Genomic DNA, 72,089 nt, shown 5'->3' on the forward strand with positions numbered 1-72,089 from the left:
TTGGTGATTACTCTGAATCTAGCTATTCAAACAGCTTCAAATATATTTAACTGTATTGTCATCTTAGAATAGTATGAAATAGCGTATAAGATGTTCATTTAAAATCTAAATAAATTATATCTGCAGCATGCCCCTGATCTGCCAGTTTACTAACCTGGTCCTGAAAAGAAATAAGGGTAATCTAATGTGACTTGTTCTTGATGAAGCCATACTGGTTCTTTATTATCATAGCCTCTTTTTTCTAAATGATCACCAACTGTATCTCTGATGGTCTAATCTAGAATTTCTCCAGGAGCCAAAGTTAAGTTTATTGGCTTACAAGCTCTATTTTCTTCCCTTTAGGACAATATTTGACTCTACCACTCTGGTGGTTCCTCTCCTGATACTTCAATTATCTTAGTGATTCAGCAGTCTCATCTGCCAGGTCTTTCAGTCTCCTGTGGGGTAATTCATTTGGGTCTCTGTGATTCATTTGGATCCTGTGGATTTGAATCCAGTTCATTTTCCACTATAGCATAGACTTATGCTTTGAGGATATATATGGGATGAACTTAGTGCTTAACATTATTGGTAGGAATGAATGATTCACTTAATGATCTCTTGAGCTCCTACTATTTATGAATCATTCTTTGCTCCCCATCATGAGGAATACAAAGAAGAATAAGGCCCATTCTCTGTTCTCAAGGAGTTTACGGTCTGTTTGGGGAGATGATGTGATAACAAAAAGTTAATGAGAATTCAAGGCAGCATATGATTAAGAACCAAAATGAACAGGACAGACCCTAAGTGTTATTGGAGTGAAGAGGTGGGAGAAATTCCCTTTGTCCAGAGTATTTAGAAGGCTTCCTAAAGGAAGTGAGACTTTAGGTGGGGTTTAAAGGCAGACTTAGATTAGAGCAGGGGGAATGATGACCTAGACCTAGCACATGTGAAGGACAAAGGTGATTGCATATGGATCCTACGGTTGTGGACTTTGCTTTGATTTTCAAGAAAAGTCAGCAGCCTTTGCTTCACAAATAACAGAGAAACTCATTTATTTTTGGCAGTGGGATAAGGAAACTGAGTTTGAGAACAAAAGAGCAATTTCCCATTTTAATCATTGCTTAATTATCTGTCATATCTGTGAGGGGAATGAGCCAGAGGGAGAAGAGAAAGCAGGTAGATCTTTCTGGAGGGGAGGTAGGAGGAAGTAGAAGGAGGGGGAGAGCAAAACCATGAAGGAAGGATTAGAAAGAGGTCCCGGTACAGGAGGGCTGTAGATACCCCCTCAACTTAGATCTTTTCTGCTAGGAACAGAGATACTCTAAACTGCAGGAAAATAGCTTAGTCCAAGACAAATTTTACATTAGAGAGCATGGGATCTATGACCAAAAATGTTTCCTGGTGGCCCACCCTATGGTGATAAACCCCTGTGCACTAAATAAGACTGGCCCTTGGACCCCACAGACAGTCTGGTAACAGAGTTCAAAGCCAGAGACATTCCAGCTTGGTAGGATTTAGTAGCACATGTTCTCTGCTGACACAAACTTGCCAAATCCAGGGCCACCACTGCATCCTAATGAAACGTTGGAATAGGACTTTATGGATGCCTAAGATATCATGGTATTATGGTGTAGAAGACCTCATCAAGGACAGGTATGATTGGAAAAGGAGGTGGTATAGTAATTTAATAAGATGACAGATGGACAGCCCTATGACTGCATCAACAATCCCAAGAGATGACAAAAATCATAGGAAGGGCTCCGATGTGTTGGATGTTTCCTCTATGCTGGAAAATAGAAGGAGGTTAACAATAATTGCACAGGATGGGAAAGCATGGAGGTATCATGGTATGTATACATGAGAGGAATAACCACATAGGTGGGATGATTAGTCCAACTAGTAGGGAAGGAAGTATCATGAAGGAAATCTTTTACTTCACATTTTTGCTGATTTCTTTTGTTTTTTTTTTTATCACCTTCATTTCCAAATATATTCCTCTCGCACCTCTGCCAAGAAAACCATGCCTTATAACAGAAAATAAAAAACATAGGTAAGTTCAGCAATAGTCCCTATAGTCCCCCACTTCTGCAAGAAATGGAGAAAGGTATATAATTTCTGGAGGAGACTATTTTGAAGCTCCACCTTCAGAAACTCCAACTCTCAAAGGGCTTCCCCAGCGTCTGTCCTCTTCTCAAGTTCCAATTGGCTTTGTTGGGGAGAGTTAACTATGAACCATCTTGGAATCTATGGTACTAGTCATCAACTAATGCTGGCTTGCCACCACCCTGGATTAGAGCAGGCAAAAACATTGAAGAGCTGGTGATTTTGAGCAACTCAGGCACCAAAAGGTGCTACCTTTAGAAAAGAGCCCTGGGCTTCCTTCTGGCCTTCTCTCACTGTGGGCCTAGCTCCAGAGAGAAGCTGGATCTGGAGCAGATGGCCCTCTATAGCCTACCCATCCTCAATCTTTACCAAAAAGGCAAATGGAGATAAAACAAAACAAAAACAAAAAGAAACCTCAATGAACATCTCCTTTGGGTAAATTACATAGAGAATGTGGCACTATAGCTTTGCTAAAGTACTCTTTCCTGGCTTACAATTTCACTCACCTTTCACTAGGTTTGAAAATAAAATTCCCCGTGGAAAGATGCCCTTTGAATAGCCCATGTTTCCCTGCTGGCATCTGCTACTGTCACCAGCCTCTACTATAGTGGCTGTCAGCAGTTCAAGAAAAGGATGAGTCAACGCCAGGCTCTAGATAGCAGAGCAGGCTTTATCAGTGGGCCTCTGACCTTAAGTCCAGGGAACTTAGTGCTGTTTGCAAAGCCCTGAGAGAAATCTGCCCAACCTGAGACTGGCTGAGATCAAGGAGCTAGAGCCAGAACCTCATCAAGAAGGAAGGAGAACAATGGGCTTGTGTGAATATTGCCCTAGAGGAGTCTCTGTTGAGCTGGCTGCCCCAGGAGGTTGGGGGAATATATTTGTCCAGGCAGGAAGCCATGTTGGACCCCAATGTACACATGACTCACTGGCACCTGCAGAAGGGGCATTGCCTGAAGCTTTGATCCTGTTCACTGATGGTAAAATCTTCTGAGAATCCCTGGTATGAGGCCCAAGCCAGGCTTTCACCTATTTAGTCTCTGACTTTATCTAGTTTTCTTGGGCATTGAAGAGAATGCCAATCCTCTGTGAGAAACTGCCCTTTATTAGACCAGCTCCAATCTTCCCTTTTGTCCTAGGCAGAGCCTATACTTTATTTCTTTTGGTGGCATGGCTCCAATCTGTCCCTCAATTGCAAGGCTCAAAAGATTTGGACTACCTCTAAGCTTCCTACCTCACTGGCCTTCCTCTACAATCCTTTCCTGGGATCCCTTACCAGAAGAAGAGGTGGGGATGGGTCGATATGAGGTGGGGCAGGAAATGTGGAGATACTCTTAGGAATCCTACAAAAACAGTCTCTGAAAATTGAAAATGACTGTTGTCCAAAGGATAACAGAAAGGAACTTGGTAGGTATGAGCAGATAGTGACAAACAATTAGGGAAGGAACTTTCAAGAACAGGAATAAAAGCTGACATGAAGGAAACGTATGATAGGAATAGAAGATAGACTGGTCATGTGGCAAAGGTGAGGAACGGCACATAGATTGCTTGAATGCCTCATTGGTAGACTCAGAATTTCAGAAGACAATGAGGAAGCCATTCAGTCCGTTAGATGAACTCACAATGGCAAATCTGGGGAGGACCTGCATAAGAATTACATAGAATGGACAAGCATACATGGATTGTGGTTAACCTCATTGGCAGGAACTTCCAAACCAGAGATAACAGATCCATTCAAGCATTTGAATTATTACTAGAATATTCTTTATTAGTAGTATTCCATTGTTTTAATTTTGTCTGATCCCATTTGAGATTTTCTTGGCCAAGATTCTGGAGGGGTTTATCATTTCTTTCTCCAGCTCATTTGTGTATGAGGAAACTGAGGCAAACAGGGTTAGGTGATATGCCCATGGTCACAAGTGTCTGAGTATAGATTTCACCTCATGAAAATGAGTCTTCCTGATTCCAAGTCCAGTGCTCTATCCACTGCACCACGTCTCTGTCTCCTAAATATGTCCTTCCCTTTCATGTTTCCATTTCTTTGGCCATGCTGGTGATTGTAAAGTCTTCTCTCTCCCTTTTCACTTGTTGGATTCCTACCCAGTTTTTAAAGCCCAACCTATATGCTACCTTTTTCACACAGCTTTTAGGATTCCCATTTTAAATTTTGATGCCCCTTAAATATTTTGGCCTGTAACTTTTTAATACATTTATCATATAATATGCATCTAGCTATTTCTGAGTCATATACTCCTACTTGACTATGAGTTCCATGAAGGCAGTTATCTAAACTTTGTACCTCTCCCAGTTTCTAGCACAGTGTTCTGTAAACAACAGATATTTTTAAAATGTTTGTTGAATGAATGAAGGAAGGAATATTCCCAAATAAAAGAATGGGCCCCTTAGAAGGGCCTCAAGTTCAAACTTTTCTGAGTGTTTAGTTTATATGGTGCACACCTGTAGAAATCTATACATTGATAACACTGGTATTTTAATATACCTCTAAGTTGTTTCCTGGCATAAACTGGAACTATACTCCAAAACCAATAATGATGTAACCCAGAGTTTTTGATATATGTGAACCTAAAGACATATCAGAATGTCTTCCATTTACTCTTCTGCTAGCCTTTAACTTTTTAAACTAATTTTAAATGGGTTTCCTAGTCTTGACAGTTATGAACATATGGCTGTCTATTGATAATGAGAACAAATCACACATGGCTCATGAGGTCAACCTGTGGACCGAACAGCTTGCCTATTTTTTGTTTCCAAGGACTGTGGTACCCAGTGAGGGAACCTGTGGGTCTTCTGAACTTCTTGAAGACAGCTTGTACTATAGACCACATTGCTATGGAAGATAGATAATGCTGACCCTCATCTTTCTAACCAACTTTAAGCTTATTGTTCTCACCAAACAAATCACTATTTATGTATCATACATTATTTGCCTATATTACATGGTCCAGCACTTCATTATATATGGCATTCTTCACTGACAGTCATATATCTGTATTTGTTTTGTTTTACCAATTAGATTGTAAACTCTTTGTGGAAGGAACAGTTTGCCATCCCTCTTTTGGTTTTGTATGCCCTTGCCATACAAAACCAAAAATGAAATAGACCCTGTTCTCAAATTAATATTTCCCTGTGGGATAAAACATGTACACAAATAAGAAAGTACAATTTATGTACAAAGATGAACAAAGTAATTACAAAAGGGAAACAATATGGTACCTAGCACAGTGCTAGGCAAAAAGTAGGTGCTTAATTTACTTCAGTAGTAGATTGATTGGAGCAACAGAGACCTTTCCGTGTCCCAGATATTAGAACAGAACTCGCCTCTGGAGTAGGCTGAGATACAAGACATGTTCTCCTGGGAAGTTTTGTGCATCCATATCACTCTTTTCAGGCAGAGCCCAGCAAGTAGGGGGCTGAGGACAGAAAGTACTTATTCTCTCATGGAAATGGCACACATATATGGAGAGTCCCATGATAAAAACCCTACTGGCCTGCACAACTGGGTCTGTCATTAGATAGTTTCTTTGAGCCTCATTTTCCTCATCTGTAAAATGAGAGTGTTGGACCAGATGATCTCTAATGTTTCTTCCAGCTTTCTCCAGTGTGTGTATGTGTGTATACATATGTACATACATGTGTACATACATATATATATGTATGTATACACACACATACAGACACATAGAGGCCAGCAGGACCTAGACTGAAATCAAAGCCTGAAAAATGAATGGAAAGGGCAAGATTCTCATGTACCTTTGGCCAAACCCTGCTTTTCATTGGGGCTTTTATTTGGCATTGTTTCAGACAACCATTGTGAGCTTTTTAAAAAAAACCTTACTTAATATTGTATTTTTCCCAATTGCATGTAAAAACAATTTTAAAATTCTTTTATTTTTTCAAACTTTGAGTTCTAAATTCTCTTCCTCCCCTCCCCCTTCACCCTGCATTGAGAAGGCAAGCAATTTGACATAGGTTATACATGTGTAGTCATGTAAAACACAGTTCTATGTAAGCCATTCTGTGAAAGAAAACAAAAAAAAACAAGAAAAATAAAGAAAAAGTATTTTTGATCTGCATTCAGGCTCTACCAGTCTTTTTCTCCTTTCATCATCACCTTTCATCATAAGTCCTATAGAATTGTCTTGGATCATTGTATTGCTGAGAAAATAGCTAAGTTATACATAGCAGATCATCATACAATATTGCTGTTACTGTGTAAAATAGTCTCCTGGTTCTGCCTATTTCACTTTGCATCAGTTCATGTAAGTCTTTCCATGTTTTTCTAAGAACATCCTGCTCATCATTTCTTAAAGCACAATAGTATTCCATCGCAATCATATACAACAATTTGTTCAGTCATTCCCCAACTGATGGACATCCCCTTAATTTCCAATTTTTTGCTGCCATGAAAAGAGCTGCTATAAATATTTTTGTACACATAGGTCCTTTTCCTTTTTGTTTTTTATTTCTTTGGGATAAACACTTAGTAGTGGAATTGCTTGGTCAAAGGGTATGCATGTTTTATAGCCCTTTGGGCATAGTTCCAAATTACTCTCCAGAGTGGTTGAATCTGTATACAACTTCACCAATTAATTAATTAGTGTTTTATTTTCCTACATTCCCTCCAACATTTGCCATTTTCCTTTTCTGTCATATTAACCAATATGACAAGTGTGAAGTAGTAGCTCAGAATTGTTTTAATTTACATTGCTTTCATCAATATTGATTTAGAGCATTTTTTCATATGACTATAGTTAGCTTTGATTACTTTATCTGAAAACTACCTGTTCATATCCCTTGACCATTTATCAATTGAAAGGGGCCTCTTATTTCTAAAAATTTGACACAGTTTTCTGTATGTTTGAGAAATGAAGTCTTTATCAGAGAAACTCACTGTAAATTTTTTTTCCCAAAGTAATGATTACCAGCTTTGTATTTCCCTCCATTCTATTTTCCCTGTTTATCCTACTCTCTTCTTCCTTTTATCCTGTCCATTCTCAAAAGTGTTTTGGTTCTTACTTCTACCTCCCTCAAACTGCTCTTTCTTCTATCAGCTCCATCTCCCCTTCTTTTATCCCCTTCCCTTCCTACTTCCCTGTATGGTAAGATAGATTTCTACATGCAACTGTGTGCCCAACTATTTCCTCTTTGAGCCAATTCCAATGAGAGTAAGGTACATGTGCTCCCCTCCCTGGTTCCCTCATTTCCCCCTGCACTGTAAAATCTCCTTCAGGCCTCTTTTATATCAGATAATTTATCCCATTCTACCTCTTCCTTTCCCCTTCTTCCAGGGCATTCTTTTTCATCCCTTAATTTTATATTTTTAGATAACCATACTATCATATTCAACTCAAACCTCTGCTTTCTGTGTATACTCCTTCTAACTGCCCTAATAATGAGAAAGTTTTTAGGAATTATAAATTTCATTTTCCCATGTAGAAATACAAGCAGATTAATCTTATCAAATCCCTCATGATTTCTCTTTCTTGTTTGCCTTTTTATGCTTCTTTTGCATTTTGTATTTGAAAGTCAAATTTTCTATTTAGCTCTGGTCTTTTCATCAGGAATGCTTGAAAGTCCTCTACTTTATTGAATATCCATTTCTCCCTGAAGGTTTATACTTACTTTTGCTGGGTATGTGATTTTTGGTTGTAATCCTAGATCTTTTGCCCTCTGGAACATCATATTCCAAGCCCTGTGATCGTTCAATGTAGAAGTTGCTAAATCTTGTATTATCCTGGCTGTGGCTCTACAATATTTGAATTGTTTGGACTATTTCAGTATTTCTTCTTGATCTGGGTGGTCTGGAATATGTCTATAATATTCCTCAGAGTTTTCATTTTGGGATCGTGTTCAGGAGGTGATCAGTGGATTCCTTCAATTTCTATTTTACCCTCTGGTTCTAGAATATTAGGGAAGTTTTCCTTGATAATTTCTTTAAGGATGGTGTTGAGTCTCTTTTTTTGATCATGGCTTTCAGGTAGTGCAATAATTCTTAAATTATCTTTCCTGGATCTATTTTCCAGGTCAATTGTTTTTCCAGTGATATATTTCACATTTTCTTCTATTTTTTTCATTCATTTGATTTTGTTTGATTGTTTCTAAAGTCATTAGCTTCCACTTGCCCAATTCTAACTTTCAAGAAATTATTTTCTTCAGTGAGTTTTTGTACCTCCCTTTCCATTTGGCCAATTATACTTTTTAAGGAGGTTTCTTCATTGGGTTTTTGTGCCTCTGTTACCATTTGGCCTATTCTAGGAGGTGCAAGTGATTAGAGCCTGACCCAATGCAGCTTCAGACACTTACTAGCAGTGTGGCCTTGGGTAAGTCACTTAATATATGTTTGCCTCAGTTTCCTCATCTGTAAAGTGGTGATAATAACAGAACCTCCCTCGCTGGGTTGTTATGAGGATCAGATGAAATAATATTTCTAAAGTACTTAGTATAGTGTCTGGCACATGGTTGTTGTTCATTCATTTCAGTCATGTCTGACTCTTCCTGATCCCCTTTTGGAGTTTTCTTGGCAAAGATACTGGTGTGAGTTGCCAATTCCTTTGCCAGTTCATTTTACAGATAAGGACTGAGGCAAACAGGGTTAAGTGACTTGCCCAGCTAGGAAGTGTCTGAGGTTGGATTTGAACTCATGAAGATGAGTCTTCCTGATTTCAAGCCCAGTGCTGTATCCACTGCACCACCTAGCTGTCCACTGGCACATAGTAGGCACTATTCAAATGTTAATTTTTATGCCGCCTTTTCCCTGTCTACAAAAATGTGGGCTTATGTTTCCTGGATCAGAGGAGCTTGTGAGTTCAGGAGCTGCTGGAACAAACAATAAATACTTAATTGATTGATTGACTGATGGGATCCATGGAGCCTTCTGGGGCCAGAATTAGTTGGCCTGCTGCACCAGTCTCAACCTTGTAGCATTTCTTGGCTACCATAAAACCTCCTTCACCAAACTCTTATGGTAAAATCAGTTGATGTGTCTCAGCAGCAAAGGCTTATTTTTAGATTGATAGTATATATGAATTTGTGGTACAGTGGAAAGAGTATTGGATTTAGAGTCAAAGCCTTGGGTCTAAATTATGGTTCTGCTACCTACTACCTATGTGACCTTGGACAAGCTAATTAACCTTTCTGAACCTTAAACTGTAAAATGAAGGGGTGAGACTAAATGAACACTGAGATCTTTTCCAATTCTGTGTCAATGATTATGTGAGCCTGATTTTTAAGTAGTTGTCATGAACGCCTTCATTGTCATAATCATCCCTATTTTTGTGTCATCGTTATCATTATCATCTCATCCTAGAGAAGCAGCTTGGTGAAGTGGACAGAGTACCAGCCTGAAGCATCAGTAGGATATGTTCAAGTCTCGCCTTAGTTATTTACTAGCTGTGTGATGCTAGGTAAATCATGTAACTTCTTTGTGCCTCAGTTTCTTAATCTGTAAAATGAAGATAAATAATAGTAATTACCTCACAGGACTGTTGTGAGAATCAAGTAAGTTAATATATGTAAAGCACTCTGCAATTCCTATACAAATGTTAGTTATTATTGTTGATATTTTTGTTGTCTCTTAACTCTCCTAGCATCGCCCATCTGGAGAGCTGGTAGTGTAGAGGAAGCTGGGCACCTGTCAATGCTACAATTCTATCTGTGACAGAAATCGCTCAACAGCTGGGCTGGGCTCTAGAGAGAATGGCATGAATGTGAAGAGATTTACCTTGACATGTTAGGACTCTTATTCTTTTTGGAGTAAACTCAAATTTACAAAAAATTACTTTTGTCTTTATTATAGGTCTGTTCTTCTTTTTCCGTGGTATTTGGGCGCACAATATTTATACCAGGTGAAAAATACTGGGTCAATGGAGAGCTTGGTCTTTCAGAAAGAGGAAGTGGTTCTTTGTTGCTCCCTTAGGAGATTGACCAACGGCAAATCATTTCAACCATTCAGCCAACTTCCTTTCTTTTTGCTCCCGAGTTGGGCAGAAAGTGTACTAGCCCAGAAGGAAGGGAAGCACGCTTATCAAAGATAGGCAGGACCTACACATATCCCTAGTGATTATGTACCCATCAGGGGAGTCCATGTACACTGGGATAATTTAATTCAATCAGACACTTATCCAGAAAACATTTTTAAGCCCCTGCTATGTGCAAACATATGCAATGAAAGCATCCTTTTCCTCAAGAAGCTACATTCTCCTGGGAAGCTTCAGCTTCAGACAAGGAAAAAAGTGGCTATTGGGATGAGGCACCTGAATCCTTTACCTTTGTATCTAGAATTCCACAGCTTGTGGGAATACTATTATTACTGACCATTGATCCATCTGGGCAATTTCAGAGAGGGTAAATGAGGTCTTTAAAAGTGGGGTGAGTGGTGACAAATCCTAACTAAGGGTTGTGGGAGATCATGTGTATATGCTCAGACAATGCTTCATGTTGCCATAAGAACAGAATTTTATTTCATTAGAACTTCCTAGGGTGGAGGCAGGGACAGTCTAAGATAGTGGGTTTGGAAGACTTTAGAGAAAAGTGAAGTCACTTTTCAATTGTTTAAGCATTCTTGTAATGCTTTCTTTCTGATGTGGAAAGCCATCTTTAGAAGATGCCACTTCTGAAATAGAAGAGTGGATGGAAATCATGTCTGCAAATTTGTTCTGGGTGGGTGGGAGTAGCGGGGCGGGGTGGAAGTAAGGAGAGCTTGAGAGCTTGATATTCTGCACGTAAAGACAAATGGAATGAAAGCAAAAACATCATCTGCCCACAAGACTGTGTGGGTATGGAGCATCTTGGGGACATAGAACTCTTCTTTTTTCAAGAGGCTATTCTTTTTTTCAGTTCTCTGTGGGCTGCACAAGCAACAAGTACAAAGTGGTTACTTTTTCTGACTCTCTTCTTGAACGGCTTACTATAGCCTTAGGACTGATTACATCAGGGTCTCAACTTCCCCATCTGTGAAATGGTAACAGTGACATTTGACAGCTGCCAATCATGGAGGGCTGCTACTGTGACAACATAGAAGACATCTGTCCCAAGTCAGAGATTCCTAGGAAAGAGGTGCTAATTTATTCTAGAATGCCAAGATAATGAGCAAACTGTGAGTCTAAGGCTCCCAGGCACAGATACATAGCTTCAAAATCTGCCACACAGGGCTAGGCTATAGTGATTACAGAGAGATAACAATTTTGGCTGCTAGAGCCTTGGACCTTTCCACATGACCCTTGTTTCGGCATAGATCTTGCAGGCTCTGTTTGAACAGTGCTAATTCTGCTTCCTCTGAATTGTTACCTGGTCATAATGTCTAATTACTTAGTGGATGATAAAGCCTTAAATCCCAACCATTAAGTCAACTTCTCGATAAGTAACTTGCCATGCAGCTGTTAGCAATGCTTGCAGGTGTTGGCTAGGAACCAGAGGCAAGCAGCTTATGGTGGCAGGCGTCTCACCTCAGGTCTGTTTCAATTCTATTCAGCAAACAAGTATTGAGAACCTACTATGTGTAGGATGCCAGACTGGGCACTGAGACCCCCCCTGAGCTAGATACTCCGGGAAGTGATAAAGCCTGAAAAGGGAACTATATCACATTTCTGCTTTGAACAGAAAAATGCAAAGTAATTCTTCTGCACAAATACCTCATTCACAAAGAGATTGCAATACGCTGTTGCTCTGCAGGGAAAATGAATAACTTGTCTCAGTGGCTTCAGTGTAAAAGGGAGAAATGGGAGAGCATATGCTCACATCAAAAAAAGATCTATAAACTATGCCCAAAGGGCTATAAAACTGTGCATACCTTTTGATCCAGTGATACTACTTGTAGGTCTACATCCCAAAGAGATCATAAAAATTGGAAAAGGACTTACATGTATCAAAATACTTATAGCAGCTCTTTTTGTGGTGACCAAGAATTGGAAAGTGAGAGGATGCCCATCCATTAGGGAATAGGTGAACAAGTTGTAGTATATGAATGTAATGGAATACTATTGCTCCATAAGAAAAGATGAACAAGTACACTTCAGAAAAACCTGGAAAGACTTACATGAACTGATGTGGAGTGCAGTGAGCAGAACCAGGAGAACATTGCACCTAGTAACAGCAGCATTGCGCAGTGACCAACTTTGATAGACTTAGCCCTTCTCAGCAAGCAATACAGTGATCTAAGACAATTCCAAGCCTAAAGATGGAAAATGTTATCTACAGTCAGAGAAAGAACTCTGGAATCTGAATGCAGATCGAAGCATACTTTTTCTCTCTTTTTTGTTTGTTTTTTTCTTTCTTGTGGTTTTTCCCTTTGGTTCTGATTCTTCTTTACAACATGACTAATGTAGAATGTATTTAATACGATTGCATATGTATAGCCTGTATCAGATTACATGCCATCTTGGGGAGGGGGAAACATTTAAAACTCAAAATATTATGAAAGTGAATGCCGAAAGCTATAATTGAATGAATGAATGAATGAATGAATGAATGAATAAATAAATAAATGTCCCTAGAATGTTAGGTCCAGATGTGACCTAAGGAGTATCTAGTTGACTCTTTCCATTTTACAGATGAGGAAACTGAGGCCCAGACAGAGTGGTTTGCCTAGCCGTGCTAAGGGCGACTCTAACTTTGGTTATTGGATACATTTCTCTATCTCTTAAAAGATGCATAAAGTATTTTCCTCAAAGACCAGTAGTATAAGAAGACACCCAGGAATATAGATTCAGAGCAGAAAGGGGCCTTGGAGAGCATCTGGTCTAATCCCTTCATTTTACAGATGAGTAAGCCAGGAATTAGAGAGGGGAAGTGATTTTTTCTTTTCCAATGTCACTCAGGTAGTAAGCAGCAGAACTACAAACCCGATGAAGAAACTGAGGCACTGAGGGATGAAGTGACTTACTTATCCAAGGGCATAAAATTAGAAATTAGCAGAGGTGGGACTAGAAGTCAATCTTTCTTTATAACTAATTTTTCTGTTTCATGACCCCTGAAAAAATTTCCAAGTGCTTATGTACCTAATCTGCATGCTTCCACCTGCTGTGTGAATAGCTAACACCCAGAGGAGAAGTGAAAAATCCAGCAAACTTTGTGGACCTTCAATATGTATGATGTCTAGCATGTGGCTTTAGGTGTGACTTACTTTATATGATAAATCTACCTCTGAAATATTCTGGATCAATAGAATTTTTACAAACTGAATTAAACCATCAAAGCTAATATGGAAAGTTATTTCAGGGACTCTTGCTCTGTAAAACTTCTGGCAAAGCAAAGAATAGTAACATACCAGTCACAACCTTCAAATTTTGTAAGTTCATTAGGTTTTCTTAAATTAGAGACACACCTATAATTGAAAACATCTGTACTGTTGACTAAATTGTTTATGTTCATCCAGATGTTTTGGTGTCCCATGTGTGCCTTGGCCACTCTGGTTGGTTTGAATCAATGCCTTGAAGCTGGAACTTGGCTTCTGAAGCAAATATTTACTTACCCCTGTGACTGAAAGATGTGGTCAATTCTCATTTCCAAAAATACCTGTCTAGATGTGGTCAAAGATATCTGGTATCTTTGCTGGAAACCCTGACTTAGAATCTGTTTCCCACGTCCTGTGGTTGGTGGAGGTGCCAGAGTTTATAACTGGGCATGTTTGTGGGCCTGTTTTCTATTTCTTTTGTTTCTGCTATCTCAGGCTTGGTCTTCTGGAGCTCCTCTCCTTCCCCATAATTTACCCAGGTGCCCCAGGGGATGCAAACTCTAGTCCTACCAGCTCAAAGTAACAGTAATAATGATGATAATGCCTTAGTGGAAAGAACATTGGATGTGAGAACAGAAGACCTAGTTTCAAATTCTGGTCTTCCCACTTATTTCCTGGGTAACCTTGGGAAAGTCATTGCCCCTAAAATAAAGAGGCTTGGATTACGAGACCTTCAACATTCCTTCCAATTCAAAATCTTACGGACTATCATGTTTTTCAGCTTTCAACTTGACCTTGTTACGTCATATGTAGTATGACTGGGTTTGATGATTTTGACTTTGAAGGGCCCTGCCATCCTAAATTTATGGATCACAAGGGTACCTCACATCCATTGCCTCTTCTGACTCTCGTAATAATTCCTTGAGGTAAGTAGTGTAGTATTATTATTATTGGTGTTATTGTTTTACGTCCTTTGTTCTTGAAGAGGACCACGCTATCAGAGAGGTGATGCCATGGCTTACAAGTGATTTGGATTTAAGTGAGGGAGAGCTGTGCAAAGTCACCAGCCTCACTCTATCCTCAGGAGTCATCAGAGTCCAGTGGCAAGATATAGAATATCCATTTTATAGATGAGGTAACAAAGGCCCAAAGAGATTAAAATAATTTGCCTGGGGGCAGCTAGGTAGTGCAGTGAGTAGAGCACTGGCCCTTGAGTCAGGAGGACCTGAGTTCAAATCCAACATCAGAAACTTGGCACACTGACTAGCTGTGTGACCTTGGGCAAGTCACTTAATCCCCATTGCCCTGCCTTCACCCCTCCAAAAAAAGAAAATGATTTTCCTGAGGCTACACAGCTAGATAGGTAACAGAGCTGGGGCTCAAACCCAGGCTTTCTGTGGCTGAACCCAGGAGAATGTCTTATGTACCACTGTTTCCAGTGGAAATTTGTTAGTGTAGCCAGAAGGTTGTATGATGCTCCCACCTACCATGTCATGGAGAAACAAGAGATTGATTAAATGGAACTTCTCTGAGTTCTGAGCCTCAGTGCTCAGAAAAGTCACTAAGACTCTCCCGGTCCTTTGAGTGAGTCACCTATGTTGTGGAGAAACTTTTCTCTAACATCCTGCCTCTAGGTCCTCAGTCTATCAGAGCAGGCCCACAAACCCAACTAATAGCAGTTCTGGGCAATAAGGAAAATACTTTAGAGCCTCCCAGATTAACTGCATAGTCCTGAACCTTGACTAATTGTCCCATTGGTGAATTAGCATGTGTTCAAGCATTCGTGGTTCTGAAAGGCTGGAGTCCCCAGGCATACACAGTGGGTTTGGTTGTTACTTCCATGTCAGGTGCCCAGTTCTGTCGAGGACCAACCCTACCCCATCCAGCTTAAGGCAATAACACAAGGAAAAGGGCTCTGTCCATAGCTTCACAGGTACGAGACCTTAAAGCAGTTGGTCCAATTACTTCATTTTACAGATAAAGGATCTGAGACCCAGAAAAGGCCAAACAGTTAAAGGTATCACACACCTCGGGTTTGGAACCTCTGACTCCCTTATTCCTTACAGCATGCTGAGTCACCCTTGAGAAATAAATTAGACCAGACCTCCCTCCTTTTCTTCTTTCTTTTGGGTGAGGAGGACCCTGAACTTGTATTAACCTCTAACATGAGAATTATAGGCTCTAGAGCTAAAAAACACCTCAGATATTATGTAGTCTAATCCCCTCATTCTGTAGATGATGAAAATGAAGCAAAGGGGATTTAAGAGATTTTGCCCAAGGTTATACAGACAGTAAGCATCAGAGGCAGGATTGAAACCCAGCTCCTTTACTCCCAGTGCTTGCTGTACTCCTTACACCATGCCATGTGATCATATTTCAGAGAGTCAGGGCTAGAAGAGACCTCAGTGATGACCTACTCTGACCATCTCATTTTATAACTCAGGAAGCTGCCATCTTTTTTGGTGGCCTTGTTATGTTTCAAAATGCACGAAACAGAAGGATAGTATTAAAAGAATCGAGAAGGTTGTTTAGTGAAGCTTGAAGTGTCTACAGGTGTTTCCTCCTGTTGATCTGGGGTGACCCCCAGGGATTAGCATTTCTCCTAAACAGAAGACCAGTTTGAGATGTAATGACATCTGTCTTGTTGAGTGTTTAATACTCAATACAAACCTCCCCCTCCAAAACTTTACAGAGGGTCCTCCAGGCTCATTATTGGTATAATGAGGTATGACACTTGAAACCAAATTGTGTATGCACACACACATGCACACCAGTTTTTGTAGTCCCCCCCCCCAGTTCTAGTGGCTTCCCTGGTGTTCTGACCCAGCTGAAGGCTCATTGCTTATGGTTGGCCAATTCAATGACCTGTGAGGGATCTCGAAGTGGAGAGAGGAGCACCACATACCAAAGGGAAATGCACAGGTCTTGTGGTTGGGAGGATGTGATGACACCATCCCCCCCCTCCCCGCGCAGAAGGGAGCTCAGGGCTTTTAAAAAGCTGGAGGAAACATCCTCTGAGCAAGCCGTGGCCCTGGTGGTAGGAGAGCACAACCCAGGACAAACATAAAAGAAGCCAAACTGTCTGCTTCAAAGAGAAGAGGTGACATCCTGCTGCAGAGTATGCACTGGCAAAAATGTGAGTTCTGATTCGGTCTCCGCTGCTCAGCCTGGCAGGCTTGGGGTCAGAGAGCAGGGAGCTCTCTGGCTGGTGTGGAAGCCCGGGGAACCAGTGTCCTGGGGCAGAGGCTGGGGCTCCCATGACCAGGGAGTGGAGAGAGGCGTGAGGTGGGTGGGATAGGGACTGGAAAACAAACCTGTCATACCCATGTGATGCTCATTTTCCAGCCTGGATGTAAGTTACACGCACCAGAGTAGGACAGCTCATCAGATCACAGCTCCAGGGTATGAATCACTGTGGTGAAAGAAAGGGCAGTTTATGATTCACGAGAACAATAGTAAGAGGTGGCATTCAGTTGGGGTAAGGGAAGAGGGTGGCTGTAGATTACAGATAGGAGTGTCTCAATTATGGCAAAGGGCTATTCTTCAGGCCCAAAACAGTCTCCTTTCCTTTAATGCATGGGAAAAATGCAGAAGTTGAGGTTGTGAAGATTCTGAAAACCAATTATTCCTTGTCCCATCCTGTCAGTGACTTGAAACGTTTACCAGAGATTATGCTTTTCATGCCTTGGTTCCCATGAAATACAGCAAGACCTGTTTACATTAAATGTGAAATAGCAAAGATCAATCCCAGAGGTGCATTATTTCTATTTGACATTATTTTAAGATTATCCCAAACTCATCTAACTAGAAATGGCTCCTTACAGAGCACTGTCCTCATAGCTGCCCTATAAGTAGGTTGCCAAGGTATTATTAACTTTGTTTTACAGACGAGGATATTGAGGAAAGTTACAAAGCTAGTAATTATCAGAGCCTCAAGAATAGTAGAGTGTAAACTCCTTGAGAGTAGAGATTATCGGTTTTTTGTCTTTTTGTCCCCAGTTCCCAGTGGAGTATGCTTTACAGCTAATAGGTTCTTAATAAATGCTTGTTGAATGGAATTAAAAATCTACCTAAAATCAGGTCTTTTGACTTCCAGTTCAGTCCTGTTTCCATAGCACCATTTAGTTTCTCATAATTCTTTAGTGTTGAGATGGCAGTTCTACAGATTATTTTATGAAGGTTGTATTAGTACATCGGTTCCCTTCTTCTTTGGGTATGAATATTAATGAAAAATTGTTATATCTATCTCCCTAGTTTTAATAGATGCTTCCCTTACCATCACTGCCAATGCAGCTATATCTTGCTTTCAGCCAACCTCGTCCAGAGGAACTGAATTTATACAAGATAAACTTTTATTTTGGTCTAGATCTACAATTTCACTCATGTAGAGAATCTCCTGATGAGGAAACTTCCCCTTATCAATTCACTTTCTCTACAATTTATAGTCTTGGCGAGCTGCCTGAAATACTGGAAAAAAATTTGCCCAGGTTCACACAGCTAGTATTCATCAGTCTTCCTGAATCTAAGGTTAGTTCTCTCTATCCACTACATCATGTTGCTTCTCTTCTCTTCCAGGTAACAGAGAAAATACTATTAATTACCAAGCCTGACAAATTCCCAAAGTAGAAACAGTGCTGGTCACTGACAACAAGTATACTCTCTTGAAAGTTGCCTCTTTCTCCTGCTTAGTAAGATGTTGGCTCCCGCCATGCTTCCCATCAGGAGAAAAATTGTGGTGTTATTTTTCTCCATATAAATCTATACACAGAAAAATTCTTTTAAAATTTCACCTTTCCTAGTATATCCAAAATATGTTTTGATTTAGAAAAATGTGATTTACATGTGACTTAATATTATATTCATCCCATAAAGTGAAGTATATTTGTATAATTCTTCTTTGGATACACTTGGCAATAATGTAGAGAATACCATAGAGAGTGTATGGTGCAGTGGGTAGCATGCTGAATTTGGTGTGAGGAAGACCTAAGTTCAAATTTTCCCTCAGATACTTACTAGCTGTATGACCTGCAAGTCATTTAATCTGTTTCTGCCTCATTTTCTTCATCTGTAAAAATGGGGGAGGGTGGTTATTAATGATAGCATCTATTTCATAGGCTTGTGGATCAAATGAGATAATATATTTAAAGAATTTTATAAATCCTATATTTCTGTATAAATGTTAGCTATTATGATTATTATTACTTTGATGCTTTTTGGATCTCTGAGCCCAACCATTGTTTAATATTGCCAGAAGGTGATATTTTACAAATTAGGTTGTGTTAACATGTTTTGATATTTATAATCATCTCATGATATTTTCCAGCCAGAATCATACTCTGATGGAACATATCCATGTTAGACACACTCATTCATGTTGGACATTGTTATATTCTGATATGAGCACTAAGATTTGCCAGTTTTAAAAGTTAAGAATGTTTGAGATATGTTTGATTTTTTTTTTGGTCGATGTGGAGAATGCTGTATGCAGGAACTCCTTCTACCAAGGTAAATCTCAATGAATCCATGACTTATAGCTAAGTCCTAGGAGGCATTGTGGTATACAGAGAACACTAGTTCTGAAGTCAGAAGACCTGGGTTCAAATGACCCTACACCATCATTTAACTCCCTGAATGTCAGTTTCCTTATTTGTAAAATGAGGAGATTAGACTAAGTGGCCTCAGAGGTCCCTCTCAGATCTAAAAAGGTATACTTCTGCTTGCTAGCTATGACTCAGAGGCAATATGATTGGAATCTAGGCTATCACAATTGTGCCTCCTGGAAGAACTATGTTGACATTTTTCTATGGCCTAACTCAATTCCTCCCTGACAGTTTTTCTGAGATGAAATGGAAATGAAAAAACATGAAGCTTTGAACACTAATCTCATTGCCCTAAAAACGTGCATGACTCTTTAGAGGTACTGATGACTTTAGGGAAAGTCAGTAAAAATAATGACAGGGTTGTCAGCCCTTTTAGCATACTTAAAGTAAAAAAGTGCCTGGAACCTTACCCCACCCCACTACAGGGCAGAGTATGAAATCACACATTAACAGTGCTGAAGAAGCACTTTCTTTTTCAGAAAACATCCTCTAGGCATGAGCTGAAATGACTGTAGTAAGTAGTGTTCTGGAAAGGGTTAAGAAAACGCCAAGTTTGAAAATAGGATGTTTCATCCCTGCCTGGGCTGTGGCCCCCCCAGGAGGCTGCAAAAGGGGTGGGTAGTAACCCACATATGGAGCTGGGCTAATGGAATAGATCAGACCAGAGACAGTGTCAAAACTTAGGCCTGTGGGGACCAATTTGGACCAGGAAAGACTCTGGTCCGTCTCCTACTCAAAAGCAATGTCTATTGTTCACTGCATAATGCCTGTCACAGAGTAAATGTTTAATACTTTCTTGTTGAGTAAATGAATGAAAATAGCAGTCTTGTTTAGCCAAAGGTGATAGATGGACTTTTTTAGTAAATTGTTGGGCCAAAAAGAAAAGGATGGTGTTTTGCATGCATAAATATGGATAATCCCTATAGCCATCCAAATTAGGAAGTCTCTTTAATTCCAGGAAGCTAATTGAGTTTCCTTTAACATCTCAGGTGAATGTAACAGTAGGCTACTAAGTCACACCAAGTTCTCTCCTATACTTCTTTTCTTATTTTAGTAATTTAAAAGGCTCAGACAATGAGAATTTTTTTTAAGTTCCCTAGCTACAGACTTTTAAAAACAATGAGCCAGATTTTCCAAGGGCCCAGAATAGCTGGGGTAGTAAATGTAGCACTTGCTCTTTGGGGCCATTAAGGAAATATTCAGCCCCAGGCTGCCTAATGTCGAGAAATTGGGTAAAAAGAGAAGAATACAGTAGGTTGACCACTTTTTTCATCTCCCTGATACTGAATAGTGATGTAATTTACCAAATATTCACTATGCACCAACTACATTGATTTCTCTTCTAAATCAATTAAAATGACCAGCTGTTTTGAGTCACATATGTATAGCATCATCACATCTGGTTGAAAAATGAACATTATAGTCAAACAATAGTTTTGTTTTTGGTTTCAGGTGTGTATAGCTATAGAAATGCCCTCTGCCCCTTCCCCCTCTCCACCCTACAAAAAAACCTGGCTGACTGATGAATTGTTTTGGTGTGGAGAAGATCTTAGACTGAGAGCTTTAACCAGCTACATATCCCATCTGTTATAACCACTGTCATTTTATAGATAAAACTGAGGCTCAGAAACATTAAGTGACTTATCCAAAGTAGTAAATGTCAGAGGCAAAATTTGAACCTAGTTCATTAGATTTCTAAGTCAGCCCCTTTACACTGTAACTTACAGCAGTGTGGCTTTGCTGGTACATTGTTCCAGTATCTGAAGACCTCATGGTAAGCAATGACAGTGGACGTAGTTCCAAGTTATCGTGGTATGGGTGTTATTTTACTTTGAAAAGATGGATATATCCAAATCAAAACTTTAAAAATAGACAAATGAGGGGCTGTCAATTAAAATTACAACAGGATTCTTCAATTCACAGAAGGACTTACATCAAGATTCTTTAAGGATCATAGTGTTTATAATGAGAAGAGATTTTAAGTACTAACTAATGAAATACCTTCATTTTATAAATGAGGAAACTGAAGGGGAGAGACTTAAGTGACTTGTCCAAGATCACTCAGTAAGTGTCAGAGCTAGGATTTGAACCAAGGTCTTTTGATTCAAAATCCAGTGCTCTTTCAAATAACAAGTTCTCCTAAGCCATCATCAATCATAAACATCCAATTTAGTCATAACATTTCCAGAACATACCTACTGAATAAAGTGAGGCACTCTACGTCAAGAAGTAATTTAGGGTCTGGGAGAAACAGATCCAAAGGTTCCTGTAATGTGCTACATGTACTACTTGTCTCATTTAACAGTGTCTGGGAAACATTTCTACTTGTTGCCTACTCATTCTGATATCTATCATTTCTTCTGGTGACCTATGGTATATGTGGTCAAGTGCTCCTGTGGAAAAAATCATTCATTCAAGAGTCAGAGGATGTGAGACCAAAATCCATCATTGCCTTTTGCTACCTACATGACCTTGGACAACTTGCCTAACCTCCTGAGGCCTCAGTTTCTTTATCTGAAAACCAGGGGGTTGGACTAGATGGCTTCTGAGTTTCCTTCCAGTTCTAGATCCAGGAGCCCGTGTTTGGAAGAGGAATGCAACAGTTCAGATTCACCGATCTTTACAAAGCTCTCTTTATGATAGTTTCCAGGAATGAACTGCTTGTGTTTGGTAGAGTGACATTTGGTAAAATTAGGGATTACTGGTAGATGCTCATTCTTTAGACACTTATCTCTGGCTATGTAATTAGTGGCTCTTGTGTTTCTTATTAATGGAAACAAAACCAAAGGATTGATGCTTTCCCACAGACTTCAAGTCCTTTGTTGATATGGGTCTCAGTTCTTTAACAAAAGAAAAATGCCAAGAGTGAAGTCTACTGGGATGTTACCAGTCTGTTCCAGAGCATCCACAGGACAGTATGTTTGATACCTAATGACAAATACCCTATGAACTCTCCTGTATATACATTACAGGTTTACTAAAGCCCTTAGAATTCTGTATTTGGGAGATGATCTTTGGTGCCAGACAATTTTCCATGATCTGTTCTTTCTGTATTCCTCTGTTTGCTTTTCCCTTATTATTTCATCAAGTAGATCAGGCAACAGACAGGCTGGCTGAGTTCAGATAGACAGAGTCAGCTCTGGTTGATGCCACTTACATAAAGGCAGTAGAGTTTCTAATCTTGAGGCTGAAAGAGAATTCAGGCCCCAGATCAGGCTCTTTTTCCCAGAAATGCTTTTCTAAAGGTGATGTCTTCAGTGGTTTGAAGAAGCTCCATTGCCAGGACTCCCTGATATGTCATTGATTCCGGAACAGCCTTGTGTTTCTTTTTCATTTGAGCTGTTTTACTTTGAGAGGTTGTTTTTGAGCTAAGTGAGAAATGACACTTGAAAAAATGAATGAAAATAACAATGTTGATATAAAAACCTGAAACGAATAGGTGTTACCTCTTTTTTTTTAAAGCTGAAGTTTTATTATTATGTTTCTCTGGGAAAACTAGGGAACCTTAAGAATCACCAACCAGAACTGTTCTCAGAACAGGTAGTACTGAGAGAAAAATTGTCAGGCAAGATTTCATCATCCCAAGGAAATTTCTTCTTAATCATTTAGGGAAGAAAAAGCTCCTTAAATAAATGCAGATGAATACAAGACGAGTCAAAAGTTTTTATCAGTGGTATGAAGAGAGAGACAAAGAAAGGCTGAAAATAATACCAATGGGTAGAGGGAAGTTGCATTGCTAGATCAAAGCAGTAGCACTCAGAAAAGAAAGGGGAAGAAAAAATGAAGGAGAATTACAAACTCATAGAATCAGAGGACACACCAAAGGTCCTTTAGCGGAGTGAATGAATGAACTAATGAATGCTTGAATAAATAAAGCCTAATCTGTTGACAATACAAGAATCTCTCCTACATCATTTCTGGACATATGCTTGAATGTTTCTAGTGAAGGGGAGCCTACTATTGGATAAAAAGGAATACAGTTTGGTGTTTTCATCTAGATGATTTCAAAGGTCCCCATCTAGCTTTAAAATTTTGCAAAGTTTTGAAGCATGCTAATGATGGCAAAACACATTTATCTAATGCTCTAAGGTTTGCCAAATCCTTTGTTCCCATCAACCCTGTAGGTATATGGTGAAAGTATTATCACAATCCTCATTTTAGAAATCTAATTCTGAGAGATCTAAGTGACTTGATCATAGTCAGAGGTGAGACTTAAACTAATATCTCCCTGGTTTAGCGCTTTTTTGGCTGTACCTTATCGATTCACATTTTAGGGAATGGGTGGAGGAGGTTTGGGTCTGGACCATGATTTTACTGATGTAACCAGTCAGTCGATAAGTATTTCCTAACCAAAGCCAGGCAAGGCGCTAAGCTCTGGAGATACAAAAAAGGCAAAGCCATTGACACTGGCCTCAAGGAACCCAAATTCTAATGAGGGGGCTTACATTCTATTACAGGAGTTCTTATTGAGGAAACCACCTCCACCAAAGCAAATATTTAAGTGTTTTTTTCTTTACAGTCTTAAAAAGTTGCCTGGGGGCACTGAGGGGTCAAATAATTTGCCCAGGGTCACAAAGCCAGCATGCGTCAGGGGTGGGGCTTGAACCCAAGTCTTTCCTGACTCCGAGGCTGGCCCTCTATCTGGCATCTAGCATAGCACCTGGCACACAGTCAGTGCTTAATAAATGCTAGTTGACCAACATTATGCAACCCTACCTCTCACTTGTTAAGAGTCATATTTTAGTCTACATTCATAGGCTTGCATTTGGAAGGGTGATAGTAATTCATTCAACATCCTTGCATAGAAACTTCTGGAAACTTGGCTATCATATGCAGGGTCTTTCTCTAAATGACCAGTCCCTAGTTCCTTATGCCTTGGAAGGAAATTTCCACAATCCAATCCAATCCAATCTAATAAACATTTTTAAAGTTCCTGACCTCAAGGAGCTTAGATTCTATCTGTATGTAGAAAATTAAGTACAAAATATATTGAAAGTAATTAGGGGTGTATGTGGAACATTTCTAATATGAAGCATAATTACTAACAGCAATGCAAGTCCCAGAGGGCCCACTAAGAAAGGTGGGGTAGAGTGTTATAGGACTAACATGGGTAGCTAGAAAGGAACATTTTATGGAGCTTCAGTGGGATCTTTTTCTAAAATTTAATATAATTTATTTTTTTGGTTACATTTAAGTTCCAAATTGTCTCCCTCCCTCCTCCCCCACCCTGTACTAGAGAAGGCCATCATTTGACCCAGATTTATAAATATATGGAAAACCATATTATGCATACTTCCATTTATCAGTTCTTTCTCTGGGAGTAGATAGCATCTTCCTTCATAGGTCCTTTACAGTTCATTTGAATATTTATAGTACTCTGAATAACTTGGTTGTTCACAATTATTCTTCAAATGATATTGTTGTTACTGTATACAGTGTTCTCTTGGTTCTGCTTATTTCACTTTTTATTATTTCATATGTCTAAAATCAACCAGCTCATCGTTTCTTAGAGCACAGTAGTATTCCATCGCAATCATATACTACAATTTGTTTAGCCAATCCCCAATTGATGGGCATTCCCTCAATCTCCAGTTCTTTGCCACCACAAAGAGAGTGGCTATAAATATTTTAGAATATATAGGTTATTTTCCTTTTCGCCTGATCACCTTGGGAAACAGACCTAATAGTGGTATTGCTGGGTCAAAGGGTATGCACAGTTTTCCAACTCTTTGGGCAAAATTCCAAATTGCTCTCCAAAATGGTTCGATCAGTTCACAATTCCATCAACATTTTATGAGTATCCCAATTTTTCCCACATCCCCTCTAATAATTGTCATTTTCCCCTTCTATCATTTTAACCAATCTTTTAGGTATGAGATGATATCTCAAAGTTGTTATGATTTGCATTTCTCTAATCAATAATAGTTTAGATCATTTTTTCATATGACTATATATAATTTTGGTATCTTCATCAAAAACATCCTGTTCTTATCCTTTGACTATTTATCAATTGGGAAATGATTTATATTCTTATAAATTTGACAAAGTTCTCTATATATTTGAGATAGAAGATCTTTATCTGAGAAAGTATCTAAAATTTCCCCTCTTCCCATTTTCTGCTTTCCTTCTAATCTTGCTACGTTAATTTTATTTGTATGAAACCTTTTTAATTTAATGTAATCAAAATGATCTATTTTATATCTCACAATGTTCTCTCCTGTTTATTCATCAGTTCTCCTATCTATAAATCTGATAGGTAATGTGTTTCATGTTCTTCTAGTTTTCTCATGATATCTCGCTTCATATCTAGGTCATGTATCCATTTTGACCACATCTTGGTAAATTATTTCTGCCAGATTGCTTTCCAGTCTTCCCAAAAAAATTTTAACAAGTAGTGTATTCTTATCCCCAAAACTTAAATCTTTACATTTGTCAAACACAAAATTGCTACGATCATTTGTTACTGTGTATTATATGTCTACTCTGTTCTACTAATCCACCTATTACTTTAGCCAGCACCAGATGGTTTTGATAATTACTGCCTTATAATGTAGTTTGAGATCTGGTACTGCTAAACCCCCTCCACATTTTTTTTCACAGTGGTATCTTTTTTTTTTAAAAAAAATAGTAAATAGGTGAACATCTACAACTGGAGAGTGATTAAAAGTGAGAATTGGACAGATTACATTCAAGCCCAAGTCTACATCACTGATATCTTTGCAGCATCTAGTTCATCCCTCCAGGACCTATTTTGAGGCTCTGTTAGCTTAGGACCTGAGGCTTCTGGGTCTAAGACCCCAATCTCATGACTCTGATGCTGGAGTCAGAAGCCCTCATCCTTTGGAAATCTTTTACTTGATAATCTTTAAAAAGTGTGTTCATTTCACAAAGACTTTTGATTCTTGTTGGGAAGTCTTACCTAGATAAAAGAAGGGGTTGCTGAATCCATTCCCCCTCAGCTCTCAAAGCACAGGGCTTCTTGATTTGGATCACAGCAGCTGGCCAATAGAAAGGTATTCAGCTTCTGATTAATATGGAAAAAGATGAACAACCTCTCTGGTGTCCCCCTCCCCCACTGCCTCTCAAAACTCCAGTCCTGCTTTGCTGTGGAATTTGGGTAGGGGTAGAGGGCGGTTGGAAACTTCTCTTACCTACACACGGTGTGACTTCATGCCCTGAAACTCAAGTTCAGATTAAGTTTCTTCCTCTTCCAACCTGTGTGGCCCCAAATACTGATGACAACCCCCACCCCCATGTTGTTATTCTGTGTGGAGGGAGAACATTTAAAGTCCCATCCTTTCTGTGTGTGTGTGTGTTGTAGGGGAGGGGCCTTGGGAGGAGGGGTGGATCAAGGAGAGAGAGAAGGTAGATTAGATACAGAAACTCGAGCCAGTGATTCACCTCGACCCCAATACAACCTCCCTAAACCTTCCATTCTCTTCATGTAGTAATTCGTCTCATTTTACAGATGAGGAAGTTGGGGGTTTCAGAGGGTAAGGGACACATCCAAGGTCTCAAAAGTAGTAAGTGGCAGAGCCTCAGCTATTGTAGAATGTGGTACAGTGGGTGGAGTGTTGGCCTTGAATTCAGGAGGACCACAGTTCAAATCCAGCCTCAGATACTAGCTGTGTGAGCCTGGGGCAAATCATTTAACCCTGTATGGCTCAGTTTTCTCACCTGTAAAATGAGCTGAAGAAGGAACCACTCTAGTATCTTTGCCAAGAAAACCCCAAATGGGGTCATGAAGACTGAGCTGGACACAAGCGAAAATGACTAAACAATAACAACAAGCTCCTTGGGGGCAAGACTTCAGTCCTGGACTTCCGGTCATCTCCCTGTCCAGTTAATCCTAGCTGCTATTACCTCTGTGCCAGTCTGAGAGCAATCAGACAGGTTCCTAGAAATGATGTTCTTGGGGTCAGGATTATTCCTTTATGTCCTTGCTCCCACTGTCCCTCCCTCACTCTGCATCCTGCCTGTTCTTTTACTCTACTCTTTTCCCCTGGGGTACACCTGAAGCTTGACACACAGTAAGAAACTTAATGTATGCTTGTTGACCGACTAATTGACTGTCCCTTTAAATCCCCAATTCCTTCCTCCCTGCCTCCAGGCACCACCCTTTGGTGGGAAGCCATCCTCTCTATTTCCTTACTTAGGGGCTTTACCAGGAGGACTGTGCCTCCCTTCTGCCCAGGCCTGCCTTGTCCTCATAGTAAGGCTTTTTTCCTTTTCTGCTGCTTGGCTGCACCTCATTCTCTCATAAAACAGGCCTGCTCTGCCCCATGGGAACACTCAACAAGGGCTGACTGGGCATCCACAGAGCTGCCCATCCTGTGATGGGGGCAGGTTGAGACAGGAGGGAACTTGGGCTATTACAACAAGTAAGCGTCCTAGGGCATTCCAGGGCCTTAGACAGCCTGTTGTCAGGCTTCTTTGTCAGCTCATGTAGCTTGATGGGACAGGCAGGACGTGGCTACATCATCACCTTTGAGAACACAGTCCTTGCTCTTAGGATCAGGGGATCTTAACCTTTTTTCCATGAACCTCTTTGGCACTCTGGTGAAGTCTTTTGGACTCCTCAGAATAATGTTTTTCAACGCTATAAAGTATATGTAATGCTATATATAGCTATAAATGCTACTTAAATGATACAAAATTTATAAGATTACAAAATAAATCATTTATATTGAAAAAAAGATGTAATTCTTCCCTATACAAATTCATGGACTCCCTGATATCTATCCATGGACTCCCAAAGGGGTGCTACATTAGGAACCCCTGCTCTAGGGGGAGAGAGTTCTGGGAAAAAATCATGGAGAAAAGGTCTCAAGGCAAATGAACTTGGATGGATACTCTCTCCTCTCTTTCTCCCTACTAGATGCTAGTCCATATTTGGGACAGTTCTGGATTAGATATGGGGGTGAATTTAATTTGGTCTGGAATAGTCCCAACTGATTTCACAGGACTCAGGAGGTTCAGGTGTCATTAGGGTAGGCTGGATTAAGTCTAGTGCCTGAATTCCCCAGGGCTGGGCCAGAACTGACCTCGTGTCTCTAGAGTTACTGGGGTGAGAGCTGGATTGTACCGACACAACGGAAGTGTCCTGGGCCCGTGTCCCTCGGCAGGAAACGTAGGCCAAATAAGCATTAGTCTTGTTGTATTCTTTGTAACCTGGGTCCCTTAAGTGGACACACTCGCAAGCTTTCTGATCTAAGCCTAGCTAGGTCTAACTTCCTTTCTAAGATGATCAAAATGTTCTCCTCAGACCGTAATGCTAGCTCCTAGAGTGGGCCTGCCCAATTTGGTGGGGAAAATTCCTAAGCCTGGAGGCCAGTAACGTTGTGTCCTTAGTCCGTTGGTCCCTTGGTTCCTCAGTCATATCACACCTGATAACGGAATCTCCTTAGGCCTAGAAGTCAGCTAGGTGGGCTTTTAAATAGTACTATGACCGGACCCAGGCCCAAGAGCTAGAGGGGATTGGAATACACTCTATAACTTTCGGGCGTGCAGGTTTAACTCTAAGTGACCCTGGGCAATTCGCTTAACCCTGTTTGCTTCAGTTTCCTCATCTAAAAAATGACCTGGAGAAGGAAATGGCAAAACACTCCGGTACTTTTGCCAAGGAAACCCCAAATGGCGTCCAAAGAGTTGGACATGACTGAAAGAGCAGCAACCATCACTACAAGCACAGTAAACTACCCTTGTATATCATGCACCAGAGCAGCAAGAGTATAGGATTTAGAACTAGAAAGGACATTAGAGGTCATTTAGTTAATTTCCCTTCCATAAGGAAGCTGAGACTCAGAGGCTTGCTCAAAATCATATCAGTTATAAATAACAGAGCTGTAATTTGAACCCAAGTCCTCTGACTCCAAATTTGGTGTTCTTTCTAGCACACCACGTTGTTCCTTAGGGGTCCAGTGCCATCCTAGACCTTGTGTGAAGGGGCTAAGGAGCCTAGAAGGCAGCCCCATCCCACTATCCTGAGCTCCCAGCCTAATAGATGTGACACCTTTCTTTTCAGAGGGTCCCACTGTACTGACTGTAAAGAGTGATGCATTTCTTGTCCTTAGGATTGAGCTAGAAAGAGGTCTGTCTGCATAGGGTCTCTTCCAGGAGGGAAGTAGAGATGTAGAAAAGTTAAGTGGAGGCCAACCCCCCCTCCCCCTCCCACAATAATGTTGTGTGTCTGTGATGGGACCTGCTCTGCTCTGTTGACTTCAGTTTCTATAAGAGGCGGGGAGTTGCAGCTGGCTCTTCAGGTGGACTTGTCCTCTGTCATTTCAGTCATAAAACACCAAAAATAAAACCTTAAGGGGCACTGGAGAGGCCTCTCAGTTCTCAGGACTCTACATGGGAACATTTTGCCATCTGGGGGTCATGAGCTTCTCTTCCTCCTTAACTACTTTGGGAACCATCACTTCTTCAGAAAATAAGTTGTCCAGAGAGAGTTTCCACTGGTTGGTGGGCTCAAGGTATATTACACTTTGTGCCTGTCAGAAGAAAGGAAATTTGAACTGAGGAGGAATTTATAGTAACTGAACTTGACTGGGGCTCCTGGTTCCATTCAGCCCAGAGAATTAGACTTTCTTGGAGCTGATACTGTAACTTTAACAATAAAGGACAGAAGTTATTTTGTAGAAATGGAAATTCATTTAATTCATTGACCCAGCAAGTGGTGAAAGCCTGGTAAAGAAGCTAACACTGACAGGGATGGGGATTTGTGCCAACCCAGCCATTTCCATATGGTAGTACATTCCAGACATTAAATTAAACTGATATTAAATTGAATTAACAAATATTTTAGGTGACTCCTCTGTGCCAGGAGCTATACTGAGCACTTTACATTTCATTTTATCCTCATAACAACCCTGGGAGGTAGGTGCTATTATTATCCCCAATTCACAAATGAAAAAACTGAGGCATTCATGGGTTATTTGACTTCCCCAGCATCATACAAATAGTAAGTATTCAAATTTGAACTCAAATCTTCCTGACTTCAGATCCAGGACTCTAAGTACTGAACCACTAAGGTGCCAAGTGTTTTCCCTGGCTGTCCTTCATGCCTAGAACATGCTCCTTCTTATTTATGCTTCCCAACTTCTCTGGCATCCTTTAAGATTCAGCTAACATACCACTTTCTGAAAGAAGCCTTTCCTAGTCCTCCTTAATCTTACTACCTTCCCTCTGAGACTACCCCTAATTTATTCTGCATATATCTTGTTTGTAGAGTTATTGTCTCCAATAGACTCCCATTGTTGCTAATTATGTTGTCCTATATCTCTTATGCTCTTTCTGACTAACCTCCTCAAAAAGGCCATATGCGATAGATGCCTCCATTTTCTCCCTTCCCACTCTCTCTTTCTTTAATATTTTCCCCCCAATTTCATGTAAAACCATTTTAAACTTTTTTTTTCTTTTCAAATTTTCAGTTCCAAATTCCCTCCCTTCCACCATCCCCCACTCATTGAGAAGGCAAGCTGTTTGATATAGGTTATATTCCTGGTTCTGCTCGTTTCACTTTGCATCAATTTATGTAATTGTTTCTAAGTTTTTCCTCTCACTCTCTTCTTAACCACTTAAAATTCAGCTTCTGTCCTTATCATTCCAACGAAACCACTCTTTCCAAAGTTATCAATGATCTCTTATTTGCCAAATCCAAAGTCTTTTTCTCAGTCTTCAATCCTCATTCTCTTGACCTTTCTGCAACCTTTGACACTGTCAATGACCCTCACCTCCTTGATACTGTTTTCTCTTTAGGTTTTCAGGATACCACCCTCTCATTTTCTTCCTAGTTATCTGACCACTCAGTCTCTATCTTTGCTGGATCCTCCTCCAGATCATACCCTCTCACCATGGGCGTCCCTCAGGGTTCTGTCCTGGGTCCTCTTCTCCCTCTATACTACTTCACTTGGTGATCCCATCAGCTCCTGTGGATTTAATAACCATCTCTACGCTGATGATGCTCAAATCTTTCTATCCTGCCCCAGTCTCTCTGTTGATCTCTAATCTTACATCTCCAACTACCTTTCAGACATCTCAAACTGGATGTCCAGGAGACATCTTAAACTAGACATGCCCAAAACAGACCTCATTATCTTTTCCCTTGAACGCCCCCGCCTCCTATCTTCCCTTTTACTGTAGAGGGCAACAACACCTTTCCAGTCATTCAGACTCGCAACATAGGAGCCTAGACACCTCACTATCTCTCACCCCTCATATCCAAACTGTGGCTAAGGCCTGTTGAATTCACCTTTTCAACATCTCTTGAATAGGCCCCTTCTCTCCTCTGACACTGCCCTTACCCTGGTGAAGGCCCTCATCACCTCATGTCTGGACTATTGCAATAGCCTTCTGGTGGATCTGCCTGCCCTGAGTCTCTCCCCACTCCAATCCATCCTCCATTTTGCTGCCAAAATGATTTCCCCAAAGTGCAGTTCTGATCATGTCATCCCCCCTACTCAATAAACTCCAGTGACTCCTATTGCCTCTAGAAGCAGATACAAAAATGCTCTGTTTGGCATTCAAAGTCCTTCATAACCTAGCCCCCTCTTACCTTTCCAGTCTTGATGCACCTTACTCCCTGAAACGTACTCTTTGATCTACTGACACTGACCTCTGGGCTCTTCCTCAAACAATACACTCCGTCTCTCAGTTCCCGGCATTTTCTCTGGCTGTTCCCAATGCCTAGAATGCTCTCCCTCATCAGTTCTGACTACCCACCTCCCTGGCTTCATTTAAGTCCCAACTAAAATCCCATATTTTACTGGAAGCCTTCTCCAATCCTTTTTAATTCTAATACCTCCCATTCTACTGATTATTTCCTATTTATTCTGTATATAGCTTACTTTGTATATATTTATTTGTGTGTTATCTCCTCCATTAGACCGGAAGCTCCTTGTGGGCAGAGATTTATGTTTTGCCTCTTTTTATATAAAAGCACTTAGCACATACTAGGCACTACAGAAACGTTAGCTATTATTATTACTGACATACCAAGGGTATTACCTCTTTGGTCCAATTCAAACTCAACTGGGGAAAAGGCATTTTCCTACCCATGCTAAGGTTCTGCCTTTGGATCTCATTGGATTCATTTTGTCCGGTTTGGTAGATGAGTGGAAGGAACAAAGCGGAAAACTCCAAAGCCGACTTTCACTGTAAGGAGAAAGGATCTTGAGCTGCTGGACAACCAAAGCATATATACCAGCAGATGACTCAATGAATAAGCAAGAGAAGGAATTCAATATACCACCAGCCCCACCCCTAGACAGCTCATCTCCATCCTGCCAACAGGCTGCTAGCTGGGGCAGCGGATGGATCGCTGGGCCTGGAGTCAGTAAGATTTTAGTGTTTCCAACATTTTCTAGCCCTGTGGGCAAGTCACTTCCCCTCTGCCTCAGTTTCCTCAACTTTAAAATGGGGGCAATAATAGCACCTACCTCGAAGAGTTGTTGTGGATCAAAAGAGATAAAATCTGTAAAACACTTAGCATAGTACTTGGTACCTATTAGGTGCTATATAAATGCTTATTCCTTTCCCTCTTCCATATGGGAAACTGAGCCTCTATTGCAATGCCTGCCCCATAGTAGGTGCTTAATAAATGTTGGTCAACTGGAATGGAATTGAATTCTAACACAAACAAGTCAAGTGAGACTTCTCAAACTGTGGTGAAGAGAGGCAGCAACTTTTGAATTTTGCTTTCATTCAGAAACCTGGGCATGTGTGCTTGCCTCTTGTTTGGTCTATTTGATCAGGTTTGATCAATTATTTACTTTTTAGTTTTCTTCTGTGTGTGTGTGTGTGTGAGAGAGAGAGAGAGAGAGAGAGAGAGAGAGGGAAAGAGAGAGAGAGAGAGAGAGAGAGAGAGAGAGAGAGAGAGAGAGAGAGAGAGAGAGAGAGAGAGAGTGTGTGTGTGTGTGTGATAATTAAACAGAAGTTTCAATAGAAAAGGTGAACAAAATACTTACCAAGGTCACTTAGAGGAATTGATAAATATGTCACATGTTGAGATGGTCCATAGAAGGCTGCTGCCCACTGGGCTTCAACAGTCAAAAACAGCAAAGCCCCTCACAGAGTGGGTCTGACCCAAGATTATACTGAAGCTCAGGTCTTATCTTCAGCGGGTGGCGGGGACTACTGATAGGGCCCATTGTCAGCAGCTCCACCCTGTGCTGCCTGAAATGGCAACTATGGTGGAAACCTACACAAGGACAGCTGCCTTCAAAGAAGGGCCTGCCTGGTCCCTCAGGGGGCAGGCAGGAACCAAGGGGCTAGGGAGGTATCACAGTGAAGATCACTGGTTCTGCAATCAGAGGAGCTGAATTAAAATCCTACTTCTGAGGCTCTGCCACCTGCATGATCTTGGATAAGTCCCTTCATTTCCCTGGGCCTCAGTTTCCTCATCTGCAAAATGGAAGGGTTGGACCAGATAGCCTCTGAGTTTCCTTCTAGCTCTAGCTGTCTGACCCCTGAGGAACAGTTATACTAACTGAATGCTGAGGTCATTTGTGCATTTACACAGGACCAATCTATCCCTCCTAGCCTCAAATCTATGATTCTTTGATCTTGTGATCCTTTGGCTTAAGGCATAGCTAGCTGAATAACCTCTGTTTGGTGAGAGAGAGCCTGGTGTGGTTACCAGAGGGCGTCATTAAAACTATAAAGGCAGATATTTTTGCATATTTAGTAGGTGATATTTTATTATACCTTAGTCAAGGAACTAGAAAACCATGTTTATTTAAATCAGTATGGGTCACATGTCCCCCTGGATCGGTGTACAACAAGAGCCAATAGACCCCAGAGGTGGGCAGCACATGCCCATGCTGGTTCAGCTCTTGCCTGTCATGGTTGGAGGTCTGTAGTGAGGCTGCAGCTGCAGCAGCCTTATTTTTGTGAGCTGGAGCATGTCCGGGTGTTCAGCAGGGGAACCGAAATGTCTGCAGCTGCCTTTTTATACCCTCAGGTTTTCAGTTGTTCGTCTCTGAAAAGGGAAGCCCACACTGAGGCCTGAATTCATGGGTTTTTCCGTAAATGAAATCTATTTTTCCTTTACCCTGACTGGTGGCTTCCAGTGATGCAGAAAGTCAACAGGGTTAAAATTTCAAATCCCCCAACAAGACATGCCAAGGGAAACCGGATGATGGCCGGCGCTGTTGCGGCAATGGCTTTATCTGGTGACTCACCCTTTGAAAACAGTTGGGGAAACAAAGGGCGCTTGAGCCGGGACATATGGTGACAATGTTTTCCAGTCCATGGTGGTGTCCCATATGGTAATATAGGTATGGCTGTCTCAGAATCCTGTTATCTTCTCTACTGGGGGAGATTGTGGTTAAATAATTGAAGATGTCAGTTTTGCTCTGGGTGTCTATTCTCAGTCTAGTCTAAAATTTTACTTTCTTTAATTACTTTATTTTCATTTTAACCATTTGAAAGATGGGCTACTTCTGGGATCCTGGTGCTTTGAGGGAGCATAGCTATAGTTTAAGACTTCTTTTCGCTTTCAATATTATAGGGAATCAATACTAATAGTAGGTACTATAGAAAGACAGGATCATAGATTTAGAGCTGTAAGGACTCTGATGCAGTGGTGCACTTTAGTTAGTGAGAGCTGAATGTTAAATTTTCAGCATGAGCCTTTACATCTTGGAAATCAGCAAATGCTACAAATTAGGGCTTGATTTATTGTTTCATTGATATTCTAGACTTAAGAAAGTGATAGAGAAAATGTTAGTGCAGATTAAACTTAAAAGTGTGTCAAGCATCTATCTATCTATCTATCCCCCCCAAGAGCTGGTTGTTAAACATTTGTTGTTACTGTTCAGTTGTTTCATTCCTGTCCAACTTTTCATGACCCCATTTGGGGTTTGCAATTTCCTTCTCCAGCTCATTTCACAGATGAGAAAACTGAAGCAAACAGGATTACGTGACTTGCCCAGGGTCACACAGCTAGTATGTATCTGAGGTTGGATTTGAACTGAGGTCTTCCTGATTCCAGGCCCAGTGCTCTAATCACTGCCGCTCCTAGCCACCCCTGTTAAACATTTACCACCACTGAAAAGCTATCTAGGTGAACCCTATCATTTTATATATATGGACGCAGAGGCGCAGAGAAGTAAAATCACTTTCTGGATTTTACAAGGAGGTAGGAAGAGGTAGAGCCAAGATTTCGACACCAGTCTTCTGTCTCTAAATCCAAATATCTTTCTACTGTACTGTATACATTGCTGCTCCTTACAAGCGGGTCTACCACTAAATAGCTGTGTGACCTTAAATAAATAAATTTCCCTCTCTGGGTTTTAATTTCCTCATCTATAAAAAAAAAAAGGAAGGCAGATTATCAGAGAGGTCAAGAGTCCCACAACACTCATGAATGCAGCCTGAACTAGATTAAAATGTAATTGAGAAATATTTAACCATTAAAATAAATAACATTACATTTTAAAACTGAGTCAGTATGTACAGTCCTCAGAGATCCTTCTGTAGGGATTATTGCTGGTATTTTAGTTTAACATGACTGGATGAGGCGACTTCTCAGGTCTCTTCCACTTCTACTGTGACCTTGATGATCGCAGCGTAAAAGGAGTCACCTGCAGGTTTCTGATTTGTGATTGGCCGAGGTTTCTCCAGGATTTGTACTGAAGCTTCCAGAAGGATTTCCCTGGAATTGGGCTCAAACACTCTCAGAATTAGGCTTGTCAGCCTATTTGCTCATTAGTTCAGAAGAAGCAGATGTTTAAACCAGGTGAAGAGTAAAAAGGCTGGTTCCTTTTATCTTTATCATGAGTTGTGCCTGGGCAGTGGATGCGTCAGCTAAGGAACTCTGGGGGCTTTGTAAATATTTGCAAGGTTGACCTAAACATATTCAAGTATAGAATGAAACTGTCAAGAGTGGGAGCCTGGGGTAGAGGCAGTACTATTTGAGGGCAGAAGAATAGACAAAATGACCTTTGATAGTCCCTTTTAGCCTCTGGGTAGGCATCTGTGCTTATTCTACAATGCCTTTCATCCAGAGAGTTGGCTTATTCTATCCCCGTGGCTCCACAGGGCTACTTGTGTCAGGGAAATGGAATGGATACAATAGCTATGGATTTGCCTCTTTGGGGAGAATTCTCATTATGCCTGAACTGGAGGTATACGGGACTGAGATTAGATTTTACTCTACCCTGAATTGAGAATAAGGTTGAAAAGGCCAGGACTAAGGGTTGCCACTATACCCTGATGCCTCAAATTCTCATTTCACAGATGGACACTGATCCTCAGAGGTATTAGGTGAATTGTCCATGGTCACATAGGTAGATTGGAGATCAGATTTGAACCCAAGTCTCTTGACTTCAGGAGTCAGCTATCAAATTGATCTTTTTCAAGCACAGGTTTGACCATGTCACCTATGTATTTAATCAACTCTAGAGGTTACTTATTGCCTCCAAAATCAAATATAAAATCCTATGTTTGGTTTTTAAAGCCTTCTATAATCTGGCCCCTTCCTACCTTTCCAGTCTTCTAACTCTACAATGGTTCTCTAATACTCTGGCCAAGTGACGCTGGCCTCCTTGCTATTCCTCAAAGTAGATGTCCTATCTCCCAACTCTAGGCAATTACATTGCTGTCCCCCATACCCAGAACACTTTCCTCCCTCAGCTCTGCCTCCTGGCTTTTCTTTAAGCCTTTAAGCCTCAGCTAAAATCTCACCTTCTTATAAATATATCCATGCTTATTTGTAGCGGGGGGGAAGGGGAGAGGAAGGGGGAAAAAAGAACAAAGTGAAAAATATAGAGCAGAGAACAAAAGAAAACAAAACAAAAAAGGAAGCAAAGAAAAGATGGACAGCTTTCAACATAAAATGCAGTATTTAGTATATAGGCTTTCTTGAAATGGAAAGTTATTGCTATATATTCTGAATCCTCTCCTACGTTCTGCTGTACACATGACATCTTTTCTTCTTTTCTTATTTTGTATTTAAGTTTAATATTTAAGCTTATAGTGTTTTTTCTTATTATATATTTAAGTTTTAGTATTTATCTAAAATAAAAAAGATCAAAAAGAGGCAAAAAAAATCTCACCTTCTGCAAGAAGCCTTTCCTGATCCCTCTTACTACTACGGCCTTCCCTCTGTTGGTTATCACCAATTTATCTTGTATTTATCTTGTTCACACATAGTTTTTGTTTGTGACATCTTTCTTATTAGACTGTGAACTCCTTGGGAGCAAGGACAGGCTTTAACCTTTCTCTCTGTCCCTGGTGCTTAGCACAGTGCCCGGCACATAGTAGGTACTGAATTAATGCTTGCTGGCTTGACTTGATTTGATCTCCAGGATACCACACGGTTTCCTCATAGGCTCTGAGGCAGACAGTGGCAGCCGGTTAGAAGCAGCTCCTCAAATAGTTACTCGGAGCATGTCTGCCTGTAGCAACTGGGAGTCATCTCCATTATCGAGACCCAGCCCTGGACTTTCCACCACCTGGAGTAATGAGGGTGGTAGAGAAGTTGTGGCATGTTGAGGTCATGTGACACCTGTTGACATGAGTTCCATGGGAATGCAAACACTGGAGGGCAGCTCCACTCACTAGCCTCCTCATATTGATTGGAAAGCAACAGAAAGCATTGACCGGTGAGATTCTCGAAGAAGTTTAGGGTAGAGTTTGTGTTTGATGTCATGTGGCCAGAAGGGCAATCTGATGAGTTTTTCCATGGTATTCCTCAGAACTAGCTATGCAAATTAGGGTCAAAATAGCTATGATCTGTTTCTTTTGGGGGAAATCTCATGATTCTTGAACTATACACACACACACACATATATAAAATGTATGTATGTATGTCTGTGTATATGTATGTATGTGTGTATATATATATATGTATATATATGTGTATATATGACTGAAAGCACGTTGCATTCTGCTTTGAGTTGGAATTGAGGTAGAAGAGGCAAGCATTTGCTTTGGTTAAAGCTTTATCTAATCCTTTCATCCCCCATGGAGCAACTTCTTAATTTTCACTATGCTTAGAACCTAAATGGACAGATTGTGGGACTAGATCCTCAGACCCTCCTTCCAGAGCTCCTCAGTGAAACATTTCTTGCTCTGGGAGGACAGACTCCAGAGAGAAGTGCTCCTGTCCCCTTCCTTCTGGTTGCCAGTGTAGGGGAAATAAAACTCGTTGGGGTTGAGGGGAAGATGAGGGTGAGGGTGGTATGTGCAGGAGTACCTTGGTTCCAGGAGGTAGGTTAACTGGACAGATGGCCAGAGGCATTCTTGAGGGATCTGCCCAACATCAGGGGCCTCGGCACCAGCTCCAAGGCTGAGGGGGAGCAGCTACTTCAGTGAGCTCAGGTTGTAGGTACCTCTCACTTTCAGGTGAATGGCCTATTGGTACCCTAATCCTAATCCTCACCCTTTGCAATGGCAGTGCTCAAAGACCCAAGAGTGGAATTTTATCAGTTAGATATTTACAGAACAAAGTCCAGCCAAGGGACTAAACTGAAGGATCTGGCAGGCTTAATAGATAGCCACACTTCCTGGCCTTTGATGCAAAGCCTGGGTCACCCATATCTATAAGTGATAGCAGGACCTTCCTGGAAAAACTCTGGGCTGATACACGGTGGGCTGAACCAAACTACGGGCCTGCTCCCCTGTTCCACAGAGCACACCTTCCCATTGTTGTCAGCTCACATGGTCAAGACAAGTGGGAAACTGATACAGGGGTGGGGAAGCTGTGGCCTTAAGGCTTTTTGTAAAGTGGATTTGTTCTGTGAAGTTTAGACTCAGTTGAAGGGCTGCACTTGAGGACCTAAAGGGCCACATGTGGCCCTGAGGCCTCAGGTTCCCCACCTTTGGGAGAGTATTACTATTATTTGACAACAGCTACCTCTTGAAGTCCCCAGCTTTGCTGTGGGATGGAATAGGCTAGAAAGTTTCCTAGGTACGAGGTTCATGCTCAGGGGCATCGCTACAAGCTCCATTCATCTAACGATTGAAGAAGTAGCTAGCTTTCCTACCTCAAGACATCTTGTTCAATGACCACTCAAGCCTTGCCAAACCCAAACCCTGGTTTAATGGGCCCATCCATTCATCTTCTGTACTCCTACTCTGGATAGTTCTTGAGGAAATGACACACAAGTGCAGACTAGATCCACTCAAGTGAATATTACCTAATGTCAACTGGGCCATCATCACTTCTTTCCTAATTGAATTCATTTTATACTACTCCCTCCCTGACCCAGCAGCTGTTCTAATCCTTTTCTTCTCCAGCCTCTTATATTGTCCCTTTCACCTCTTGCACCAGAGAGCCTCACCTCCTACTTTATCCAGAAAATACAGGCCAGCCATCACGAACCCCATATTCTCTTCTATTTGATACATCAAACCCACACAACATCATCTCCCATTCTGTTCTCCTTTGCTCCATTCTCTGACAAAGAGATTACTCCTTGTGAAGGGCAGTCCTCCTCTGCTGTTCCTGGATCCCATCCTATCCCATCTCCTCCAGAAGCTTGCCTCCTCAAACTCTCTCTAGTCTCCAATCTTTCTGTCTCTACTGGCTTTTTCCCTGCTACCTACAAACAGACCTAGGCCGCTGCCATCCACAAAAACCTCCACTTGACTCTGCCATCCACTCAATCTTCTATCAGTCCTCCCTTTTTCATAGCCAGTGCTCCTACAAACAGCTGTCTTACATTGCAAAGTCCAATGAACTGCTTTCATTCTTCCTTTTCCTGGACACCTCAGAATTTGACTCTACTGACTACCTTCATTCTCCTTCCTGTGTTTCCCCAGTATAGTTTTTTCCTGGTTCCCCTCCTGTCTCTTTGACTTTCTCTTTTACTGGTTTATCTTCCATAGCCTACCCTTTTACCATAGTTGTCTACCAAGGTTTTATTCTGCTCTCCATTTTTTTTCTTTCTCTATGTAAGGGGCTCTTAGCTTAGGACCTGTAAACTTTAAAACATCTGTTTATAGATAACTATATTTCAATACAATTGGTTTCCTTAGCAATCTTATATATTTTATTTTGTGCATTAAAAGCATTATTCTGAAAAGGGGTCCATAGGCTTCATGAGACTGACAATGGAGTCCATGACAAAAAAAGACTAAGAACTCCTGCTCTGCACCCTCGTTTGGTGATCATGACCTACCAGACTCTAGTAACTAGAGGTTTAATGACTTCTAGATTTTTATGACTAGCCATAGTCACTCTCCTGAGTTCTAGCTCCAATTGTCTGTTGGGTATTTCAAACCGGATGTTGTATGGGTTTCTGAAACTCAACATGCCCCAAATGGAAATTTCATCTCTTTTTTTCTCCTCAAACCCATCCCCCCTCCCAATTTCCCTCTTTCTGCTGAGGCCACTGCCATCCTTTCCAGTTACTCAGGTTCACAACCTCATGGTCATCTTCCCTCACCCCCATATCCAGTAAGTTAAAGTCTTGTGGATTCTGTATCTTCAACTATTCTCATATCTCTTCTCTTTCCATTCATATGGCTTCTACCATAATTCAGGCCTCTATCACCTCTTTCCTATATTATTACAAAAGCCTGGGAGTCAGGAAATCAGGAAGACTTGAGTTCAAATCTTGCCTCAGATGATCCTAGGCAAGTCACTTAATTTGTCTGCCTTGGTTTCCTCATTTGTAAAATGGGAAGGATAGCATTCACCTCAGAGTTGCTATGAGGATCCGATTAGTTAGCATATTGTAAAGCACTTTGTAAATCTTAGAGTGCTTTATAAATGCTAGCTATGATGATGATGACAAGAAACAAGAATTCTCAATAATAGCCAATGATATAAAGCAGTTTATGATAAGCTCCAAATAAAGGCAGTAAGTACTACAGGATTCTAAAGGTTGGAAAATGTCTTACCTCTAAGCAAAGCTAGAGTTTGGATAGGTGTTAAAAGAGAAGGAAGGGCATTTCAGGAAGGGGAAATGGGATTGCTAAAGGCAAAGAGGAGAGACCACACTGCCTATGTTCCAGGAGACCGTTGGAAGAGCTTGGCTGAAATGGAAGGAAATAAGATTAGGAAAAGAGATCAAGGCCAGCTTGCTAAGGCCTTTGAATGAGAAATGTAGGTGTCTGAACTTTATCCTGAAGGCAATAAGGAGATAGCTAAGGTTTAGTGTCAAGGGAGTAACATGATGAATGTGGTAGTTTAGGGAGAATCATCCAACTTGTCCTCTTGGACCCAGAACTTTAAATACTTGAGGGGAGAAGAAACAGTCCCTAAAGTAAGAGGGAACTTTACCTGGGAGAAGAAATTGTAAGGGAACGGGCAATAAGCGTGGAATGAAATTGTACTTTGCAGCATCTGCTCCTGAGCAGGCACCGGCGCCACCCCGACCTTACCAAGGTGTCCGTGTGAAGGAGCCAGTGAAAGAACTGCTGAGGAGGAAGCGTGGCCTTGCCAGCAGCGGGCTCACAGTGGCAGCAACCACGGTGAGGATACCATTCGTTGCAAGGAATGGGATTAGATGAGGTGGAACCAACACTGGGGGCATTGCTCTGCAGGGTGGGAAGTTTCCTTTGGGATTACTCCAGAATGGTGCATGAACCTGTGCCAAGAGGCTCATCATTCAGGGTAGGTCAGGAATTCTCAGTTTAGGGAGCTTATGTTTATTATTGGCATACTCCTTGGGGGTTTCATTACATTTTCCCCATGAAGACAAGGACCACTTTATTAATACCTTTTTATTTCCATTGGTCAATTGCAATATTTTACACTAAGTGGGTTTGAATTTAATTAAATGGAGGAGAAAACAATCAGGGATGCTTCGTGGCCTTTGAGAGGACCAGCTAAGATTGGGAGCCACTCAGACTCTAAAGGAATCTTCAATCTGGTCATTTCTTCTCTCTAGGTGGTGTTGCCCCATCAACCCCTTGCAACCTATGCCACAATGGGTAAGTTCTTTTTGTTACTTCTATCTGGTTCTGGCCTCTCAGTAAGAAGATATGGAATAATGGAATGAATTCTGGCTTTAGAGTCTGAGGATCTGGGTTCAAATTTCGTCTCTGTGACATTGGACAAGTCTTGTGGCTGTTAGTTCTCTTATGTCTTAAACAAAGGGGTCAGGCTAGATAGTTTCTGAGGCCTATGACCCTACTTGACTCATCCCTGATGCCTCACCTACTATTTACCCTTGGGTGAAAGTGTACTTGGAGTACAGAGACCTGAATTTTTTTGTCTTCGGTTCTGTTATCAACTATATTACCTTGGGCAAATCACTTCATCTCTCTAGTCATCAGTTTACTCATCTGTAAAATAAGCTCTAAATTCAATGATTCTTTCCCTTCAGGACCATCCTGCCTGGATATGGAGGTCCCTGCATCCACGGTGACAGAAGAAGGCGCCCTGTGCACAGGCTGGCTCTCCCAGCCTGCTCCTGCCACCCTGCAGCCCCTGACACCGTGGACACCCTACCCTGAGTACATGTCACATGAAGGTGTCAGCTGCCCTTACTCTACTGATATGTACGTTCAGCCTGTGTGCCCCAGCTACACAGTGGTTGGACCCTCATCGGTGCTGACGTATGCCTCCCAGCCACTCATCACCAACTTCACGGTATGTTTCCACCAGTCTGTTCCCAAACTATTGTCCCCAAACTGAAGGATATTCAGTTGTCTTCCTTGGGAATTCCTAATGACACCAATTGACAAAAAGGTTTCTTCTTTTGCTTCTTTAGCCTGAATCTCCTTGGCTCCCTGTATACATTTAATTCCAGAGTGCACATCAGTCTTGATAATGTAACATTTGAACTCAGTATTGATACTAATTGTCATTCTGTTTGGGGTGAAATGCCAAGTTCTATCCTTCTTTTCCAGTCTACTGACACCGGATACTTCTAGGGGACCCAGGATTCAGTAACTTCTCCTATTTCTGTGCCTAACTCTAAATGATTTGGTGGCAGTGATCAGGGAATTCATTTATTCATTCAGAGCCAACTAGGTGGGCAATGGTTAGAGTATTGGATCTGAAGTCAGGAAGACTTGAGTTAAAATCTGTGCTCACACATTAACTAGTTGTCTGACCCTGGGCAACTCACTTAATTTTTGTCTCCCTCAGTTTCCTTATCTGTAAAATGAGAATGATGATAAGACCTACCTCCTAGGGTTGTGAGGATCAATAAAATAAAATTTATCAAATGTTTTGTGAACCTTAAAATGCTATACAAATTCTAGTTATTACTATTTATTCTTTCATTTGAGGCAGTGAAGTGGCATAGATATATGGTAAAACATTGGACCAGAGTTCAAATCCTGCCTAGCTTTGTGACCTTGGACAAATCACTTTATTGCTGTTTTCACCGGTAAAATGGTGATGATATGGCCTCCCTCACAGCATTGTTGTAAGGATCAAATAAGATAGTATATGTAAAATGCCTCGCAAACCTTAAAGTGTTGTTTAAATGTTAGGTATCATTCATTCATTCATTCATTTATTCATTCAGGCAACAACATTTATTAATCCCCTACCAGGTGCAAGATACTATGGAATACATGATGGGGGAGATGTAAAGATATCTAAGACATGATCATTGCCCTCAAGGAGGGTATAATCCTGGAAAGATACTTTAATGCTTCAAAAAAATCCAGGATTTTATTGGGGTGGTTTTTTTATTCCTTCAGTAAAAAATTCAATTGTTTGCTCTCTGCATTGGTAGATAGTCTTTGTGAATTGCTATGGCTGAAAAAAAAAAAGACACAGCATCACCTAGAAAACTGCCGGCTGAGGCAGAGCACTGGGCCTCGAGTCAGGAAGACCTGAGTTCAAATCTGCCCTCGGATGCTTACTAGCTGTGTGACCCTGGGCAAGTTACTTAACTTCTGTTTGCCTCAGTTTCCTAAACTGTCAAATGTGAATAATAATAGAATTTACCTCGCAATGTTGATGTGAGGATAAAATGAGATAATATTCATTAAGTGCTTAACAGTGGCTGGCACATAGTAGGTGCTTCAATAATTACTTTTTTTCCTATCCTTCCTTCTGGTATTGAGCCTCTCAATACCTAGGTCTAGTCTCCAGTATAATACAGTCCTTTGCTGAGCCCAGACAGTAAATAAATACACATAACTATGTATATACACGCACAAATACAGAAAAATTTGAAGGCTCTGGGATTTCTTCAAAGTGAGCAGATAAGTTTAGGCAGTGAACGAATGAAATAGCTCATTAAATACTTATGGTGTGTCAGGCACAGCGCTAAAGTGACCCAGTTCCTGCCATTGAGAAATCCTCCGTCTCCATGGCGGGGACTGTCTCACTTAGGTGTTTGTATTTGTACATACTAATAATAATAGCTAATATTGATGTGGTGCCTACTACGTGCCAGGCACTGTGCCAACTGCTTTACAATTATTGTCTCTTTTGATATTCACAACAACCCTGGGAGGTAGGTGCTATTATTATCCCCATTTTACAGATGAGGAAACTGAGGCAAACAGAGCTTAAGTGACTTGCCCAGGTTGCCCAGCTAGTAAGTGTCTGAGGCTGGATTTGAACTCTGGTCTTCCTGACTCCAGGCCCAGTACTCTTTCCACTGAGTCACATGCTAATGGGGAGACAATAAATATAAGAAAGTAGGGATTAGGGAAGAGCTTTTGTCTGGGGTATTGTAAGTTCTGTCATCGGTACATTGAGTCTTTCCAGAACCAATGGAAGTGTCGCTTTGATTTCTCAGAGAGTTGTCTGAAACATATAGGTGTTAAATGACTTACCCAGGGCCACACAGCTAGCAAGAATTAGAACTCAGATTACTGAGTATTTGAATCCAGATCTTACTGACTCCAAGCCCAATGTTCTATTCACTGTTCTTTGATGAAGAATTATACCCAAATAACTATAGTGAAAAGTAGTGTATTATAAATATATGAGATATATGAAGTGTAAAGAGGTTAGGGGAGTTTAGAAAGCATTGCTGACTTTGGGGGTGGGGCAGGGAAAAAACTCTTTGAATGAAGTGGAATTTGAGCTGAGCCTTGAAAGGAGAGTAGGATTTGAACAAGGAGAGATGTGTGTGTTTGTGGGGGAGGGGTGGTGTTTGAGCCATTTCAATTAGGGTACAACATGAACCAACATTGCTCCTGATCTGTTTAGTAGCATGGAGTCTAGGCAATGGGCATGGGAAGATGCAATGAAACATTTGAAAGCATTTTTATTAGCCCTCTACACAGGACTAGTGGGTAATATGGCCATATGCCCTACCTTCTGTGTGCCATCACCCCTTTCCCCAGTGTGAATCATGGAATCTCCAAATTGGATGGGAGCTCAGAGTCCACATAGGCTGGGTACTCTTAACTTTTTTTGTGTCATAGACTCCTTTGGCAGTCTGGTAAAGCCCACACCCCTTTCTTGGAATTATGTTTTTCAATGCATGAAACAAAATACATAGAATGAGAAAAGAGATTGTGTTGAATCAGAATCAAAATATTAATGAAACAAGTTCACAGACTCCAGTCTAAGAACCCATGATTTTAGTCCAACCTGTATCTGAACAAGGATCCCTCTCATAGTGTATAAGACCAGTGGTTGTATAACTTTTGGTTGAAAACTTTTAGTGAGAGGCAAGTTTCTACCAGTTGGTAGGGTTGGACTCAGTGATCTCAAAGGTCTCTCCCAACTTTAATATATGATTTTATGATCCTATGATTCCACTTTGGAATAATTCCAATTATAAGGAAGCTTTTCTTTATATCAAAATCCAAATTTTCCCCTTTATATCTTCTACCTATTGCTTCTCTGGCAGAACAGTCTTCAGATACTTGAAGGCAGCCATTTTGTCCTCCCAAAACCTTGTTTTTTCCAGGTTCAACATCCCTAGTTCTTTTAATGGAAAGCTCTTAAGATCCTTCACTATCCTGATTATGCCACAATGGTCATGGGCACCCTCCAGCTTATCACTGTCCTTTCTAAAATGTGGCTTCAAGAAATGGATCCAATGTTCCAGGTGTGGTCTGACCAGGGCAAAGAATGCAGGGGAACTATCGTTTCTCTAGTCTTAGGTACAATGGTCTTAATGCAGCCTAAGGTGGCATCAGCTTTTTCAGCTGCCACATCACACTGTCGACTCATAGCGAGCCTGTACAGGGTCCACTAAGATCCCCAGATCTTAAAACTAACTCCAGAATAATCCGACTTGTAGCCTCTCTCACCTCTAGTCTTTGGAGAGACCTCGGGACACCCTTGCATCTCTCTTTTCAGAGCCCAAAGGCATTTCCCCTCTTTCTCAGCATGGTGCCTTCATCTGGGGAAGGGACAAATGATTGGGTTAGACTCCTGGTTGCCTTTAGTAACAACAATAACAGCAAAAATAATAATAATGCAGTTATACAATGCTTTAAGTTTTGCCCAATATTTTACAAACATTATCTCATTTGATCCTCGTAATAACTCGGGAGGTAGGTCATATTATGATTCTCATTTTACGGTTGAGGAAACTGAAGTAAGCAAAGGTTAAGTGATTTGCCCATGGACCCACAGCTAGTAAGTGTCTGAGGCTGGATTTGAATTCGGGTCCCCTGACTCTAGGCGTGGTGCTCTATCCAACAAGAATGACTCATATTATAAAGCACTTTACAAATTCTTTTTATAGCAGCTCTGTGAGGTAGGTAGTACAAGCATTATTATCTTCGTTTTATGAGTTCAAGGAAGTTGTGACTTATCCATTGTTACATAGCTATTAAGTGCAAAAGCTAAGATTTGAACTCAGGTCTGATATCAGATATGTTACTCTTTTTTTTAAACTACACCACAGACTTCTCCCAGTCTTATTTAGCCCTATCAGAGCTCAGGGTGCATAGCCAAGTTGAGTCAAATTTTTATATCCCTGAGGCAGCTAGGTGACTAGAGCACTAGACCTGAAATTAGGAAGAATCCAAGTTCAAACCTGGCTTTAGACACTTACTAGCTGTATGACCCTGGGCAAGTTACTTAACCTCTGTTTGCCTCAGTTTACTCAATTATAAAATGAGGATAACAATAGCACCTGCTTCCTAGCATCTTGTAACAACAGTGCTGCTTGCTGATACTGTGGCTGTGTAAGGCTAATAGCACTAGCACACAGCAGGGCTGCTAGTACAGGTTCTTTGATCTGCTTTTATAAGGAAAGCAACTTTAAGGGGTTAACAATCTTACTTTAATTAAAGATACATATATCATCCACTTGGTCCAGGGGGAAAATCTGCCCCCTGAACTTCAGAGAGAATACAAACAGAAATTACAAGCAGAAATTATATAAACAGAGAAAAATAGCACAAATCAACAGACAGACTTCTACCTGTCTGACCAAGGCGTTACATACATAGTTACCAGAGAGAAAAGCACAACATATTTTTTTCAAAGCTGGGGGGCTCCAACGGCTACTCAGAGTCTCATCTGTTCAAATCATACAATCCTCTTCCAGTGAGTGAGCCCCAAGCAAAATGCTGACTCAGAGTATATATACACTTCTTCAGGGTCAGAGGGTATCACAGCCATGCTACTTGAACCCATGTGACCTAAGCCTTCCAGTGACTTAAGCAGGTCATCAAAGACTCTTGATTGAAACAAAGGCAAGACTCCAAGGCACTTGATTGCCTTAATGCTGAGAAGCACTCCAAAACAAAAAACAACAAAAAGTCCCACTTTACTTGCCTTCATTGTGAAGATCATACGAGATGGTATTTGTAAAGTGCTTAGCATAGTACCTGGCAGACAGTAGGCATCAAATAAATGCTAACCATTATTATCATTTTTATTAATTTCAGTATACCCAGAAATAGCTCATGTTCTTGACCCAGAATATTCACTTTGAGAGGTTCATCATTTCTGTATTGCTGATGTAGACAGGAGTGGAATATATCTGTATTTTCTATTAGATAAAGCTCAGGAAATCTGGCTTCTGTGGTGATGGGACCAGAGGCAGTCCTGTATATAGGCAAAATAGGTAGATATCTAGGTGATGGGATTTGAAAGCTTCCACAAGATGCCAAAGTAGGGTCTCATCAGCTTGCCATGGTGCCTGTAATTCTTATTATTAGAGTCACCCCTTGGGGTTAGGGCACTGTATCTTCAGAAGGTCCCTATTATCTTGTACATGTGACCAGAAAGGGGATAATGTATTATTCATGAGTGGTCATTATGCTACATACACAGGGTATGACATTAGCTGTCACCTAGCAGATATCAGGGACATGAAGGAACAGGGCATGGAACAGGTAGGTTTTGAGTGAAGGTATGTTTTAGAAAATGAGCTTATGCCTAGGGGGCTCTGATAATTGTGGACAATGTGTGTGTGGATGGGCGTGCATGCATGTGCCTGTTCATGTAGGCATATACATGAGGAACAGAAGGGAGGATGACCAAAGATTATAACTTTGCCCTTGGTGGATTCCTGGGGATATCATAGGGGCCTACATGGAACCCCATGGGTAAGAGATCAGAAAAGGTCTGGGATGAAGAAAAAGCCCACTCAGAAAGCGAGACAGGTAGAGACTTCCCTCACAATGTAACTGACCCTCTGCCCTGTGCTTTCTCATTCTTCCCACAGACCAGGAATGCCACACCAACAGGTGGGCCTCAGTTGGAGGGGACAGAGCACCAAGCACCTCTGACTTACTTCTCATGGCCTCAGCCCATTTCAGCTCTGCCCACTTCTACCCTGCAGTACCAGCCCCCAGCCCCTACACTGCCTGGGCCACAGTTTGTACCACTCCCCATCTCCATCCCAGAGCCAGTACCTCAGGACCTGGAAGATACAAGGAGGGCAATCAATAATCTGCCCATAGAGAAACTACTCCTGGAAGAAGAAGAAAGCGATACATATGTGATGAATCACACTCTGTCTGTGGAAGGGTTTTAATATCTGCTGTTTAGTTTATTCCTGTCTAATCATTGAACATAGGTCTTGTGAATACACGTGGGATTCGATCTGACACATTCTGTCTAGTGCTAAAGTTCTGGAATCTTCGAGTTAGAAAGAATTTTAAAGTCACTTTGTAGTATCTTCCTTCCTTCCCTCCTTCCTTCCTTCTTCCCTCCATCCTTCCTTCCTTCCTTCCTTCTTCCCTCCCTCCTTCCTCTTTCCCTCCCTCCTTCCTTCCTGCCTTCCTTCCTGCCTGCCTTCCTTCCTGCCTTCCTCCCCTCCTCTCCCCTCTCTCCTCTCTTTTCTATTTTCATTTCCTTCCCTTCCTCCCTCTCTTCTTCCCTATCTGCCTGCTTGCTTTCCTGCCTTGTAGCCTTCTTCCCTCCCTTCTTCATTTCTTTCCTCTTCCTTCCCTTCCTTTTTTCTCCAAAGAGCATTAAAGATTTTGGAGCCTTGGCAATTTCTTTTACATTTATTCAATTCAACCAATCAATCAATCAACCAACAAGTATTGATCAAACACCTGCTATGTGCCAGGCATTGTGCTAGGTACTACAGACACAAACACAAAAATGAAATAATCCCTGACTTCAAGGACATTACATTTTATTAGGGAGTTTCTTGTGTCTCATTTTCTCCCTTAGAAGAGGGCCCCTGGGACAGCTAGGTGGCGAAGTGAGGAGAGAACCGGCCCTGGAGTCAGGAGGACCTGAGTTCAAATGTGACCTCAGACACTTGACACACTTGCTAGCTGTGTGACCATGGGCAAGTCACTTAACCCCAATTGCCCTGCCTTCCCCCGCTCCAAAAAAGAAGAAGCCCCCTTTGGGGAATCTACTCTGTGTCAGGGTGGTTGTGCTTCCCCAAATCTGAGCCCTGTCACAATCATTCTCTGCCCATCTTTGTAATTTTGACACACACAAACTTTTTCATCTCACGTCTATCCCTCCTCTTCCCTCTCCTTGCTTTGACCTTGCCAGTATCTCCGGAGAAAGGCAGCCAGGTAAAGACCTGGGGCCAGAGTCCCCGAGCTTACAATTTCACATTTGCTTCTTTGTTTATGATGAACTGTGTTGGACAGATTTATAGCTCACATGGCAAGACCACAAACCACTGGGGCTTAGGGGTAGGGAGGGAGGGACAGTAATGGGGATGGGGAGGAGACAGACAGTGCCAAAGGAGAAAGCACAATGTGTGTATATGAGTTCCAAGAGAGAGTGACAGAGGGGATAGTTGTGGTGGTGGGTAGGAAAGAGATAGTAGGAAAGAGGCAGTGTGGGAGAGGAAGTGACTGACGAGCAAGGTAGGCATTTGTGAGAGAGATAGTAGATGAGGGGGAGTGGAAAGAGGAGGATGACAAATAGTGACAAAGGGAAAGGACAGTGGGAGGGAAGGGATAATAGGATCATGGATTCAGAGCTGGAAAGGATATTGGAGATCATCAGATCCAATCCACTGGTTTTGCAGATGAAGAAACTGAGACCTGGAGAATTGAAGTGACTTGTCCACTATTGAGTGGAAGAGCTAGGATTCAAGCCTACCTCCTCTGATGAATTCCAGTGGCTTTTCCACTCTGCATTTGTAAGGAGGGGTGGTGACCTGAAGGAGGAGAAGGGAGAAAAAGGGCTGACCCAGCCTCAGAGAGAAAACTGACAAAAAATTCAGGGAGAAAAGCATTGCTTTAGGTTAAGAGGTAGGGGTGAGACATGAGAAAAAGACTACGGTACGAAAGACAGAAGACAGCAATAACACTTTAAAAAGAAAAGTAAAAACATTGCTTTAGATGCAGAGAAGGGAGTTTGGCTACTATCCCCTAAAGAGGTTTATCAGAAGATTCTGGCAAATCCCTTTACAAATAGGTTTAGTAACCTGGCTGGAGAGTAAATATCTGGCCCAGCCCTACAGAGGCAGCTAGGTGGGGCAGTGGATAGATCGCTGGGTCTGGAGTCAGAAAGACCTGAGTTCAAATCTGGCCTTAAATATTTACTAGCTGACTCTGGGCAAGTTACTTAGCTTCTGCTTGCCTCAGTTTCCTCAACTGTAAAATGGGTGTAATAATAGCAGGTTGTACCTGCCAGAGTTGTTGTGGGCACCTGGCAGATAGTAGGTACCATATTCTAGCCATCATTATTATTATTGGTTCCTGGCCCTGTTCAGATCCATACTGATACATCACCATCAGGGTGTCTGTCTTATAGGTTTGCGAATGTACTTTAATCTTCACGAGGACATTCCCCAGACATTGCTACTCTACGGCCATCTAGAACCATGACATCCCCCCTTCAAGAGTCAGCCTTCCCAAGAGTTCTGTGAACTCCAACCAAAAAAAATGGCGTTTGGTTTTGTTTTCCATTTTTACTAGGAAAACATTCAGTCTGTAGTGGGAGGAGATTCATTCAGCTGGTACCTGGCTGGGGTGGGGAGTGGGATACAGTAACCTGCCTTCTATTGCGGACGTGAGGCATGGGCATCGAGTCAGAGCGAAGAGTTTCCTGGAGAATGTACAGATCTTTTGATTCGTTTTACTCAGCGTTTTAACAAATAACTTCTGGTTAAGTTTCCTTTCCTGTTTTCGTTTTTTTTCTGCTTTGCTACACTCAGGATCCATTTGGTTTTCAGTTTGTTGGAATGTTGTTCAAAGAAGGCATGGTTCATGTGGTGGACCTACATGCCTACATGACCTGTTCCCCTGTGAACAACACAGGGCAATAGATGTGAGGACTGTTATTTGAATTTGGAGGGGTGCAAATGCAAATGAAAGTGTTTGCAACCTTGGGTTAATAGGCTTAAATAAGCCAGAGAGCCCAGCCAAGAAATGAGATCCTTTATTCATTTGCTCATCTTTACATGTCATTTATTTTAGTTCTGCCTCCAGAGTGTCCTGGATGTAACCTCACACTGGAAATTCTCCCTGGGTTATTCTATTAAAAACAGAAACATTTTCAATAAAGACTTAAAAGTAACTTTCTGATGCCTAAAGTGCTTTATTTCCTATCACCTTAATCCTACTTGGCTCTTGATGCAGTAAATGGTGTCATAATATATGGATGCTTACTTACATGGTGTTGTGTTGGTTTTGCAACTTGATACGCATCAGTGGGAGATAAAAATCAGCCTCAGATATGTACTGCAGTTGTGTTCTCCAGGCTGTACATACTGGGCCTGTTGGCTTGGACTCCAGTATAGCTAGATTCGAGGAAAGGAGGGAAATCTTTGTTCTCCGACTGGTCTCATAATTGCCTGTATTACTCCCTGAAAATGATGCTGAGGTATCCAGAGACTAGTTTTGTCCATTAATAAATTGATTCAGTTCAACAAATATTTATTAAACACTATGTTCTGAGTTCTGGGGATGCATTAATCAAATAAAACACAGATCCTGCCCTCAAGAAGCTTCCGATCTATTGACCAGGGGGAGGAATAAAAAACATACATAAATAATTATTATACAAGGCAACATCCAATAAGCATAAAAGAAAGAACCAGGAAAAAAATGTTATTAGGAAAAAAAAATTGGGGGGGGGAATTTTATCTAGAACGGGTTGGAATCATGGAATGCTTTGTGGAGGTATCACAGAATTGAAGGGTCTCAGACTTGGAAGAACCCTCGGAGACCTGGGTTCTTCTAATCCAACCTGTATTGAAACAAAAATCCTCTCTACAACATATACTACAGGTAAGTGGCATGGAGGATAGAATGGTAGGCCTGGATACAGGAAGAGAAGATCTGAGTTTAAATTTAGTCTTAGATACTTGGGGCAGCTAGGTGGTATGGTGGATTGAGTGGCCAGCCTGGAGTTAGCAAGACTGACCTTCCTAAGTTCAAATCTGATCTCAGATACTTTCTAGTTGTGAGACCCTGGTCAAGTCACTTAACCCTGTTCGCCTCAGTTTCCTCAAGTGTAAAATGAGCTGGAGAAGGAAATGGCAAACCATTCTAGTATCTTTGCCAAGAAAACCCCAAATGGCATCACAAAGAGTCAGATATGAATGAAAATGCCTGAACAAACAATTTATTAGCTGTATGACCCCGAGGAAGTTACTTAATCTCTAGTCACCTGTTTTTTCACCTATAAAACAAGGATAATATTTGAACTACCTCCCAGGGTTGATGTGAGGATCGAATGAGATCATATTTGTGGCATTTAGCATAGCACCATGACCCATGGTGCTTAATAAATGCTCATGTCCTTCCTCCTACTTCAAGACCTCTAGTGAGGAGGAAACTGCTACTTTGCCAGGCAAGCCATGCTGCTTTTGGATAATTCTCATTGTTTGTTAGAAAGGTTTAACTGGTGTCAAGTGCTTATTTATCTCACTCCGACTTTCACTGGTTGCTTCTAGGTTCTTTCCTTGAGGCCAAACAGAACAAAACTAATCCACACTACAATGCCTACCCAAGGAGAGGCCAAAACTACTCGTGACATGGAAGACATTCATTATTTGACCCACCATACATTAGCAAATAATGACCCATCTCTGTACCCACAAAACACCTGGGTCCTAGCGGCTCTCCTATGATCATAAATGACATTTAAAAAGCACTTTAAAGATTCTACATTACATACATTATCTCATATGAAAGTCTGTGTGGTATAGTGTATGAAGGATTACTCTAAGAACCATAAAACTTGGGTCTATATCCCTCTTCTGATACTTACTGGTGGACTGACCTGGGTAACTTGCAGGACTTGAGGCTACTCTCTGAGATGAAAACTTTCAGAGAAGGGTCCATTTTCGTTGGTAGAGAACATTTGTCTCATCCCGGGGATTTCAAATCTCAATGCTATCACGGATTCAGGACCTATCTTGTTTTCTATGAGCCTAACAACTCTGTAGGGTAGGCACTTTAGCATATTATTGTCCCCATTTTACAGACAAGGAAACTGAGACTCAGAGAGAGGTGAAGTGGCTTGCCCAAGGTCACCTAGCTGGCAAATGTCACAGGTATGATTTCTTTCAAGATCGGCAATCTATCCGCTAAACCATACTGTCTTCTCGAGAAGAATAAAATCTAGCCCTAGTAACTGTATCCAAGAAGACCTGATCTCCCACAACAGGAACAGCAGCATGTGTGATCTTTTCTCTAATCCAACCCTGCAATACCCCATTGTCCTATTGTATAGACATGCTGCTTAAAAAGAGCAGTCTGACTTCTTGCCAGAGGTGGTTGGATTTTGGTGAAAGGAAGAATTGTTATAGGAATGATGACATCTCTCTTGAAACAGCCAGTCAGAATATGAAAATATGTTTTGCTTGACTTCACATGTATAATTGTTATCACATTGCTTGCTTTATCAAGGGGTAGGGTAGGGATGGAAGGGAGAGAGAGAATTTAGAACTCAAAATTTTAAAAAAAATTAGATTAAAAATTTTTATGGGAAATATTTAATGAAATAGATTATATATACATGTATATATGTATGTATTTAAAAACCCAGACATCCAAGATCTCTGTAATAATTCTCTCTTCCCTGGAAGAGCAATAGACCAAAGGAAAGGTCTCTGAGAAACCAGATGAACAAATGGATTTCTTCCTAATCATTTTTATTAACGAGTAGGTCTGTGTGAGACTGAGCAGACCCTCCATATACATGATATGACTTACCTTTGATTAAGCCCTGGGTTGGAGAGGGAAGAGGAAGTAGGTTTGGTTGGAAAATGTACAGAACATTTAAGTAGGGAAAATCCTCTGTTTCCAGTGCAAGATTATTCCACCTCAGTGAGACTCATATGAAAAGAAGAGAGTGAGGAAAAGATTTTGCATACCCTTAACCTTGCCCCTTCTGCCCCCAGGACAGTGGAAGTGAGTGGAGATAATGGCATCAGCATTTCTACCCTTTTCAACTAAATAAACATTCATTTTTGTTGTTGCTTCCTGACCCCATTGGAGTTTTCTTTTCTTTTCTTTTCTTTCTTTCTTTCTTTCTTTCTTTCTTTCTTTCTTTCTTTCTTTCTTTCTTTCTTTCTTTTTTTTTTTTTGGCAAAGATACTGGAATGGTTTGCCATTTCCTTCTCCAGCTCATTTTACAGATGAGGAAACTGAGCCAAACAGGGTTAAGTGACTTTCCCAGGGTCACACAGCTAGTAATTGTCTGAGGCCAGATTTGAACTCATGGAGATGAATTTTAAGACTTCAGGCCCAGCACTCTATCCACTTAGCTGCCCTAAACATTCATTAAGGCTTACTATATTAAGATGCCATATCAGGTGCTAGGAATTCAAAGACAAAAATTAGAGCATTCCCTGCCTTCAAGGGACTTACCTTCTTCAGGCTAGGCAGTTGGGTAGGACAAACTTGGTAGGAGGTGTGATATATGTTAATTAAATTTTCTTAAAATTATGAGATGACTCCCATTTACTCCCTCCCCTCCTCCCTATTGGCATCAGTTTTAATGCAGAAAGGAAAGCTTATCATCAAACACTGAAAAGGAAGAAATACCAATTTTGGATGCTAATAGTCAAGATTCTCCCTCACCCCCAACACAATTCAATTCCAAATTTCTACAACTCCTTCCCTCTACCCCATCCCAACAATGCTGGCAAAGTCCTAGGATTTGAATGATCAAACAGTTAAATATTCATAAGATCACAGAATTAGAGCAGGAAGGGAATTTAGCAATCATTTAGTGTAATTCCCCTCCTTTTGCAGATGAGGAAACAGTCCTAGAGAAGTGAAATGGCTTGACCAGGGCCATACAGTATCAGAGGTGATATTTCCATTCTGTCCTCTGATGCTATAATATCAATTAAGTTGGGACTTTCTTACTGTTTTAAAATGATTAATTAAGTGTCTTTGACTGAGTCTTACTAGGTGCTAAGCCGCAGGCCCAAACCCCTATTAGGTGCTAAGGCTATGTGGGTGTGAATTGGTAACTAAGGTGGGGCCAATGAAGGGAGGTGCTAACACCAGAGGCAATCAGAAGGAGCCTAAGTTCTGGTCACTCAGATGAAGTTTGATGACTCTGAAACTAAAAAGGGAGAACAGAGCTATTTGTTTAGGGCTGTCACTCTTGGTGGTGAGTTGATATGGAGACTCCGGGCAGCTGTAGTTAAGAGCCCTCCAACTTGCCTGGACTGGACTTGGTTAAACTCTGGTAACTATGAATTGGGATTTGAATCAGATAAGGTCTGTCTGTCGATGTTTGTAATTTGTATTTGTTCTGAAGTTCAGGATGTTGGATTTTTCCCCTGAATTAAGTGAATGATATTTGTATGCTGGATTAAATTGAGATTGTTAACCCCTTAACGTTGCTTTCCTTAGTAAAGCAGATCAAAAGAACTTGGGCTTGCAGCGTTCTGTGAGCTGGTTGTTGTTGGTTTTTCACCCCCACAGCAGCTGTTAGCTGGATCGTTGAAACAGATGCCAAGGCCAGAGGTCTTCCATACTTGTGCCCAAACCAGGTTTTCCTTGTGTAGCAGTTTGTGTCTGCTACAAACATCTGATATTGCTACATTTAATGAAAGCTATATTCCTACTGAACTGAGAGGCTAGGCAAAGCTTATAGATGAGAGTGTCCTTTCTCTGAGAGATTGTAATTAGGAGGAAGTCCAGGAGGCTTCTGGAGCAGGAATTCTTCAGGTGGGGTTCACAGACTTCCAAGGGGTTCCATGGGTAAATTTCAGGAGGTGTGTGAACTTGGATGGTAAAAATCTTTATGTCAACACAATTGGTTTCCTTGTTGTAGTGTTACGTACTTTGTTTCCTTCTTTTATCTCCTTGTAATCTTGCATACTTTTATTTTATGCATTTAAGAGCATCATTCTGAGGAGGCTTCACCAAACTGGGAAAGGATCCACCATACAAAAAGGTTAAAAAGATTCACTCTAGAACCAGGCTGGGCTTGGAGATTAGATCTAAATCACTTCAATTGACCATATATTGACTCACAGCAGGAGTCCTTCTTTCAGTGGAAGCTTTTGTCTGTAATCAAAGGGAGGATTGAAATGTAATGGCAGGATTTTGAGGTCTTTCCTGCCTGGCTTGTGTTTGTGGATACTGGATTGAGGTATTCAAATGTGGAGCAGGTTGGACTAGCTGAGAGGACAGTGGAGAATGTAGTCGAGATAGGATTCCTTGCTACATTTTGGCTTTTCATACTTTAAGGAGCATTGCTATACCCAAAGCCTTGTCATTCAATCCAAACAGAAAGCCTGAGGAAGAGAAAATGACCTCTGATGAATGAATTTATATAGCTTCTTTCATTTCTATGCATTTGCTGTAGCTAAAAGTTTGCCTGAGTACAAGTCTTAAGCACCTGAGACAGCTGCCCTACTTAAGCCAAGGAACACTGAACCACGGTAATAGAAGACATAGTCTGACGAAAAAAAAAAAAAAAGCAAGAATAGATCATAAGTCTTAGAGCTGGAATATAGCTTAGGCATCATCCAGTCCTCCCTACCTTCCTATTTGGTAGCTGGCGCCCGGAGGTTAAGAGCTTCCTTCCAGACCACAGGAGTAGTCAATCAAAGAACCAGGATTCAAACTAAGGTCCTTTGACTCTAAATCCCTGCTGATCCATGCTGTACAAAGTCAGCATTGGTATGGTGTCTATGGGGAGTCTGGATGAATGTCTTTGCCAATTGTTAAACTCTCAGATTGAAAATGAGGAGGAGGGTGACATGGATAGATCTACGTCCATTTCCTGTGTTTGACCTTTAAAGGTCTTCATAGCCTGGACCTACTATACCTTTCTGGCCACATTATGCTTATTCCCGTCTGTACAATATGCAGTCCTGCCAAACTAAGCTTCTTGCTGATTTTCACACATAACACATATCTCCCATCTCTGTGTCTTAAAACTATTTGTTGGGGCAAGTGAAATCAACAAGCATTTATTAAGTGCCTACTGTATGCCAGACACTGTGCTAAGTACTGGGATTAAAAATAAAGGCAGAAATGCAGAGTGAAATGAGCAGAACCAAGAGAACATTGTATACAGAACCAACAATATTGTTTGAAGAATGACTGTGAATGATAAAGCTATTCTGAGTAATATGAATATTCAAATAAATTACAAAGGTCATATGTGGGAAGATGCTATCTACTTCCAGAGAAAGAATAACATATGGAAGTATGCACTGTGTGGTTCCACATATCTATCTATATCAAAGGTTGGCCTTCTCTAATGGGGGGTTGGGAGGGAAGAGGGAGACAACTTGGAACTCGAAATGTAACAAAAAAACAAAAAACAAAAAGGAATATAAAGGCAAAAACAGTCTGGTGGTGCAGTGGATAAAGTACTGGGCTTAGAGTGAGGAAAATTTGAATTTAAAATCTGACCTCAGTCACTAGCTGTGTTAGCCTGGGCAAGTCACTTAACCTCTGTTTGCCTCAGTTTCCTTAACTGTAAAATGGGGTTAATAATAACACCTATCTCACAGGGTTGTTGTGAGTATCAAATGAGATAATATTTGTAAAAAGCACTTAAGACAGTGCCTGGCACATAGGTGGAGCTATAGAAATGCTTATTCTCTTCCCTCCTTTTCCTTCCTCTCAAGCAGCTTGCATTTTAATGAGCATGTTGTCTCTCCTCCCTAAAATACGACCTCCTTAAGAGCAGGTTTGATTTTGTATCCTCAACATCTAGAACTCTGTCTGGCATATAGTAGGGGCTTAATAAATGGTTGTGGATTCATAAGAAATATCCATTTGATAGCTGTGTGGAGCATAAAATGGAAAGAAGAGTAACTGGAATCAGGCAGGTCAATTTGGAGGCTACTATAAAACTCCAGGCAAGAGGCAATATGGTATATAACCTAGCTCAAACTAGCAAAGTTTGGCCAATTAAAAACTGTTATGTGCTTCAGTTATAGGAGGAAAAACTAATATTTGGAATGCAATTAATTTAATTTTTCAAAGTACATTTTACTGATGGCTTAGGTCTTTACATCACTGTCATTTCTGATTTACCCCCTCCAGACTGAACACTCCCTTGTGTCAAAAACAAAAACAAAAACAACCTATTAAGCAAAAACATCCAATAGAAAAACCCTGTCTGCTAATATATACCATATTTTCTACTAGTAGTCTCCCACTTCTTCCCCTGAGGAAGGAAGTTTATTTTATCATTTCTTCTGGACCTTTGTTGGTTCAGTTAACTCCATATTATTTCAAAGATCTGGGATTTCTTATTGCAGATAGTTTTTCCAAGATGTAGATTGCAACCCCTTTCTGCCTTAGTAGGCAGTCTTTGCTGCAACCCAGACATTTGGCACCCTGCAGCCAACCTGGTGGTTAGTCTCTCTGAACTTACTTAGGTTGGTCCTTGGACAACAATCCCTGGGGCCATGTTCAAAGCCTTTCTATTTTGGTAGGATCTATCAGAATTTACCCTTCCCCTGAGAGCTTTTGGGAACCCAGGCTCACCTCCATGTCAAAAGGAGACATCAGAGTATTTGAGTGGGGGAATTCCATTTTGTAGAAAAATTTAAGAAATAAAAAATATATGGATCTTAATGAGGCCCTATCTTAATCAATCAAACTCCAGCTCCAACTTGAAAGTATCATGGATCTAGAGCTAAAAGGAACCTCAGAGGCCTTGTCAATCAACCACTTTGCTTTATAGATGAGGAATCTAAGACCCAGAGAAGTTCGGTAACTCACATGAGTAATAAACACGGGAGGTAGGATTTGAACCCAGGTCCTCTGACTCCAGAAGCCTTATTTCTTTTTCCTGTACTATGTTGTCTTCTGGTACAGTGAAAAACTGGACTTCTGAGTTAATGTGGTGGTGGGTGATGGCAGGTGTCTATATGGTGGATGGACAGTATCCAAAGCGAAGAACCTGAAAGTAAAAATCCTCATAAGAGCTCCAAGGAAACAAGGAGAAACTCTCTCCTAGCCAATCAGTGCTGGGCCCAGAGAAGATGGGGGTGAGAAAGGCAATGTTCAAGGCTTGCTCCCCGATCTTTCCCCTTAAATTTATGTATTCTGCACCAAAGCCTCTGGGCTTCACGGAGTTTCTGATAAAAATTTCTGACAGGCCATTAATCCTTCCTTCCTTCCTTCCTTCCTTCATTCCTTCCTTCCTTCCTTTCTTCCTTTCTTCCTTCCTTTCTTCCTTTCTTCCTTTCTTCTTTTCTTCCTTCCTTCCCTCCTTCCTTCCTTCCTTCCTTCCTTCCTTCCTTCCCTCCTTCCTTCCTTCCTTTCTTCCTTCCTTCCTTCCCTCCTTTCTTCCTTATTTTTTTCCTCCCTTCCTTCCTCCCTTCCTTATTTTTGCTCTATGAGTATTTTTATTTACAAACAACAAATTCAATTGATTGTAGTTACCATAAAAAACCATTTGCAAGCAAGAACTAAGAATCCATCCAAACAAATTTAAGCAGCACTTCATTATCTGTGTCACAAATCTAAAGCCCAATGGATAAAGGAGTAAAATAGTATTTTAATATATAGTTTAAATTCATGTAATGTTAGCCCTACCAAGAAAAGTGGCCAGAGATGTTTTTCACATTAGTAAATGGCTATTCTTATAATAAACCAGTTTAATTCAACCCTTACTATATAGTCAGGACAACACCATCAGATAATTTTCAAACACCACTATTTTCACTATAATAGGGACCATAATTAAGGAGAAGCATAATCTTATTAAGTCTGTAATTTTTGAACATTTATTTGAAGTAATAGCATTCTAATGTCCTCAGTGGTGAATGGTATAATTTAAAATATACAGTGAAGTGAGAACAGCTCTGGATTTGGAGTTAAGAGATTCACCCAGAGTCCCAGCTTCCTATTAACTGTGTGACATTGGGTGCATCACTCTAACTTTTCTGAAACTCAGTTTACTTATTTGTAAATGGAGATCATAGGACTATAGATTTAGAGCTAGAAGAAAACTTGTTGTTTTGTTGTTGTTCAGATATTCAGTCATGTCTGACTCTTCCTGACCCCATGGACCATAGCATGCCACGTCCTTCTGTCCTCCGCTGTCTCTCAAAATCTGTTCATGTTCATTGTTTCCATGACACTATCTATCTGTCTCATCTTTCACTGTCCCCTTTTCCTTTTGCCGCCAAGCTTTCCCACCATCAGGGTCTTTTCCAATGAGTCTCGTCTTTTCGTTATGTGGCCAAAGTGTGTAAGCTTCAGCTTCAGTATTTGACCTTCTAGTGAATAGCCTGAGTAAATTTCTTTAGGCATTTATTGACTGATTTGATCTCCTTGCTGTCCAAGGGACACTCAAAAGTTTTCTCTAGCACCACAATTTAAAAACGTTGATTCTGTAGCGTTCAGCTTTCCTGATAGTATAACTTTCACAGACATCTGGAAAAAAAACCCAACAACAACAACAACATAGCTTGGACTATATGCGCCATTGTCAGCAAGATAATGTCTCTGCTTTTTAGTATGCTCTCCAGATTTGCCATAGTTTTCCTTCCAAGGAGCAAGCATCTTTTCATTTCAGGGCTGCAGTCATCCTCTGCAGTGATCTTTGAGCCCAAGATGATAAAATCTGACACTGCTTCCATTTCTTCTCCCTCTATTTGCCAGGAAGTGATGGGACCAGTCGCCAAGATCTTCATTCTCTTTGATGTTAAGCTTCAAGCCACCTACTCTTCTCTTTCACCTTCACCTTCTTAATTCTTTTTCATTTTCTGCCATTAGAGTGGTAGCATCTGCATATCTTAGAGAATTGATATTTCTCCCAGCAACCTTTATCCCAGCTTTTGATTCATCCAGACTGGCATTTTGCATGATGTACTCTGCATATTAGTTAAGTAAATAAGGTGACAACATACAGCTCTGTTGTATTCTTTTTCCAATCTTAAACCAATCAGTTGCTCCATGTTCAGTTCTGTCTTGGATAATCCTGCATGGCATAGCTCATCATTTCACTGAACTACTCAAGTCCCTCCGCCATAACAAGGCAGTGATAACAAGATGACAGGAGGTGAGAAAGAACCTTAGGGGTCATCTAATCCAATTTTTGTTATTTTATAGCTGATGAAACTGAAGCCCATAGAGGTGTGCCTAAGGTCACACAGAGCTAGAACCAAAGCTCAAACTAGTGTTTTTTTTCAGAGGCTCATAGATTCTGAACTGGAAGAGATCTCAGAGGTCACTGAATACAATCCTCACACTTTCCAGGTGGGGAAACAGACTCAAGGAGGTCCAGTGACTTCAGGTTTTACCAGTAGTAAGCATCACAAGTGATATTTGAACCCAGATCTTCTAATTACAGTCAGTACTTTTTTCTTTTTTTTTTTGAAATAATTTAATTTCTGGTTTTTTTCATCTCTAAAATGGAGATTAATAATAGCATCAATCTTATAGGGTCCTTGTGAGGAACAGCTCTTTGACAAAACACTTTTACCCTTGGATACAGACCTGTGATTTCATAGATGTGGAAAATTACTAGTGGAAATGCTCCCCCCCCACTCATGCAGATCTGCCATCACCAGTAATTGCATCTGCCCAGGGCAGATGTTGAGCGATCTGCCTGAGGTCTTGCAAGCTGGCATATATCAAAGGAGGGGCTTGAACCCACATCCGGGTCCTCTCCACTAGATTACACTGCCTCTCTCGCAGATCTTAAATTGCTATATAAATATCAGTTGTGATTATTATTCCCCCTTATCCATCAGGGCTGATTTGGTGGATCAGGGTAGAGAGGTGTCACTTGATAAAAGCTCTTTGCCCCATGAACTGAAAACATTTTGGAGACCATGTATACTGTTGCAAAATCTCTTTATAAGATTTCTGTTGGAGAATGCATCAGAACAATGACTGAATTCTGTTACATCTCTGGGCTTCCTAACTCAGTGATGCCTAATGAATTTAGGCAACAGGGTCTTCTCAAGTAGGGAAGTAGAAGAAATGGCCCAGGCTGGAGCTTATCTCAGAGCTATTAGACCTAGAGCTGGAAGGACTTCAAAGATCATTTAGTGCAAACCCTTCCATTTATAGATGAAGATACTGCTAAGTTCATGGCGCTTACTGACTATGTGACCTTGGGCTAGTCACTTAACCTGTGGTTTCTTCTTCTGTAAAATGAATTAGAGAAGGAAATGGCAAACCACTCCAGTATCTTTGCCAAGAAAACCCCAGAAATGACTGAACAACAGCATACATGTGAAGTCATACAAAACACATTTCCATATTAGCAATTGTGAAAGAAAACACAAACAAAACAGAACAATAAAAATAAAGAAAAATGTTAAAAGAATGCTTCAATCTGCACCCAGGCTTCATCACTTCTCTCTCTGGAGTCACCATTTTTCATCATGAGTCTTTTAGAATTGTCTTGGATCATTCTATTGTTGAGAATAGCGAAGTCATTCACAGCTGAACATCCTTACAATATTACTGTTACTGTGTATAATGTTCTTCTGGTTCTTCTCACTTCACTTTGCATCCATTCACATAAGTCTTCCCAGGCTTTTCTGAACCCATCCTGCTTGTCATTTTCTTATAACACAATAGTATTCCATCATAATAATATACTAAAACTTGTTCGGTCATCCCAAGTTGATGGGCATCACCTCAATTTCTAATTCCACCATCATAAAAAGAGCTGCTATAAATATTTTTCCTTTTTAATTCCATAGTTTATTATTTAATGTTTTTTTTAGTTTTCAGCATTGATTTCCACAAGATTTTGAGTTACAAATTTTCTCCCCATTTCTACCCTCCCCCCACTCCAAGATGGCATATATTCTGATTGCCCCCCCTCCCTTCTGTCACCCCACTCCTTCCCCATCCCCTTGTCCCTTACTTTCTTGTAGGGCAAGATAGATGTCTATGCCCCATTGCCTGTATATCTTATTTCCCAGTTGCATGCAAAACCAGCTTTTTTTTTTTAAACATCTGCTTTTAAAACTTTGAGTTCCAAATTCTTTCCCCTCTTTCCTCCCCACTCACTCTCCCTAAGAAGGCAAGCAATTCAATATAGGCCACACATGTATCATTATGCAAAACACTCCCATAAATAGTCATGTTGTGAAAGACTAACTATATTTTGCTCCTTCCTATCCTATGCCCCTTTATTCAGTTTTCTCCCTTGACCCTGTCCCTTTTCAAAAGTGTTTGCTTTTGATTACTTCTTCCCTCTTCTGCCCTCCCTTCTATCATCCCCCCTTTTTTATCCCCTTCCCCCTACTTTCATGTGGGGTAAGATACCCAATTGAGTGTGTATGTTATTCCCTCCTCAAGTCAAATCTGATGAGAACAAGATTCACTCATTCCTCCTCACCTGCCCCCTCTTCCCTTCCAACAGAACTGCTTTTGCTTGCCACTTTTATGTGAGATAATTTACCCCATTCTATCTCTCCCTTTCTCCCTCTCTCAATGTATTCCTCTCATCCCTTAATTTGATTTTTTTTAGATATCATCTCTTCATATTCAACTCACCCTGAGCCCACTGTCTATATATATGTATATTCCCTTCAACTACCCTAATACTGAGAAAGGTTTCATGAATTACACACATCATCTTTCCATGTAGGAATGTAAGCAAAACAGTTCCACTTTAGTAAGTCCCTTATGATTTCTCTTTCTTGTTTACCTTTTCATGCTTCTCTTGATTCTTGTGTTTGAAAGTCAAATTTTCTATTCAGCTCTGGTCTTTTCACTGAGAAAGCTTGAAAGTCCTCTATTTTTTTGAAAGTCCATATTTTGCCTTGGTGCATTATACTCAGTTTTGCAGGGTAGGTGATTCTTGGTTTTAATCCTAGCTCCTTTGACCTCCAGAATATCATACTGCAAGCCTTTCAATCCCTTAATGTGGAAGCTGCTAGATCTTGTGCTATCCTGATTGTGTTCCCACAATACTCATATTGTTTCTTTCTGGCTGCTTGCAGTATTTTCTCCTTCACCTGGGAGATCTGGAATTTGGCGACAATATTCCTAGGAGTTTCCTTTTTGGGATCTTTTTCAAGAGGTAATATCGGTGGATTCTTTCAATTTCTATCTTACCTTCCAGCTCTAGAATATCAGGGCAATTTTCATTGCTCATTTCTTGAAAGATGATGTCTGGGGTCTTTTTTTGATTATGGCTTTCAGGTAGTCTAATAATTTTTAAATTATCTCTTCTGGATCTATTTTCCAGGTCAGTGGTTTTTCCAATGAGATATTTCACATTGCCTTCCATTTTTCATTCCTTTGGTTCTGTTTTATAATATCTTGACTTCTCATAAAGTCACTAGCTTCCACTTGCTTCAATCTAATTTTTGAGGTAGTATTTTCTTCAGTGATCTTTTGGACCTCCTTTTCCATTTGGCTAATCCTGCCTCTTAAAGCATTCTTCTCCTTATTGGCTTTTTGGAGCTCTTTTGCCATTTGAGTTAGTCTATTTTTAAGGGGTTATTTTCTTCAGTATTTTTTTGGGTCTCCTTTAGTAAGCTGTTAACTCATTTTTCATGATTTTCTTGCATCACTCTCATTTCTCTTCCCAATTTTTTTCTACTTCTCTTACTTGATTTTCCAAATCCTTTTTGAGCTCTTCCATAGCCTGAGACCAATTCATATTTTTCTTGGAGGCTTTTGACGTAGGCTCTTTGATTTTGTTGACTTCTTCTGGCTATATGTTTTGGTCTTCTTTGTCACCAAAAAAAGATTCCAAAGTCTGAGTCTGAATCTGAGTCCATTTTCACTGCCTGTTCATGTTCCCAGCCAACTACTTGACCCTTGAGCTTTTTGTCAGGATATAGAATAGAGAGTAGAATAGCTTGTAGAATAGAGAGTACTTTCTCCCAAGCTTTAGGCGCTGTGCTGCTGTTTTCAGAGCTACTTCTACACAGCAATCTCTGCAACACCAGCACTCCTCCTCCCCCAAGAACTGCCAACCCAGACTTCGACCCAGATCCAAGCAGGCTCTGCATTCCTCCTCTGATCCAGCTTAATTCCTCCCACAGGGTGGGCCTGGGGCCAGAAGCAACTGCAGCTGGAACCAGCAATACAGCCCCAGAGCTGCACCACTTATGTGCCCTGGGGTTAGTGCCAACTGCGTACTTCTTTCATTTTGATGTAGCAGTTTTTCCACTAAACTTCTCTGTTGTCTTTGGTGTTTGTGGGTTGAGAAGTCTGGTAACTGCCACAGCTCAATGATTCAGGGCCCTACCACCTGTTCTGCCCGGCTCCCTGTCTGGTTGGTTCTGGCGTGGCCTGCACTAGGCTGTGCTCCACTTCACTCCAAGCTCTGCATGATAGATCCTTCCCAGTGGCCATCCAGGCTTTCCTGAGTTGGAGCCCTGCTTCCCTCTGCTATTTTGTGGGTTCTGCAGCTCTAGAATTTGTTCAGAGACATTTTTTACAGGTGTTTGGAGGAACCTTGGGGAGAGCTTAAGCAAGTCCCTGCTTTCCAGCCACCATCTTGGCTCCACCCCCAGTACTTTTTTCATAATAACACCTTCCTTGGTTACCTGATAAGAGTATTGTGAGGATCAAATGTGAAAATGCTTTGTAAGCCATAAAATATCCTGTAAAAATATTATTTATGATGATGATCATAAACAACATGTGTTGGATTAGATGTCTGCTCAGATCCTTTCCAACTACCCAATTCAGTGATTCTATGGTTATTGTCAGTATTTTAGAAAATGGATTAAGGTGCTAGAAAGTTAAGCGACTTGCCATGGCTGTATCAGAGAGAGTGCCAACTGGTGGAGAGGGTTTCACATTTGGGAGTTCTCTATACCAAAGAAATTATAAATCCAATCCCCATATAAATATAGTTGTATGTGAAGAAAAACCCATATCATTTGGAGGAAAGAAATTGACTTTGTATTCCAAGGTTGTTTATAGGCTTTTCTTGTCAACCCTACCACCTGGTAGTGATTTTTTTTTGGGGGGGGGGTGAAGGGTGAGGTAATCAGGACTAAGTGACTTGCCCGGGGGTCACATAGCTAGTAAGTATTAAGTATCTGAGTCCAGATTTGAACTAAGGTCCTCCTGACTACAGGGCCAGTACTTTATCCACTGTGCCACTTGGCTAGTTTCCCTTGTACTGAAATTTAAATAAGAGGCAATGGTCAGTAGGAAAGGTCAGACTGAGAGTTAAGAAGGCCTTGCTTTGACACCTACTAGGACTAAATTGCAGAGCAGGTGCTGACCTTCAATGTTAGATGAAGTTTTTCTCTGGGAGTTTCTTACACCGGCGAAATCACAGATCCAGTCTAAAGTCCCTTTAATAGAGCTGGAATATGCTCAGTATAATTTCTATTAAAGCCTTTCACAATCTAACTGTGACCTATATATTTCCAGGCTGATTGCACGCCACTCCCCTATAGACTTGATATCCATTATGAATGGTGTTCCTTCTCTTGCCCCTATGCCTTTGCCTGGGCCATCTATCTACCATGTCCTGAGGGCTTGCCTTCCTCACCTCTGACTCTAGGAACCCTTATTTACCTACAAGTCTGAGCTCCTAGCTTGCCAGAAAGAGTCCTCCTGAATTTCTGTAGTGTTAATGTGATTAAAGATCTTCCCTAACCATTAACCCCATTAACAGGTCTCTGGTGGAGCTAGTTAAGGGAAGTTTGATTAGGAGAGGTTTGTTTGTAGGAAGGGCCACACCCTTTTGCTAATTAGGTCATGAGGGTTGTGAAGCCCTAGGGTTCTAAAATGGGTGTATATACTCTGAGGGTAGCCATTAAGCTCTCTCTCTCAGAGCTGAGGGAGGAGAGGAAGAAGGCAAGCAGAAGCTAGGATTTCTCAGTGAGTGTTTACTGGAAGGCCCCAGCAGAGGGGAAGGTTATAGGATGGCTTGGATCCCTGCTGTGATACTATGTTTTAAGTTCCTTGTTATGATAAAATGGGCTTACTGGTTTGGGGATATAATTGCTGCTATGTTGAATTGGAGTTACTGGTTTTGGGATTTGATCCTCTGGTGTCCGAATAAATGTTTTACTTCTGCCTTCCATATGGAGAATCTCTTATATTCTATTGATACAGAACTATACAGGCATATTCATGGTCACCATTGATATTGTGACACTTGCCTTACTGATACATTTTCCCAGGAGTTAGTACCACCTCCAGAGTTACTTATTTAATATAGATTTCATATTCACATATCTGTGTACATATTGTTGTTTTACTCCTCAGAAAAATATAAACTCCTTTAGGGCAGGGACTGCTTTTGGTTTTTCATTATGTCTCTGGCTTTTAGCACAGTACCTGGAACATCATAGTGAGAGACATCTTTACCTAAAAGCATAGTGTTGCTTTATAAACCTAAACCCTATAAAGACCAGCAAGGGACATAAACCATTTCTGTCCAGTAGAATACATAGTGAGTGGACTCCACCAGGGATAGGGATCCATATTTGTAGATTAAATCCTTTGGAAAACCAATCAGGACATATTAAAGAATTAAATTCTGAACAAGAGTAAACCCAGAGTAGTATCAACCAAGAGGTAACCTCCACTTTCATTACACATCTGTATCTTAAGGCATCCTTAAACTGATCCACCAATTTACTCTTAATAGTTAACAATTAACCTGGGCTGAATGTATGTTTAAACAGAAATAGTAAATTTAATCTAAACATTTAAAATACTCTAGATTGCTTTGAAATAGGTCTGTAAATGAGGAAACAATGAGATTTAAATTCCCAATCTCTAAAGTGCTTAAAGTCACTTTGGGGAAAAGGCAAAACAGGGATTTAATTGAAAAAAGATTCAGTCAAGATTACCTTCCTTGGGCTGGCCGGGAAATCCATGTGGGAGACGGGCTGGGAGAAAGCTGGGCGCCCGAAACCGGCAGAGATCCCCAGGCCTCCCAACACAGGACGGCAGTCTCTGGGAGCGACGAGAGGCAGCGCAACGCCACCAGCCGCGAAAACACCCAGCCCTGACGCTTGCAAAACCCAGGAACTCGGCTTCTTGAACTTCCGGAAGACTCAATGGCCAGGTAACCGGCTCTAACCCCTCCCCCCCTCACCCAGAGAATTCCTCGGGAAAAAAAAAAGAGAACTGAAACAGAGGAGAGAGTAGCGGGGCTTCACAGGACAAATACTAGAAGCTCATTAGTCCCAGAGGGGAAGAGTCGGCAGGGGGCCAAGCCAGGAGCCCAGACGTAATCTTGCTCCCCCAGGGGAAGCACCAGTCATCAGCTCAAACAACAAACAGCTGAGACCATTGCTGAAAAGCAAGTGCTGGAGAGCACCCACAGGGAGTGAGACGCCAGGGAGCCAGACCCCTCCCCCACACCTCAGGAAACTGAAGGTTATAATTCTAGACTCACAACCCCCAGAATAAGAAAGCTGGGACAGAAAGCCCTGAGATCCACAGATAGAAATTCGTTGTAAAGCCAGCAAAAGGCAAACCAACATGAAGAAGAACACAAAAAAACCGAGGACAATAGATTCTTTTTATGGAGACAGGCAGGATCAAAATATCGACATAGAAGAAGATAGCAATGACATGGTAGATACATCAGATACCTCAAAAGCTAATATGATCTGGTCTCCAGCCCAAAAAGCACTGCTGGAAGAGCTAAAAGAGGATTTTAAAAACCAAATTAGGGAGGTAAAAGAAAACATGGAAAAAATGGAAAAGTCCCTAAAGAATAAGATTGGCGAAATGGCTATGGAGATTCAGAATCTAGAGAGAGAAAAGGACACCCTGAGAGGTGAAATCAACCAATTGAAAATGGAGGCTCAAAAGCAAAATGTAAACACTAACTCATTTAAAATTAGACTTGATCAAGTAGAAGCTAATGAATCTATGAGGCATCAAGAAGTAATAAAACAAAACGTAAAGAATGAAAAAATAGAAAAAAATGTGAAATATCTGATTGGCAAAACTACTGACCTGGAAAATAGATCCAGGAGAGACAATTTGAGAGTTATTGGTCTACCGGAAATCCACGATGAAAAAAGGAGCCTTGACAGTATCTTCGAAGAAATTATCAAAGACAACTGCCCAGAGGTCCTAGAACCAGAGGGCAAAATAGTCATTGAAAGAATTCACCGATCACCCCCTGAAAGAGATCCCAAACTGAAAACACCAAGAAATATTATAGCCAAATTTCAGAGCTATAAACTCAAGGAGAAAATACTGCAAGCAGCCAAAAAGAAGCAATTCAAATATCGTGGAACTACAGTCAGGATCACGCAGGATCTCTCAGCTTCCATATTAAAAGACAGGAGAAATTGGAATATGATATTCCGAAGGGCAAAGGAGCTGGGACTACAACCAAGGATCAACTACCCAGCAAAACTAAGCATAATTTTCCAGGCAAGGCGATGGACATTCAATGAAATAGGGGAATTCCAGACCTTCCTGATGAAAAGGCCAGAACTCAATGGAAAATTTGATCTCCAAATACAAACCTCAAGAGAGACATAAAAAGGTAACCAGGGGGAAAAACCCCACAAACTTTATTAACCAATAAGGTTAGGTTGTTTACATCTTTATGTGGGATTATATCATCTTATGTATGTTTTTTATGTATGTATATATATATACATATACATATATAAGTCATTCTTGTGAATGGTACAACTATTGTGACAAATGAAAGGGATATACATAGGTTGTGAATGCCTGTATAAATTAACTGATGTAAAGATATAAAATATAAATAAGAGATATAAAGGGAGGGCTATGAGGGAAGTGGTAAGGAGGTTGTAGAAAAGGGTAAATTACACCAAAGGAAGTGGCAAAAAAACATATTATAGTAGAGGGAAAGAAGGGAGGGAGAAGAGCAGTATTTGAGCTTTACTGTCATCTGATCTAGTTCAAGAAGGGAATAACATACTCTGATAAGTTTAGAAATCTAACTTGTTCTATGGGAAGTGGGAGGGAAAGGGGGGAAAAAGGGAGGGGGGAGGGCAGAAGGAAGAGGAGAAGTAGCAAGTGGGTAACGGTAAGATAAGGGAGGGGAATAAAGAGGGAGGGTTAACTGAGGAAAGCGGCGGTCAAAAGCAAAACTTTGTTGGGGAGGAGAAGGGGAAAGGGAGAAATAAAAGCATAAACAGGGGGAATTAGGATGGAGAAAAAGACACAGATAGAAATCATAACCCTGAACGTGCAGGGGATGAACATTCTCACAAAACAGAAGCAGATAGCAGAATGGATTAAAAACCACAATCCTACAATATGCTGTTTACAAGAAACGCATCTGAAACAAGGGGATACACATAGGGTTAAGGTAAAAGGCTGGAGTAAATATATTGTGCCTCAGCTAAAGTAAAAAAAGCAGGTGTAGCAATCCTAATCTCAGACAAAGCAAAAGTAAAGATAGATCTAATTAAAAGAGATAAGGAAGGACATTATATCCTGCTAAAAGGCACCATAAACAATGAAGCAATATCATTGCTTAACATATATGCACCAAGTGGTAAGGCATACAAATTCTTAGAGGAGAGGTTAAGGGAGTTACAGGAAGAAATAGACAGCAAAACTATAATATTGGGAGACCTCAACCTCCCCCTTTCTGAACTTGATAAATCTAACCTCAAAATAAATAAGAAAAAAGTTAAGGAGGTAAACAGAATTTTAGAAAAGGCACATATGATAGACCTCTGGAGAAAACTGAATGGGGATAAAAAGGAATATACTTTCTTCTCAAAAGTACATGGCACATACTCAAAAATTGACCATGTACTAGGGCATAAAAACCTCACAATCCAGTGCAGAAAAGCAGAAGTAGTCAATGCATCCTTTTCAGATCATGATGCAATAAGAATCATTTTTAATAAAGTACCATGGAAAAATAAGCTAAAAACTAATTGGAAACTAAATAATTTAATTCTAAAGAGTGAGTGGGCCAAAGATCAAATCAGAGAAACAATTAATAATTTCATTCAAGAGAATGACAATAATGAAACAACATACCAAAACTTATGGGATGCAGCAAAAGCAGTTCTTAGGGGAAGTTTTATATCTCTAAATGCCTACATGAATAAAATAGGGAAAGAGGAGATCAATGATCTGGGCAGACAGCTGAAAAAGCTAGAAAAAGAGCAAATTGAAAACCCCCAATTAAATACCAAATTAGAAATGCTGAAAATCAAAGGAGAGATTAATAAAATTGAAACCAAGAAAACTATTGAATTAATAAATAAAACAAAGAGCTGGTTTTATGAAAAAACCAATAAAATTGACAAACCTTTGGCCAATTTGATTAAAAAAAAGAAAGAAGAAAATCAAATTACCAGTATCAAAAGTGAAAAGGGTGAGGACACCTCTAATGAAGAGGAAATCAAAACAATAATTAGGAATTATTTTGCCCAACTGTATGCCCATAAATTTGACAACCTTAGAGATATGGATGAATATCTACAAAAACATAAACTGCCCAGACTAACAGAGAAGGAAGTGAAATTTCTTAATGACCCCATATCAGAAAAAGAAATTGAGCAGGCCATCAACGAACTCCCTAGGAAAAAATCTCCAGGGCCAGATGGTTTTACATGTGAATTCTATCAAACATTTAAAGA

General features: G+C 40.8%; 1 protein-coding gene across 1 annotated transcript; it reads left to right on the top strand.

Annotated features, from left to right (window-relative positions):
• Positions 1-16,140: 16,140 nt before the first annotated feature.
• On the top strand, positions 16,141-49,427 carry POU2AF1 (POU class 2 homeobox associating factor 1). The gene is made up of 5 exons (XM_036745433.1): positions 16,141-16,409; positions 41,168-41,298; positions 41,718-41,760; positions 42,156-42,421; positions 48,384-49,427. Exons 1-5 carry the CDS (start codon positions 16,394-16,396, stop codon positions 48,693-48,695), a joined length of 768 nt encoding a protein of 255 aa, XP_036601328.1. The 5' UTR covers positions 16,141-16,393; the 3' UTR covers positions 48,696-49,427.
• The last annotated feature ends 22,662 nt before the right edge of the window (positions 49,428-72,089 follow it).

This window comes from Trichosurus vulpecula, chromosome 2 (assembly GCF_011100635.1).
Source record: "Trichosurus vulpecula isolate mTriVul1 chromosome 2, mTriVul1.pri, whole genome shotgun sequence".
Lineage (NCBI taxonomy): Eukaryota > Metazoa > Chordata > Mammalia > Diprotodontia > Phalangeridae > Trichosurus > Trichosurus vulpecula.

Coding starts and splice junctions, on each gene's coding strand:
- POU2AF1 (XM_036745433.1), top strand. Junction 41,761..42,155: donor TGCAACCTATGCCACAATGG/GTAAGTTCTTTT, acceptor CTTTCCCTTCAG/GACCATCCTGCCTGGATATG. Junction 42,422..48,383: donor CACTCATCACCAACTTCACG/GTATGTTTCCAC, acceptor TTCTTCCCACAG/ACCAGGAATGCCACACCAAC.